The sequence below is a fragment of the Coffea eugenioides genome, chromosome 2, assembly GCF_003713205.1.
Source record: "Coffea eugenioides isolate CCC68of chromosome 2, Ceug_1.0, whole genome shotgun sequence".
Taxonomy (NCBI): domain Eukaryota; kingdom Viridiplantae; phylum Streptophyta; class Magnoliopsida; order Gentianales; family Rubiaceae; genus Coffea; species Coffea eugenioides.
In genome coordinates this window covers 76767080-76836158 of record NC_040036.1, presented here as the reverse complement: position 1 = coordinate 76836158, position 69079 = coordinate 76767080, and the positions used below count along the sequence as shown (strand labels likewise).

Below are 69079 nucleotides of genomic sequence, written 5' to 3'. Positions count from 1 at the left end.
CAGTTCCTTAAGACAGTGTAAGCAGAAGTTAACTGTCTCTCTTTTTTTTCTCATTTTCTTTTTCTTCTATTCCCCTCTGATAATACATTTTTCTTTATCAGGAAAGTTTCAGGCTGTGGTTGTTCTTTTTTTCTTTTTCAATGGTTGATCATTTTTTTTATCATCATGTCTGAAGTTGGTAGTATAAAATGCTGCTCCGGAATTATGCTATAAATGGAAAGTTGTGAAAGATTGGTTGCTATTTAGGTGGATAAGTCGGCTGCTTTTTTCATTTCTTGTGGCATCCTCGAGTGGTTAAACTTTGATCTTTGAAAATATGATGTATTGAGTATTATCTTAATGCAAAGTTTCTAATGAGTTTTGGCTACATTTATTTTCTTGGTTTTCACTTATTGTCCTGTTTTCCGAATCTGTTATGTGATTGTGTTGGTGGACAGTGGTGGTTAGTCCTGTTTGTTTCCCTGTCTTGGTTCTGTTTGCTTTTGTCCTGTCCCAAAGCTCTTGTTGTTTGTCCATCTTTTTTGAAACTTCACTGCTGGAGAACAAACTATTGAGATCTTTTATGGAGAATAACCTTTTTAAGGTTACACTGTGTAATGAAGATCTTTGATGCATGTCTCTAACTAGGTGCTTTCTTGATTCTGGGAGTTAGCAGGAATCTGAGCATATACTATTGTAGGCGCAACAATCTCGGCAAATCATGGAATCTAGGGAAGGAATGAATACGGGGGTGACAGTTATAGCTCCTGAGGCTCCGTCAAGCTATCATGTGGCACCTAGGACTGAAAATTCAACCCCAATTGCAGTAACACCACCGGCACTTCCATCCCCGGCTAGTGCAGTCTTGTTTGGTACCTCTGACAAGAAAAAGAGAGGCAGACCAAGGAAGTACAGTGCTGATGGGCCAAATTCCAGGCCTCTGTCCCCAATGCCAATATCATCTTCTGCTCCAGCTGTAGCTGGCAACTTCTTGGCTGACAAAACATCTGCTGGTGGGAGGCCGTACACTTCAGAGAAAAAGCACAAGCCTAAAGTTGAAAACTTAGGTAATGAATATTTTTCAAACCAGATCCTACACGTTTATCTACTAACTAGCAAAACAGAACCAAAGTTTAAATGAAAAAAATTGTTGGAAAAATTGAATTCAAAAGATGTTGCCAGTGTAAATATCTGATATGGCTTTACTTCGATGTTTTAGATTGGGAGCAAAAGTTGATTTTATGTTGTCTGTTAGCGCTTGTAACTGAACATCATGATGTACCAAATCATGAGATGCAGATTGTGGTAGGATAGAGAAACTCATCCGAGTGCAGTCAACATTGTGAGAGGTTTTTATTTATTTATTCATTTATTGAATGTTTTCAGATGTTGCCAGTCCTGTGAAGGAAATGCAACAACCATGAATACTAAAATCTGGTGCTGAAGACTGACAGCTTCTGTTGACTCAGTGATAGTTGTTGTTGTGTTTATTTGCCATCTAGAGGTCAAAATCTGAGCAAGTTGGGAACAATCTGGCTTCTTCGGCTTTATTACCTTGATAGTTACTCTGCATGCACTGATTCTTTTAAGAAGGAAAAGTTATTGAGGATTCTTTTAAGGCATTAGAATTCTCCTGGATATTCCTCATGCACTGGTATTTACAATTCCCTCAGTGGTGAATTATTACCATGTCTTGGTGAAAAATCCTCCTTAGTGATCCTTAGAAAAGTACGAAACGTATTGTTTGATTAAGAGGGCAACTTGTGGAAATTAGAGTCCTTCCAAATGCTGAATTCAATGCTTTTACATTCTAGATGAATTCAATGCACTGGTCGTTCATTCCAGGAATGCTGAGTGAACAAAAGTAGAAAATGCTGGGACGATTAAGTGTCTGTGTCTAATTCTTAGTGTCTCATTATTAGTATTCTCAATACTGCATTTTTTAAAACTTAGCAATCAGACAAAAGATCCTGCTAACTTGCAAGTTTTCTTATTATTTTCTGTGACTCTGTGCTGTGAGAGTTAATGTTATTTGCACTTTGATGTTTAGATCATGGTTAAGTTTGGAATATATAAATCTCAACATGGCTTCTAGTTCTTGTCTTTGTTTGACTTTGGTTAAATTGATATGTACTCCCAAACATACTAGTTTCTGCTGCCTGAGAACTTCAATCTACATGCCTTGTTGTTTATTCTCGATCTGCTTGATGGTTGGCATGAAATTTGTTTCATACTTTTTCCAAATAAGTTTGAGTAGATTAATTATCAATGTAATTGCAATTTTGTATTTCACATTTTAACTGTTTGAGTTGTCTTGTAGGTGAATGGGTTGCATGTTCAACTGGTGGAAGCTTTTTGCCCCACATGATCACTGTTAATGCTGGGGAGGTACGTTTGATCAGAAATGGAATGAGTTTCTTAGTTGAAACACAAGCTTTTGAATTTTTCCTTATTTTGCTTGTAGGGAACAGTACTTGTCTCTGAAATTCAAAATTGTGCTCATTGAGCCCCTAAATTCAAGTTTTTAAAAGAATTATCCTATCAGCTTTTATCCTTTTGCCCAGAAAATAATTGCAGTAAAACAATATTAGATTTTACCCTCAAAGCTCTTTACGAGATTGTAATGGTGCCCTTGAGTATATATCTTTACTAGTCTTGCTCCCTCATATCTTAACCTCTTGTCTTGGCCAATGGTGCCTTGGGGGTTTTCATGTGGCTTGTCAGTTAGTACCCTGCATACAATTGTGTACCAACACATAGAATGTAGTCAATGCAAGTAATTTCCCTCTGTTGATAGAATGCAGTTTATCCTTAGAAGAAAATCTTTAGGCTTCTATGGGGTACTGTTTTGGGGAAACTTTTTCCAGACATACCTTATTAGCGAGGACCATTTGATGGCAAGCACCTGAAATCCAACAGCTGGGGAGCGATTTATCTGATACACTACCCCCTGCTATTGCATGGTCTGTCAGTCATTGCCCGTCGACAAAAAGGATGCCGTGGGTAAAATTTCCCACCATTTGACACTCTCACCTAGGACCTTACTTCAAATGTGGTAGAACCAAATAATTGTAAGATTGGAATGCACAAGTAACCAAGCTTTTCAGTTTTGTTTACAACATGACATTGGAGCTAAAATTACCTTGGTAATAGAGTACTGCACAGTTGCTGTTTGCTTCGAGACCAATAAGACTTGGATTTGACAACTATCTTAATAAGAGAAACTTCTTACATAGGGAGTCCTCGGTGGGAACTCTCCATATCCTTTGTCCATGTGTCTAACTTCATTGGGCAGGTGCTTATTATTTGTAACATTTTCATGTTACTGATAGCTGCCATTTGCCCATAGTCAGAAATGTGAAGTCCCTAGGTAAGAATTGTCCCCTTTGTTAAAAAAAAAAAGGTTTAAAATTAAAAACTAAAAAGAAAAAAAAAACAAAAAAGGTAATAATTGTCCCCTTGTTGATGCCAAAAATTGGCTCAACCCAATGTAATGTCATTCGACTTATCTCCAACTTGAAAGCCAACCCAATTTAATGTCATTCGACCTATCTCCAACTTGAATATGACCTCTGGATGGGGCATTATCCCCCGGAGAATCTCGGATACTTAAATTAGTAAACATTTTGGAAAGAGAGAAAATTCTAGAGAGAGAAGCTCTCAAACTAAAGTCATTGAATGAATAAAGAGTGATTGGATGAGAATGAATTGCTAACCTCCTTTGTATAGAGAAATGGGCTTGAGCTATGTCTTTGAATCTGGATATTGATTTGGACTATGGCACAAGTATTTTCAAGAATCAAGATTTGATGAAATTATATTGGGCTGGAACTTTGTCATTTGATGAAATTTTCAAGGCACCATGCTTGTGGCACGTAGACTCGATCAAGGCGCAACTCTGTAGGAATTTATTAAAAAAAAAAAAATCTTACTCTAGGACGACTGACCGAGTCATCTTCAAAACTGATTGGGAATTAATGAGGAAGCAGTTCTAGAGTAGGAATATTATTACATTGGACTACAATCAATGGAGAACACAAATATCAATGAGTGATTCCTAGAATCTAATCTACTATATTACCTAAGGAAAGTTCATATTTTGCTGCAAACAAGGAGTTATATACATACAAAACTTTTACTTGTTATCCTTGACCTAGACTGGATCCAAGGCTGGGGGGTGACTGTTAGATCCAAAATTATTCACCTACTAGATTAAGGTCAAATGACAAGGTTTCACCTCATAATAAATTATTTTCATTTGGCTCAGGCCTAGGTCCAAATTAATATCCAGGTCTAAAGACATTAGTCATGCCCACTAAGGCCCAACAGAATTCTCAAAAAAAATTTTTTTGTCTCTCTAGGCTACCATTTGATTTTCATTCAATCAGTTAGGAGCTTTCTTCCTTTAAAATTTTCTCTCTCTAATGCCTTTTATTGGAGCTTGCCCCTACCTAGATCCAAATTAATATGGCCCAAGGCAGTTTTCTCGATTAGTATTTCAAAAAAATTATGATTTTGAGAGTTTCTTTCACTAGAAGTTGCTCACTAAAAACTGATATGAGAGCTTGCCCAAGGGATAAAGCTTCTCCCCATTTTATAGGTCATATCCATGCTGGGGATAAAGCCTGCCTTTAATATTCAAGCTGGAGATAGGGCGTACTTCTGTGCTGACAATTTTCAGTAATTAATGCTGTACGGTTATGATTTTATTTGCAGTTTTAGAGTTGACCGTTTGAGCAGGAACTTAAGTTCCTAGCCAATATCACCCTACTTGTTTACTGAATACAATATTAATTAGTATATTGTTTAAATCCTTGCACAGGACTCTTGTTAGATGAATGCTAAGAGATTAGTGAAGATGATGAAAATGTCATCTGGTACTCTAATCTGTTGTGTCTTGCTGTTAAACATTGCCCTCTTTTATAAATTTGTGTAAGATATCGACAATTGTCTGCAGAGTTTTCTAGAGTGCTTCATTTTAAATAGGTATTGTTTGTTTAGGACCGAGAAGGCCATGGTCTAGTGGCTAAGGTTGAGGCCCCAAGACAAGAATTAGATGTCCTGGGTTCTAATCTCTTGCCGCCTTCCCGCTTCTTAAATCGTTTTCTCCCCTGCTAGAAAAAAAATAAAAAAGGTATTGTCAGTCTAGAGTGTTCTGGTCACAAGTTCAATCTCCATGTTATGCAAACGCAACTCCAAATATGATGATTGTACTTCAGTCTCCCAAAGAATTGTAAGAAAGTGTGAGGCCATTGAAGTTTGGCAATTGCATCATAAATCTGCTTTAAGCTTCACCAATATACTCTGTTTTAAGTTTCACCAATGTATTTTTCTTCAGCGGTTCTCTAGGTGATTTGAAGATTGGGGTTTTCCTTTTAGCATTAATAGATCTAGTAACATGTTGGATATTGTTGAGGGTAATTATTTCTTTTCTAGCATGCTTTCCTTGAAAATAAAAAGGATAAGAATCCATATATCATCAGGAAAGATGAATGTCAATCTAAGGCTTGCTAAAAGATTTACCATAAAGTTTGCCTCATGAAATCCCTCTCCAACCCCAACATAAAGATGAAATAGCTGCAAAACTGTTTATTCTGAAAAGAAATCCATTTAGTTGTTTGCGCTGATGTACAGGATGTTTCAAAGAAGATCGTCTCATTCTGTCAAAATGGGCCCCGTGCTATTTGTGTAATTTCTGCTGTTGGTTTGATTTCAAATGTTACTCTTAGGCAGCCAAATTCTTCTGGGGGTACTCTAACTTATGAGGTATGTTATCTTTTCATAAGTAATAGTATGATGAATTTGATAATTGAAATTCTTACTTTTGCTGCATTTTGCACAGCTGTTCAATTGTGCAGAAATGTTTCTTCTTAATTCTGCTTCATATTTCTATTTCAATATGCTGTAGCATGCCTACAGATGGATATTTTAGTGACTTATCCAACTACGTGCTGCTACCATTTTTTATTGAGAGAACGAACTGAATTAGTTCTTTGTTAGTAGTGAGCTTTCTCAGCACTTCTTCTGGGAAGTCTGTCAATGATTCAGGAACTTGTTGGGATGATAGTTCTGTTATACCAAACTAGTCTGTCTTTCCATTCTGACCGATCGAGGCATGGAACGAAGTCCTTGTTTTTGCAGTTGTTCTCATACCTTTGGTAGTTTTAAGTATAGAATGCTCCAAGAAGTGGAGCTCGGGCTATCAGGAATGAGTTCTCCAGAAGCTTGAAGAAGATGCTTGAAAGTTTTTTTGAGTCTTGTGGACTGAGTATTGTTGCATCGTGAGAGTTGTTAATCTTTAGGATAGTGGAGCTCAGGAACAATTCTAATATGGCTTCACCTCATGATTTTGAACCGTTGACAATTAAAGCCACTTGCACATGCACTATGTTATAATCTTAATTTAGATATATTCAAAAACCTCATCTCCTCGCCTGGTCTGTTTTTGTAGGGCCGATTTGAAATTCTTTCTTTATCTGGATCCTTCACCCCTACAGAATTAGGGGGTTCTCGAGTTGCCCGAACTGGTGGTATGAGCATTTCTTTGGCAAGTCCCGATGGCCGTGTTGTGGGTGGTACACTTGCCGGACTGCTGGTTGCAGCCAGTCCAGTACAGGTATCTATTTTGCTCTTCTTTCAAAAAATCATATGTTCCTTAAATTCAGTATGTTTTCGTCTCTTTCTAGCTTGCTTACCCTTTTTCACTTTTCTCACCTTCCAACTGCTACTTTTATGGCTTGTAATGATGTTTTCGTCATGAATTGAAGAATGATTTATCGCAGCGATGGTCAATAATTCCCTCTCTTTTACCAATAAAACTGTACCAGGTTGTCGTTGGCAGTTTCCTACCAAGCAACCACAATGAACTGAAGCCCAAGAAGCATAAATACGAGCACAAATCACTTGCTGCTGCAGGATCTGCTGTCGCTGCTCCTCGTACTAATAACATGCTTGTTGAGCACAGGATCTCTACCGTACAAGGCCTGAACAATGTCATAGCTGATAATCAAGGCATGGTTGCATCCTCAACCCTCCAAACAGCTAATTGGGCAAATTTTTCTTCCATGGAAGACTCAAGAAAGTCCACTACTGACATCAACATTTCCTTGCAAGGGCAGTAATTTTCATGTCCCCATGGAGTTCCACATCTTGAAGGTTTATGATTTCTGAATCCCAGCCTGGACCGGAATTGATCAGCTTTAGTCAATGCAGGATTAATTAACTCATAGTTATGTTAACGTTAATTAGTAAGAAATCCCTAATAACTGACTGGGAACTTTGTCACTTAGTTGTAGGAAGTCTGGTACTAATGTTCTTATTCTATTTGTTGCGAGGGCCTTAATCACAGTATTTATGCACCAGCAGCGTTCAAGCTCATTAATGCTCAATTTATCTGCTTTCCTCTTATAATCATCTCAAAATTGATTATCAATTTGGGCTTCCTTCAACGTGGTAGTTTCGTACCCATAATCCCTATTTTTATTTTTAGAAGGTTTTTGTGAAATAATTGTGCAAGTACGATTGGTGAAGGCTCTTCTTTTAAGCATTTGAAATATGATTTTCACCCCTTTTAAATTATTGGGGCAAAAAAAACAAAAAGACTTTTCTAACAAGCATCCTTACGGCATTCGTTAACACATCTAATATTCATCTAATTTATCATATATATACATATACTAACAATTATTATCTTCTCTTATATTTATATACTTTTTCTATTTAATCTTGCCCACTCTTCTTTGTATTTTTTATTTATTTTAATTAATTTTATATTTTCAAAAATAATACGTGTGAAATATATCTTAACAGGTGTCTTACAAACCCCAAAAAAAAAAAGGAACTTGGAAATCATTTCAACCTGAAATAGCAGTTTAATTTTTTTTTTCAACAATCGGAATTAATGGAACAAACACAACAAAGTTAGATTAACACTCAGAGATAATCGAAATCCTGGTGCAAAGCACAATCTAAGGTGGAGCCCACAAACCAACACTATCCAGCCAATTGGTGAAATAGCAGTTTAGTTGGGCGTCAAGTTTTAGAAGATGGAGATTTTGGTGGGCCTGAAGGGAGATTTGATTTGGCCACTAATGGGATAGGGAATAGTGATTTGAGAAGCAAATGACAAAATAATCTTAAACATATGATAGTATTTATGAAATTTGACTAACCCAAGCTGATCCAGTTCCTTTGTTTAGCATTTTCCGGTCCCTAAAACAACTCCAAGCTTCGGATAATCGACTGTTTGTTGTACTATGAATATGAACTGCCGTTGCTGGTGGTGAAAAAAAACTGCTGACGAAGTCCAGACCAGTTACACAAGCTTTAGTATGAACAAATTGGTGGGGTGGGGTCTTAAGAAATATCTTCTTAATGGCGTAGAAAGTACTTCTGATTATAATAATATGTTCATTAGTGTATAATGATGTATGAAGACTAGGCATCCCTAAGACTAGCTCCTTAGACTGGCTAATGATTGGTTGGTGCTCCCAAGTCATTTCATACTAGTATTTAGTTGAAAGTAACCTAACCACTCAATAATATAGTTGGGACGGTTAATTTAATTTGAGGGACGCAAAAGTTTACTTCGTGGGACTTTGGCTAATTTCTTAGAATATTTGTATTAAAAAAAAACAACCGCCAAATGCACCTCTGACATGAGGTGTTTCTCATTCTATAGCTGCCGTGCTGTCAGCACGGCAGCATAATTAAAAATCCCCCCGCAATCTCACTGCAGACGTCTGCAAAAATTTCAATGACGCAGCAGGTGTCAGACGCAGACGTGTTGACTGGGCACGTCTACGGCCGACACAAAATCAGTGGTAGTCTGTTTGTGTCAGCCGCAGCCGTGCCCAGTCAGCACGTCTGCGTCTGACATTTGAAAAAAAAAATAGTTTTTACGGAGATTGATTTTTAGAGTTAGGGTTTAGGATTTTTGGGTTAGGGTTTTGGCGTTAATATTTTAGAGTTAGGGTTTTAGGTTTTTAGAATTAGGGTTTTTGCGTTAAGGTTTTAGAGTTAGGGTTTTAGGTTTTAGGGTTTTTGCTGTGCAATATAATTGGATATAAGTTATGAATTGCGTGATTTTGTGTGTTTCTTTCAAGGCATACGAAGTTCGTTTTGCAAGTTTATAGTAAAAAATAACTAATTTTAACATTTCAAATTAAGAACAAAAGCCAACACTAATTAGATTTTAAATTTAATTACTTTAGTTTTTAGTTGGACTAACTCGTATATTTCATTTGGGCTTACATTCATTGTATTAGAGTCATGTAGGTAATTTCTGTTTGGATCAAACGCCTCATCCAAGTGTCCAAATTTGTTATGTTAAAGGTTGGGTTAAACAATATGGACCAAGCTTTTGTTTTTATTTTTCCTTTGTTTTTCTTTTAATATGTAGCTTTATTTTATGTGTTTTAGGCATTGTATAATTTTCTGAAAATTATACAATGTGTTCTTATGTTCACTGATTTTGATCTAAGTCCATAAATTATATTTATAATTTGTCCCCTAACTTTTGTATAATTGTGCTAGGGTCTCAACATTTGCCAAAAAATGGATATAATTTCTCATGTTTGGAGTCCTGGCCTTTCTTTATGATGTTAATGTGTATTTTTGTGAATTAATTCTGACTTTTCAGGTATAATTAGGGGTTTTAGTAAATTTATTAAGTTTAGGATTTTAATTTAACAACTTTAGAAACTAGACTGAATAATCTTTTGTTTGTAGATTTATTAATCACTTTGGTAGTCTAATTAGCCTAAATTTGAGTAGATTATGAATAAAAGGTTAGTAAAAAAAAGTGATTTTTTAAGAATTTGCATTTGGCCCCTTAGATTTTTAAATTTACATCGGCCAATAAGTTTCCAGAGTCTCAATAATTTGCGTACGATTTTCACATGGCCTTGTCGGCCTTTGTCACGCGCCTAACGCCTTTTTGTTTTGGACTGGCTATTTCCAGCCGTGCTGACTGGGCACGGCTGTGAACAGGCATTCGTTACTTTTTGACCGTGCTGACTTTTTCAAAAAAAAAAACCAAATTTATTATACGGCCGTGCTGAGTCAGCACGGCACATATAAAATGAGAAATATCTCATGTCAGAGGTACATTTGGCGGATTGTTTTCTTTTTTACATATAATCTAAGAAATTAGCCCTTTGGTTAAAAAAAGTAAATCGGCTAAAATGTAAAAAAGTTTAGGGGGAAAAAAACATCGACGGCCGTTAAATTATTTCCTGTATCTATGTTTGACCATCAAACTATTTTTCATTTCAATTCAGCCACTCAACTGACTAATCAATATATTTGACTATCTGTGGCCATTTCATCAGATTTTGCTCTTAATCTATAAAATAAACCGAACGTGTGCAGTTCATGTATCAAAAATCCAAAGGCAAATATGTCCTTTGAAATTTTCAATCCAAACCTAAAAACTCCAGCAGCCACTACGCTATTCTGCTCGTACACTTTTGGCCGCTCAAATATTTTTTGTTTCAATATAATCACTGAACTCTTAAATCGGTATACTAGTGGTCATTCCATCAAATATTTATGTTAATGCTATTGAGCTCCATGTGCATTTCATGTACCAAAAAACGAGGACAATTTTGTAAGGTCAATTTTTTAGAATTTTTTTCCCATCAAGAGGTTTATATTTTAATTAAAAATCTATAATAGTTGCTTTAATATATTCTAATTTATAAATTTTGACAAAAAAATCTAAATTGTATGCTGAAGCTCTTGCGGAATTATTTCCAAGAACCTTGAAATTAAATGAAAATAATAGATCTAATGACAAAATTTTAATGAAAGCTTGCTAATTTACTATTTTGGTGAATTGAGTGGCCAATTTGAATGAAAGATCACTAAAAATATATTGTTTGTATAGTTTCATGGCTATTTAGGATTTTTGTTTCATCTATTTGGATGAATTTACCCATGATCTTTGGCGTGTGCAATGCACATGCAACTTATTCCGTTAGGATTAACACTGAATTTGGATAAAATGGCAACTAATATGCATATTTGTAAGTTCAGTGACCATTTTAAGCAAAAAGTAATTGGATGGTTAAAAGTGTACGATTAAAACAATTTAGTGGCACGGTCAATGGACATATTTACCCTTAAGTTTTCATACGTAATTTGCACGTGTTCAGTTTATTTTGTAAATTAAGAGCATAATCCGACGAAATGGTTATGGTGTACCAATTAGTTAGTTGACTGGCTAAATTGAGACGAAAAATAGTTTGATTGAAAAATAATTTGATGACAAAAAATAGACACAGGAAATAGTTTAATGGTCGTCGAGATTTGTTGCCCAAAGTTTAGGGTCTAAATTGGCTAAAACAAAATTTTAGAAACTATATTTGTTTTGTGAAAAAAGTTGTAAGACTTAAATAATCCAATTTCCCAAGTAGAAAAGTCTCTTAGCAATGTGTACACTAATACTAGTTCCCATTGTTCACTTGAGGATTTTAATTTTAATTACGCGGAAAATAGTTACCTAAAGTGGATAAAACCACACGAGATCCTCAGTGTCATTTTTTCAGTGGCAATTCAGTGCCACTTCCATATTTATGTCAAGTGTCCTATTTATTTAATTTGTCATATGCTATTTATTTAAATTTCTTTTACCATTACGTGATAAGTGAAATTGATACTGAATTTATCACCGAATAGTGGCATAAAGAATCCCAACTAGCATAAAACGAGGGTTAATATTCTTTCTACCTATGGCTTCCCTCAAGACGAGTAGTAATTATTCCCAAGCATCTTGTCCGGCTCTCTCCTTTATTTTAACCTACAATAAACTAAATAAAATACCTTTCACCAAGTGAGTATGAACAAAAGATGCACCCTATTCTTATTTTAGTTGGCACCAAACCAAAAAAAAAAAAGCAACCGTGCGCTGTTATTGAGAATACCGAAAGCATCCAAACAGCCAATAATTTTTCTAGGATCTAAAAGTTTGGGGAAAAATGCACTTTTCATCCTCAAAGTTTAGGTTGTTGACCAATTTCACCTCAAAGTTTCACCCAAAACACATTTCATCCTCAAAGTTCTGTAATTTTGACCAATTAAGGACAATTGACGGGAAATGAAGGATAATTATTTAATTTGGACGGAACTTTGCACGTGAGAAGCACGCTCCGTCAAATCCAACTTTATACCCAACAAAAAACGGGTCAAACCGAATGAAGCCACTTTTTGTAACGAACGAAAATTTGGAAAATAGCAAAAGGGAAAAGCTCCATTCTTCTCCTTCTTTCTTCTCCATTCTTTTAGGAACTTTGGGAAGAAAACCTTAGTGCGGCCATCAGTCTTCAAGTTCTGGAAATAGCTGAGAAATTTTCAAGAACTGCTGCATCCCACAGCATCGCAACTGATTATAGGAAACTTGACTGCCTGAATTCTATATTTATGAATGTCTTCTCTCGTAATCAACCCCTGGCATTCTGGAAAGCTCTGTTCCCTGTGTTCAACAGTGTCTTTGACCTCCATGGAGCAACACTAATGGCAAGGGAAAATGATCGATTCTTGAAGCAAGTTGCTTTTCATCTTCTTCGTCTTGCAGTTTTTCGGAATGACAGTATCAGGAAAAGAGCTGTTACTGGCCTACAAATACTTGTCCGGGTATAGTTACTGATTTACTTAGGATAGTTATATGGCTCCAGCAGTAAATATGCTTCTTGACATGTTGAGTAAAGTTTAGCTTTTTCATGTTGTAGAGCTCTTTCTCCTACTTCACGCAAACAGCTAGGCTAAGGGTCATGGTAACTATTACTCTTTCTGAATTGATATCTGAAGTTCAAGTGACTCAGATGAAATCTGATGGAACACTTGAAGAAAGTGGTGAAGCGCTCTTAGAATATCGTTGAGGGAAATGGCAGATGAATCTAAGAGTCCTAACTTGTTAAATGATTGTGGTCTTCCAGATAATTCACTTGTCTCTGTTCCTCAAAATTTATCAGAGAACCATTGGTCCTGGACTGAGGTCAAATATCTTGCTGACAGCCTTCTTTTGGCTTTTGATGCTAGCTTGGAACATGCGCTTCTGGTATATTTGATGTTATGATCAATCCTACCACATATAATATGCATGATGAATTTTTATTAATATATGGTATTAATCAAAAAATCTTCTAGGCATCTATTATGACTGTGGATCGATATGCAGCAGCAGAGGCCTTTTACAAACTTGCATTGGCCTTTGCTCCTGCAGGTTGGGGGCTGAAGTCAATCATTTGGTCGATTAGAGAACAGTAAAAACAATACACACTTGACATATGCTACCGTTAAGGGAACAGCCCATGAAGTCCCCTTCACTTCTCCCTCCCAAGCTCTCACACTTTTCAAAGCATTTCTAAGTGGACATCCTCCCCCAAGAACCAGTAATATTTGAGTTGGAAATTGCTGGGTTGAGTGCTGTGCCATACGTTGCTATTCAAGATGGAAGCTTTTGCTTCGGATTTTAACTTACCAAGTCAGCTAAATGTGCAGTTCGCTGTGATGATACCACATACAGAGCAATGAACATGAATAATACTACACTGCTCCAATCAGAAGATTGAAGAAAATTGTTGCAACAACAATGTATGCTATCGTCTTCAGGGGATGCTAAGTAACAAATGCATTCGAAACCTAGTAACTTGTATATGATAGCTGTTGAATTCAAACCAATGGCCCCAATTTCTGGCCCCTTATATCCTTACCCTGTTACCTATGCATAATGCATGGTGGAGGCGAGTTGAAGTTGCATATTGTTTCGTAACTAAATTCTAGTTCACATAAGGGATCTCTGTAAAAGAAGCCAGGCAAGCTTTCCACAGGGTTAAACTATTTTATGAACTGTTCAGCTCTAAAGGGACTAGTACAATAGTAACTCCAAAAAGAAGAGTACCAGATATAAATATAATACTAGCATATATACACGAAAAGGATTTAACTTCCTGCATGACGCCCCCTAACTTCAGTAAAGATCACCAAGGAAGTAATAATACGCTAGTTGTTTTGACAAAACTACTAAAATTACAGAAGGCGTTCCAGATCTTTATATAATGTGGTTACTGCATTTGTGTGATGCATATCAGGAGATGCAGTCTTGGGCTGAAGCTGCACAAAAAATTTTGGGGTTGCAGAAAGGCAGAGGGGAGAAGGTAGAGGGAAGAAGGAGAAGAATGTTGGTTTTTGTCCGTTGCAAATTATTGTTCCGTTAAAAAATGGCTCCATTCGGTTTTACCCATTTTTTGTTGGGTTTAAAGTTGGTTCTAACGATAAATTTGCAAATTCCCGTCAATTGTCCTTAATTGGCCAAAATTACGGAACTTTGAGGATGAAATGTGTTTTGGGTGAAACTTTGAGGTGAAATTGGTCAACAACCCAAACTTTGAGGATGAAAAGTGCATTTTTCCCAAAAGTTTGTTTCTTTCACTGTCATCTCCCACTTCTATAATCTTCAACACGGCTATATATTTCAATCCCTGAAAATGGTGTTAGTCGGCCTAGCTCCCTCCACATGAACTTTTGCAACTAGCTACTGAAACCAATTTGATCTCGGCCCCAAAAAAAAAAAAGAAGAGATATTGAGAAATTTCTACATTTAATGGAGCAGATGAAAATTGTTAGAGGGGCTACACCAATAGTTCTTCTCTTGTATCTAATAATCCGAGAATACTTCTTCTTCTCTTCTAAATTTTCCTCATCAATTCCCCATCATGAGCAACATGATGAAATTTCTTTTGTTTCCAAAATTTTCGTCTCTGGAAAGCCTAGTTATTTAGTAGTATTTTTCACTTTTAACATGATTGTCGTAGCTCTCCTGGTGAGAGTTTCTGCACAGTTTTCTAGCTTGTCTTCATCATCATCTCCAGAAGTTTCAATCTTGTCGTTTATCGATTTTTTGGATGAAGGTCTTAAGAGCACGAAAGATGAAGAGGATGGTGATTTTCTGCCGCGAATAGTGCACGTTGAATACAAAGAAGAGAAGTTCGAAGTTGATCATGATCAAAGTTATGATGATGATGATGATTACTGCTATAACAAGGACGAGATTATTATAAGCAACACAGCTCAAGATCATCAGAGCCACGGCAGAGATGATGAGGAGGAGGAACAGAAGGATCAGATTTTGACGGGTTATGGTTACTGTGACTATGATGAAGAAATGAGTGAAGATGATAGTTATAGTGAATTAGATGATGATGATTTCAACAAGAGGATTGAAGAGTTCATAGATGAGAATAACAAGAAATGGAGAGAGGAGTTGCGGAATGAAAAGCTGATCTATGTGGATAGCATCGTCTGCTAATGTATTACAGTACTATATATATATATATATGTTGCAGAGACAGGCAGCTCCAGATAAAGCATGCACACATCTGCAGTCTAATTTCTTGTATACAATTGGTTAGATTTTTTTCTATATACTTCCTCTTTTTTTTTTTGGAATTTTTAGTGTTTGTAAGCCCTACGCTCCCAAGAAATCCATCCCGGATTATGCTTTTCCCATTTTTTTTTCCCTCTTTTCTTTTAGGTTAGAGAGTTTATTTTCTATTTGTCTTCCCCCATGTATGCATGTAATATGATCATTTCATGAACTGTTCTGAATCTCTATAGTACTGCTATATGGTTTTTTTTAACGGCAAACTTTACCTTTTTTGGATCTGACTAATTTGATATCAGAAAATATGCTTGCCAAATTTCTTCAGGGCTGAGGAGGGCATCAACTTGAGTTCCCATTGTATTGGGAAAAAGAAATTAAATACATTATAATTAAAGTTCAGGAGCCAAGTTTTCATTCAGTTAGTAATTAAATTCTTTTGTGCGCGCACTGAACTGTGACAATGGAGAAAAACTACTATTTTATTCATTTTAAAAAAATAAAATAATTAATTTTTACTTTTTTGAAGCTCAAACGCGAGCTTGACTCGACTCGAATTTGAGATCGAGCTCGAGTTCGAGCTATACATTAAGAACTCGTTGAGATCGAGCTTGATAAAATTAAGTCGAAATTCGACTTGATTAGATCAAAGTTCGACTCAACTTAACTCGTTTGTAGTCCTAATAATGACCTACTAAGTTGAAGGACTCATAAAACCTAGGCTTTGTTTGGATTGAATTTTTTGTAGAAAAATTATTGTAGCGATTTAATATATATGAGGTAAAAAGTTGATTGAAAAAATGTGTCCACGGAAAACGTAGCATGCAATCCAAACACACCCTAAAGTTTCTATCAACCAGACAGGTTAAAAAAAAAAGAGAGAAAAAAAAAAAGAAATCTAAAGTTTCTTTAACTTGTTAATCTTGGCTCAAAGTTAAGTCGTTTCAAATTTCTTGAGCAACCCGATCGCCACTTATCTGTAGTATTTTGAAGTATCATTTCTTTTAGAAAAAAAAAATTTTCTTGATACGTATTAATAAAATTATCTGAGCTGAAGCAGATATTTGCATGACGAATGCTCCACGCAAGATAAGAGGTAGTATAATTATTCTACAATATGAAGAAGAAATGGCACAAAATTATCTGAGCTGAAGCAGATATTGGCATGACGAATGCTCCACGCAAGATAAGATGTATAATTATTCTACAATATGAAGAAGAAATGCCAATGCCAATTTCAAAGGCTAATGCTTTAACCTTTAAGTTGTAGTAATCTTTTTTTTTTTTTAACCTTGTTTCCCATTTCCCAATCCTAGTCAAGTCGAAAGTAACTAGGAACCACTACTCTTAGAGTAGTTGGCTACCAAGGTAGCCTTAAATCTCTACTTGGGTATAGGTTAAGGGATCGAATCCCTTAATCTACATTCTAATATTTAGGATTTCCTGAATCCTTTGACCTATATTCTAATATTCAGAATTTCCTAGAATGTTCCACCAGTGGATGCAGGTATCCGTTTGAATCGGTGTTAGTTTAGTCCCTGCCAGGGGCGAAGCCAGAAAAAATTCTTAGTGGGGGCAAAAGCAACACTAAAATTTTTTACCTACTTTTTTTCTAGTTTTTTAAACAAAAAAAAAATTCACCAACAAATACAAATGATGCATATAATCCATGAAAAACATAAAAAGACAAATTCAAAATTATTAATGTAATAATAATTTTATTTCAAAAACAAACTAAACTATTTATAATTGCTCACCTCGAGTTTTTATATTTTGAAAACTAATTTGATTGTGGAAGTAAGAATGGCTCTCGGTTGTGGAGTGAAAATGGGGGACTAGTGGAGGGAAGGGAAATTGGGAAGTGGGGACAAAGGAAGTGAATGATATGATTGGATGAATTGATCAAGAGAAAGAGTAGCTAGCTGCTTTGTTGTGGAAGGTAGTGGCTCTCGGTTGTGGGGGAAAATGGTGGACCAGAGGAGGGAAGGGAAATTGGGGAGTGGGGCCCAAAGAAAGTGAATGATATGATTGGTACTTGTTAGTTAAAATGAAAAGGTTTTTTTTAGCTTATTTCAAATGAAATTTGTGTCCCACGTATCTTTTCAGAATTTTAGTTTATGAATTAACTTAAAAAATCATATAATTCTTTCACATCCTTTTTAAAAAAACTCTAGAGACACACTTAAAATTATATTAAAATTATATAAGTATTATAGGGATTTAAGGAGGCAGTGGGGGCCATGCCTCCCGTGCCCCTACCTTAAATCTCCCCACTGTCTCCACCTTAAATCCGCCCCTGGTCCCTGCCATGGTACCCCTTGACCCCTTAGGGTCTCCCTCCCCTAAGATAGAATAGGAATAGGTGTAATATAAAAAAAAGAGGAACTGGGTCTTTCATCACCTATGACGCAGCCATTGTTGCATCATCGCATGACATTCACATCTTCATTTCAAACCATCTTTCAGCTGGAGTTAAATTAAATATGTTATCACTTGTAATCTTTTGTTTCTTTTTTTACGTAAAATAATTACATAAAATCTTGCTATGTCGACAAGAAGATCTGAACAAGCACATGCATATGCTGTGTGCAAAAAGGGAAGACTTTTCCAGGAGAGAAGAGGTAATCGAGGTAGGGCACTCCTGCTCGAACATGGCTGCCATAGAAGACTTCGTTTATTTGGATGATGGGATAGAGTTAGTTTCTAAGAAAATCTTCACTCATTTCAGATAGCTTTTTCTGCAACTTCTACATTTATGTATTGTTGAAAGAATATATAGATATGTCTGTCTATGTATGAGTCTTTTCTGTTCAAAAACTCATGCAATAGTTGAGGTAAATCTTGTAATCTTGATGATTATATGTTAGAAACCTTTTCGGGTTGAAGAGGCCTTGGAAGTTGGATCCATCAATAGCAGTGCCAAGGACAATAGTTTGGACAAATGTGTCAAATATTTTATTTATGTATATGTGTTTTTACCATGAAGGGGCACCAATATGTCACCTTCAAAATCCAGAAAACTGTAAATGGGGTCGGTTTTCGCAGGGAATAATATATACGTATGGACAGAAGTAACCTTTTGGCATCTGTAAGAAACTCAATAAATAAATGTTTGGATTTGGCAGGAAGGCTTTGTCTTGATTCTTTTGAAGTGGCGAAGCCAAAGAATAAAGACCTACTATATGATTTAGGAAACACTAATTTATACATTTATACAAGATTATAATTGTCTAATCTAATAATCGAAACCTAAAGGCTAAAACTGATGGACCATTTAGTGAAAAAAAAAAAACCCTAGGTATCTCGGGACGATATGATTGGACATCTGTTGTACCGGATATCCCTGTACAGCTATAATAGTTCATTATAAAGGATTTTTTTTTTTAATCTAACGTAAACAATCTATTCTACTCTCATGTTATGAAGGGAGGGAGAAGCTCAGTTAACTGAGTTTCTGCAGGGTTTTTTTTTTTTTACTAAAGAAAATGCTATACTTCCCCTTAATGTATCAAACGGGATTTGACCCTCTTATGAATATATGTTTTTCATGTTTATAACAACAAAAACAATAAATTTATGTTTAGTACGATTTTAATCCACACCTTTTCCTTTATTAATCACATAATTCCAATGCCAACCACTCTCTCTTTTCTTTTCTTTTTTTGGTTCTCTTATCATTAGATATCAAGAGTTCTATTCTATGATTCATCATCGAGGTGGTGCTTCTTGTAGATGTTTTCATTTCTCATTGGTCTCATTTTAGTTTTGATTTCTTTAATGAGAGTTCTTCAGGAAGACTCAAGACAGCACTGCTGCTGTTTCTGAAGTTTGAAAGTCATCTTTATCACATACGAGTCTACGACAGACACAAAATTCCAAGAAAGGAAAGACTGATGAACTGCAAAAGTCTGTATATTAAAAGAGTGTGAAATGCATCTTACAAAATGATTTACAAACTTCCAAGTAACTGCATCTTGAGGTATGGACAAAGGTCGCTGTTGAATTTCATTTTCTTGGAATCACTTTCAGTGATGTCCAGAGAGTAATATATATATATATATATCAATACAAGCATTTACAATTTATTAGTTTTTCTTTTAATTAGTTGTCTAGTGAGAATTAGAAAGCAACCAAAATGTTAAGATAACAAATCTCTCTCCATACACTTACGTCTTTTTTTTTCATCTGTTTCTTCTTGCACTTGTAGCTCGACTTAATGCAGTTTTTTAATGGTCACTTTTAACTTCTGGTTAGCAGATTGTACTTGTAGCCTGTAATAGTGTAAAGCCCTGTTTAATTTAACTGGATTTTAGGGTGTGGATTGTTTAGGAATTTGCTCCCTCCCGAATAAGGTTTGGATTCCATCTTTTTTTTTTTTTTCCCGAATGACAAGGAAACCCTCCTGCAGAACCAATGATGGTCCTATTGATGCCGAAGAAAATAGAAACAAATTGTTGCACAGTCAAATACCTTCACGTAATTTCGCATATGTAATCACCAATGTCCAACTTTAACCTTAGCATGATGCAAGAACTCATGCATTTGTCTTCTCACAAAAAAAGTCGTGTAATTGAATCTCACTGTCAATGTGTGGCCTATATTATGTTTAAATCCCATTGCCGATGTAAGGATTGTTTTAGTGAATGATCTGTAAGAAAAAATCTATACAAAAAATTGTCCAGTTCAAAGTGAAGAGGAATCAAGTGCCAGTACCAACCTAACCTACGAGGACTACAAATATTTCAACTTACCTCTTCAATATGAGAAAATTACTATGCCCATCTTCTGAAAAATTCTGATTATGGATTTGAGCTAATTACTTGGTAAAAATGATTAATGTTTGCCTTCTTCAAGATGTCTTGGGTCACGTCCACAAAGCAAGAAGACTCTATAACCAATAACAATACAATGGCCCTCTTATTGTACACAAGTTTCCCTGCTGCTATGCAGTATTTGGTTCCCAAAACAGGGTACAAATACAAGGTGGCTATGCAGAATTAAATTTGAAAAGATAAAATTCGCCTAAATCTGGCCGTGAAATACATCAATCAGGGCCGTCATGAGCAGAGAGCTTTATCTTGCATCTCCAGGTCCCAACCGAAAGATCTGCACATAAAGCCCACGATAAAGAACACTAATCAGCAGTTCGATGGTCTTACAGTCACGCCAAAACATTAGTCTTCAATCATAGAGATAATCCAGACCAAGAACCTGTAAAGAAACCATACATAAAACTAATTAGCAGTGACTGCAGAGAAGAGGATGACAACTTAAAAGATAATGAATTTAACAGGCTAGACCTTTAATAGTTGTCTGAAAAAGCAACAAATTAAGAACTAAGAAACTCCGACATTACGCTTTCAGAGAAAAACTAGTGGACCATAAAAACACAGTATCACATACATAGGATAGACTTGCAAGCTGACTCCTTAATAATCCTCATCTTCCACAATGCTCCAAATCATCCTAAAAGTGACACAGAACAAGGTGAAAATGAGTATTAAATCATACTTTACCATGTGCTACAAGATACATAGTGGCAGTGTGACTCGTAATGCATACCAGAATATTGAACATGCCATAAGGACAATAAGATATCCCAGCTTATACAATCGTATCTTTTTCTCCCAGGGAAGCTGATTGAAGATCTCGGTTACATCTACCAAGTGGCGACGTTCAGTGTACCTAATCATGTGTTAACATCAGCCATCTGCACAAAATGTCACCTGCCAAATTGAAAAACACAATAGGGAAGGTAGAGGGAGGCCTAGCTTGCAACTTGGACACACTGTTCACTCTCAATATTTTAAAAAGGATCATAATCTTCCATCATTTATTCATAGGAAATCAAAACTTAACAATCAAGAGGAGGTGCACATTTCATGCAAATTGAAGCAGATTATTATACGAGTTGAATGCCAAAACAAGAATATGAAACTGTCAACTCAGAACAAAGACAGTTTTCCTTCTATCACAGCAAGGCACAATTTCTATATGATCTCCAAGAGACATCTTCAGCCCCTGCAAATTCTTCCTATTTCTTCAATCTAATAACTGTTAAGCAGCAGAAGGAAAATCATCCCAACCCCATAGTAGTTTCTTCTTCTTCCTACTTGGAAAAATGATATCTTTGGTATGTTCTACCCTATTACATGATGAACCCACAAACTTTGTGGTTAAACGGTAGTGCTGCAGTAAATGGTAATTTTGTACTCATTCTGCTTAGACAAAACATTAGTAGACTAGATATAAAATTAACAAAATCCCCTTCTCCTTGAGTTCCTACCAAGAGCGTCCTAACGTGTGGCTTATTTGCTAATTTTGCTCAAGGATTGCATATCCAAATACGTTGAAAAAGAAACTATTTGCTGAAAGTATTAACCATGGATCAGCCATGACTGATCAAGAAAAGCCATTTTTACTTGGCATGATGTTTCAAGTACTCTTTGCAAGATGCTCTTTGCCTCTCCAGGAATTGACCAGTTAGATTGATCACTAGATTCACAATCCAACGTCCTTTTAGATTGCGATAACAAGGACTTTCAGAATGCTATGTTGTACAGCCCATGCCAAAATGTAAATAATTTACATATATCACATACCAACTTAACAAGCAAAAACTAAATGCACTGAAACTGTTGAGATAAAATGCATTGTTAGAGTCAATTACTTCTCATGACAAACTCAGATGCATAATTACACCATTAGATCAAGCACCAACAATGTCTCCTATGTTAAGCCACAAAAACAAGTATATTCTGACAAAGGCAAGATTACTACATGAGGATTAAAGCATAGGAATACTAAAAAAATACACTACACAATGAAGCAAATATAATAAGCTTTGTTTCTGCCACTAAACTTTTTTGTCCAGAATCAATGGGAATCAAATTAATCCAAATCAAGAAATCTAATTTCAACCTTCAACTACCAAACCATGGTCCGACAAATTCAGTAACCAATTAATTTCAACTTTGAATTGACAATGCTAACAAGATTCACACAAATCCAAGTCTTGAATCCAGTCAATTGTGCTGGTTTTGATAATAAGCTTGCATGTATTAAACTGCAGTAGTTTCATCAATATGACAATTTTATGAAATAATTACCTCATCACATAAATTACTCATTATAAGACACCCTTAATGAAGATATCATGTATTCCCTAACTGAAAAACTTAAAGAGTGTTAATTTTTTCACATTGAACTTATATTCTTCTCTACCTTCTAGAGGTAAAAACTTACAATTTAAAGTCGTAATACAAGTATGGAAGACATAGCAGAAACATCATCCAGTGTCCTGTCACAAGATGGAGGAAACACAGCACTCCCTGAGTGATAAACTCTGGCAAAACAACGTTGTTTATCTTAGATGCTGAATCAAATGGGTTTATGTAATCAAACTCAAGGTCTGCCAAGCACATGAGCTGCAGTAAACAAGTTCATTTGTAAGATTCTTCTAAAACCAAATAACAATGAACTAATCTATATATAGTGAGCACATGGGGAGGAAGAACATAGAAACCCTGTCAAAAGATAGCAAGGCATATACTACCATAGAAGCATATTATCAACCAGATTTTATGTTAAAACCCATATGCCTAGAAGAGTTGTCCATATAGTTGATGTCAGCCGAGCTTGTGTTGCAAATGTAAGTAATCACTGTTACACTACTAGTCTTTCAAATCAGTGGGAGTCCATAAAAAATGCCTTAAAAGTGGAAACAACAGAGCACACTTGTTGATATCTCCCCCTCGCACTCCACTCAACCCAGAAGCACAATAATTATACACCTAGTAAATTCAAGTTCTAACCATGCAGAGATAGCTTCTGAGTTCAATACAAGCATGTGCATATCCATAGACAATAAAGAAGGAACGATGACCAACATTACATAATACAGCTCACATACTTAGCTCCTTACAAAGCTCTAGGGCCTCTCTGCACACACAATGTACAGACAGCACTCTTCCAACTGACTCACCTTGAATAGTCTTAGGAGCAAGTTGGTGCAACAGATGACAAGAACTCTCAAGACACAGACTCAATAATCTCCATCGCCTCAATTCCTCATTCATCGCTTAGGTAGCCAAGAATTAAATATTCCCATCACACAAAATCATTCCAATCATTTAATACCCCTTCTGTTGGCTAACATACTAGTAGCTAACCATTAAACATGTTCCAGTCATCTGCATTAATCATTTGACGATTTTGGAACAGTTCAAAATCCAAGAACACGTCCATTTTATAAATTTCCAGCTCGAATTGATCATATTTATGGTAAAAAAATAAGCTCCATACCGAAGGGGCCAACTTAATTCACAAGGCTGCTATGTTAAAAATTAAATCTTTAACCTCCCAAATCAAAACAACTAGAGATTATCATATGCATGGTCAATAATCCCTTTTATTTTCTTATTCTGCTAATTTCAAAAGAATTATCTAAGTTTAACTGCATAATTCTACAACCTAGGACGTCCCAGGTAAGAGTGCAGCAACCCATTCTAGAAATCTAATTATTGCATCCTATTCATAATGACCTCAAAGGGAATCATCAATTGTAAAACATAAAAAAAAATGAATGAAAAAAAAATATTTCTGGGCTTTAGAGGGATATAATATACCTGATAGAGGATAATACCAAGAAGAGCAATTAGGATGAAAAAGGATAATAACCAAGCAATTAGATCACCCATGCTTTAGTTACTGTCCTCCTGTTTTTTTTTTCTCTCTCCTATTGAATTTTCTGTCTGTCTCTCTCTTTTCCTCTTCAAACAAGCTGTAGAACTTTGGGTACTTCACAACTCCACTTCTTTTGAGTTCCAACTTGACAGGGCTTAGATTCAGGGGTTTCAAAGTTTAATATTTTGCGGGATTTACCGCTTTTAGTCCCCAGGTTTTTGTTTCAGTTCCGGATTAGTCCTCATGTTTTGGTTTTGAAAACTAGCTGTGGCAGCGATGCAATTGTGTAGAATAGATGAACAACCTAAGTTGGAATGAAATTGAGCTAAACTTTTGGGGTTAATATCACTTTGTCCCCCCTAAACTTTGGATGATTATCCACTTTAATCCCTAAACTTCAAAATAAGACACTTAAATCCCTAAACTTATAAATACCTCCCACTTAAGGAAAATTGTTAACAAATTCTGAATGCCGTTGGTGGTCGAAATGTCCCATTTATAAGGATTTAGGGATTTAAGTGTCCCATTTTATAAGTTTAGGGACTTAAGTGGGAGGTATTTATAAGTTTAGGGATTTAAGTATCCCATTTTGAAGTTTAGAGATTAAAGTGGGTAATCATTCAAAGTTTGGGGGGACAAAGTGAAATTAATCCAAACTTTTGGGATGTTTCATAAAATTTTACTCTTCTTATACTACGAGACAAAGTGACTGATGAAGATTCTATATTCATTATCTTTATATAAATTTTTATTATTACTTTTTTTTTTTTTTTTCGAAACGGTAGATGATTGTATTACTAGATAAAAGTTGTACAAGTGCGAGCAAATGCTCGATTGAACTTTACAAGTAGCAAAGCTACCACTAAGGAAACCAATGTTCCTCATCAAAAATAATGCCCAAGGCATGAATGCTAAGCTTGAAACTTAGTTGAGTCTTATCCTTTTTAATAATGCCCAAGGCATTATTACTTGCTGTATTAGATTTTATATTTTCAAATCCTTACTCCAATTTCTAAATTAATCAAGAAAAATTGAGAAATATGATAATGGTGTGTTATATTTAACACAATAGCAACAATACATTGCTATTGATACAAGAAAAGTTAAAATTATAATTAGAGTTTTGATAGAAGACTACAACTTATGGGAATCAAAATCAATGATTTGAACCCATTTCCCACAAAGTTAAGTGCCAATATTTATTTGCTCTTGTTATTTTCTTATTAGTCTCCTCTTTATAATTTCTATCCTTTATAACAAATACATGAAATTCACTATGACAAATTTGCAAAGGTTAAGTTGCAATTATACCGACTCTTCATAGTTCGTTTCATATGGAAGAACTAATTTCTTCTTCTAGTGAGATATAATCATATATTACCTTTCATTTTGTACTATTGATAAAGATAATTTTCAAATTTAGAGGGCGTTTGGATTGGAGTTTTTGTAGAAAAATTAATAAAAAACTTTTTTGAGATGTCATATATGTGAAATAAATAGTAGTGGAAAATGTTAAAAAGAATAATCTCACAAAAACCCAAAAACTTTTTCCAAACAAGACAAATATATAAGTATTATTGACAAAAACACTAGGGATGGCAACGGGACGGGGTGGGGGTAGGGGGCGGGGGCGTCCTCACCCCTCCTTGCTTCTCCCCGAGGATAATAAAAATTTATTATATAAATTTATTATAGTTAGATTTTAGCAAATAATCAAGTACTAAAATATCAATACATCACAAAGTTATTATCCATTGTAATTTTACAATTGAAACTCATAAAAATAATCAAACAAAAGTTATTTGAATACAATATAACATAACGAAACAAATACAACTAAAGTAATTAAGTTTTCACTTTTGATACAAATACAATTACTAAATCCTTATTGTATTTTTTGAGAAAAAAGTGTTATTGTGTCAAATATAATTAGAAATTTAGTATAAATATATTAGTAAATTTATTATAATTAATTAATAATTTCTATTAGCAAACATATATAATTATTAGTATAATTGATAATATCAATTATATTGCTTATACTAATATACAATATATAGTATATATAACTAATAATATCATTACTATAAATTTATAACTAATTAAGTTAAATATTATATATATATTTGTATACTTATTAATTTTTTTTAAAGGGTGGTGGGTCTCAATTGCTCTGCAGGTCTCAATTGCTATCCCTAAAAGACACTTGCAGAACATGAAATTTGAGTGGAGGTCCACGTAATTTAAAGAACTAGAGGGGAGACGATCGAAAATTACATCATTCCTCTAAAAATCCTAATCTACCCCAGGGGTTGTGTCAAAAGACCGAAACGGCCTCGTTTCATTTTTTTTCAATTCGAATTTTCTTTACATCTTTGTCTTGAGGAAAAAGAAAAGAAAAGAAAAGAAAGTCCATAGTAGATTCTATATAAACAGTAGCAGCAAAACAGCAGAAAGGGGGAGGATCAACTTGGATTAAGCGATTCAATCGTTCATAGATTTCTCTGAAAATCCCAGCTTTTTCTTTTCATATCTTGGATTCGACGATGCCGATTCAGCAAGCAAACTGGTCTCCGTACGACAACAATGGAGGGTACTACTTCTCCAGTCCACCCAATCTGACAATCTTCCCAAATTTGTCGAATTTACAAGAGTAATTGTGATTATCTGACGATGAATTTGGGATATGTGCAGGACTTGTGTGGCGATTGCAGGTGTAGATTACTGTGTGATTGCGGCCGATACTCGAATGTCTACTGGCTACAATATTCTTACTCGCGATTATTCCAAAATCATTCAGCTGTAATCCTTTTTAGTTGATTTATTCTTTTGATATATGCTTTTCACTTGATTTAATTGCTCGGTTCTTATATTTCCAGAACGATGTATATGATGAAAGTTGGCATTTTCAATCTTACCATTCTTAATCTGCAATCAAGTTGATTTTTTTTTGTTATTTTTTTTTGGTGGGGTTGGGGGGGGGGGAGAGGGAAGAAGCAGGGAAGGGGTGCAATGAGGGAAAGAATCCAAACCCTGTTCAACGGGACTTTTAACAACTAAGCTATTGTCCAATTTCAATCAAGTTGTCATCTTTGCTGATTGAGGGGGAAGAAAAAAGAATTTGCTTCAAGTTTTGAATTGTGTAAATCTTGCTTCTACATTTTAGAGAAGGAAAGCCTGGTAGCTTCACTGGGAGGGGAAAAAAATTCTTGTAGTTCACATACAACACTAGATGTCACAAACCACAATTTAAAACATGGGTTATGACCCACGTAAGCAAGTTCATTTGAGAAAGGGTCAGTTGGTTTTAGAGTGATTTATTGTACGACTTGAAATTTGAAAATGGGTAGTGTTTGCTACATGACAAATGTGCCTAGTGCAAATAATTGGGGTTGATTGATGTTGAACAAGAATGCTGTGAATAGCAGAAGTAGAAAAGGTGTACTATCTTTAGCTTTATTTTAGTCTAATTAATCCTCTCTGTAATTTGATCTGTGCAGATGTCAGGCCAACATTTGTTTACATACTTGGCTACAATCTTAAGTCATTCCTCCCAATAGCATGGGAAAAGTCCCCTTTTCATATATTACAACTTCTGCTGTTTCTTAGTGTCTACGCAAGTCTCTGTTTGTTTGTGATATGTTATCAAGCTTCAATCTTTATAGGCTGTTTAAGTTTTCTTTGGCCACAAGGCTCAGTTATTTTCTTCTTTTTTATTTTCTTTGATGATCTTGTAGAGCGGACAAATCTGTGATGGCTTCCTCAGGTTTTCAGGCTGATGTGAGGGCTTTACAAAAGGTTCTGGAAGCTAGGCACTTGGTGAGTTCTTAAAAGTCTATTCAAACAGCTTGCTTTGGACCCAGAGATATGCATGGAAGTTTTACCTCAGAATAAAAAGAAACAAAAAAGAAAAACAAAAGAGTTCTCTTTTTGGGACTCTGGGAATATTTCCCCCTTGTGATCTATTGTGGTTGGTACCATGTGTATCAAAATTTTCCCTCTTCTCAAACAGTAAGATGCTTCTTGTTTCAACTGAATGAGACAAACATGGGGAAATGCAGATGACAGTATTTACTCTGTGAGCTCTTTTGAGCTTCCTGTCCAATTTTTCTTGTGCTGCTTGGTCTTTTAAAGGGAAATGAATTGCAAGTGAATGCAAGGTTATGTAATTCAGGACTAATATTTTATTATGTTGGTCTGAAAATGTAGGTATATCAACATCAGCATAACAAACAGATGAGCTGCCCTGCTATGGCCCAGCTGCTCTCAAATACCCTCTATTACAAGCGTTTCTTCCCTTATTATTCTTTCAACGTTCTTGGTGGTCTTGACAGTGAAGGTAAGACTTCAAAAGTTTGCATGAGATGTGACTTTGTTCCAAGTTTCTTTTTTTTTTCCTTCTTTTTTAATTTTTACATCATTATGTTGGTCTTTTTGAAAAGGTAAGGGTTGCGTCTTTACATATGATGCTGTTGGATCTTATGAAAGGGTTGGATATAGTTCCCAAGGTTCTGGTTCCACACTCATTATGCCCTTTTTGGACAATCAACTGAAATCTCCAAGTCCACTGCTATTACCTGCTAAGGTCTGCACCTCCATACTTGTTACATCAGACTCATGCCTAGTAATAAATTTCCAAAACTAACGCTGCTTGATATATGCAGGATGCTGTTACGCCACTTTCAGAATCAGAAGCTGTAGACTTGGTGAAAACATGTTTTGCTTCAGCAACAGAAAGGGATATCTACACTGTGAGTTTGATTTCTAATTTTTTCTTCTCTTCTTTCTGTGAAAAAGAGAATGTAAAAGTCAATGGTAGAAGTTCAATAATTTAGAAATCCCAAGATTCTTCTAGGAGGACCCTGAGCTGAAAAATTTTGCTCCAGTGGCATTGAATCCTTACTTGAACCAGCATCTGATAGAATAGGAGAGATAGTAAACCCACCTGGTGAGAGCTTCCGTGGTTTATTCATCCATATATGTGTGTTTGCTTTCATAACAGGCCAATGTAAAAGTGAATTGGTTACATAATCCACTGAGTTCTGGAATTGTGTAGAAATAGTTCAATGATGACCCAGATTCTGGGTATTATTGTTCTATTTGACCCGCATCACTGTGCATATAAAAGAACAATCTCAAGATTCTTTATGATTTTTGTCCTCTCAAAATTTGCCTCCATAAACTTACATTTGAATATGGTTTATCTGGGGGGAGGCTGATGGTAGTAATCTTATGATTTAATTCTTTAGCCTTCGTTCACTTGTGGTCATAGCTCTGGATATGATTACCAAGAATTCCAGAATTTCATTCTTACTAGAGGCATCTATATAGTGATCTAACTCCACTGCAACTCTTGTTGAAGCTAAGTGCAGTTTTATTAGTGTAACTATAATTTGTGAATTTCTCTGAATATCTGTGAATGGTTTGCAGTTTTTTCTGCTCATCTGAAACTTTATTTGTTAAACAGGGCGACAAGCTGGAAATCCTTGTGTTAAATGCTGAAGGCATTCGTCGTGAATACATGGAGCTGAGAAAAGATTGACTTTCTACACCATGTTGCAGTTTCTGTTTTCAATATCCTCCAATTTGGACGCTCAGGGTATATTAAGCTGGTAATTGATTCGACAGAATCTGGTTTTTGCATGGATTGTAATCGCATATGGGCTTTCTGACCATAAAATTTGAATATTTTCTTTATGAGGGAATGCTGCGATCATGACTTCCAATCAACACCTTCTCATAACCTTTCTGTTGAAATGGTCCCCTGTTTTCCTTCTAATCTTCTTTTGTTGTACTTGAAATTATTTACTGCAAAGCTACTGCATTTGGGTGCTAATGATATATTTTCAACCAAGAAAACCATTATGTAGCAAGTTAAATTGTAGTTCTCATACTCGATAGCAACTAGTATTATTATTGAGGATGTATGTAGCCCATCAAGAAACTATTCTGTTTTCATTGCAGTTGCGTGTGATAAAATTACCTCACCTCAATAAAGTATGCTTACATGTTACCATTATTTTTCTCCAAGAAGTTACAGGACCGGGATTTTTCTTCTAAAAGGCTAAAAGGTAAACTAAACTTAATCAAGCTTTCGGCAAGTGAAAGGCACAGTACAGAAAGAATTTCAGGTCTGATAGATGAAGTTGATGGTCATCTTGTAGCATTAGAGGCTGAATATTTCTCTTTCTGCTGTGTAGTTCCTCAAGCGCTGACTTCTGATGCCCATCCTTTCTTCTCTAATTTCAACCTCAAGGCCTGTTTCAATAGTCAATAATAGATCTTTAGTTTCTTTGGGGGCCCGGCAGGGGGTGGGGGTGGAGGAGAGCAATGCGTCATAAAGATGCATGAATACAGATAAGCTTACGGTAATGAGAGGCTCATACCTTAATTCTTTTTCGATTCACATCAAAGTCAAAATTTCCCAAACGAGATGCTGATCTATACTGAACAAGAGATTTCTTGCCCGGTGGGAACCAAAATTCGACATCATCCACAAACTGGCAACATAGAATATGCATAAATTCTTGATCTTTAGGATTTTGTGATTTTGGTTGGCAGGAGGGTAGAGTGTAAGAAATCAGTAGCGTAAATTATTGCAGAGAACACGTACCCCCATGATAGGGCTTTCATATTCCACGCGCACATAATCATCTTTCTGCTCCACTATTCTTGGAGTGAAGTTGTCAGGTTTTGTTGATTTTATCTGCAAGATGAGTTAGCGCTGAATCAGATGATAGAAAGACTGGAATGGTAGCATCGTTGGTTGTCTTACAATCTCAAGCTTCACTTGAAGCAGTTCCCTACCACTTCAAGAAGCTCTTGCATGGCCACTTCCCTACTCACAGGGTTCATACTTCCGCGCCCCTCTTCAGGATTGTAGTTCCTACAAAGAATGACGACCCACGTTGGAAATGAGAAATGTATGGAGGAAATACTCTTTCTTTCATGTCGCAATCAAATTTCACTTTTTTGTGTTGTCTGCTCGCTCCTCCTCTTTGACAAACAAGTTCATACAGTACAGACTCTCCAAAAGAACACGTGCGTATTTGTTTTTCCAAACACCACCGACCAGAACTTTTTGACTACGAACGTCCTAAATTCGGGAGAAAGAAGAAGAAGATGTATGAACAAATGGAGATGAGAAGAAATACCAAGGCGGCGCATAGTGTGTGAGATCGCTGGTATTTTCAGAAGTAGACACACAATTGTTGGTGGCTGGACAAAGCGCCAGGCTAGGAGGATTCTTCTGTATCCCCAAATAGTTTGGCTTTGTTCCGCTGCATCAGAAACATATAGAAAAGAAAACAATTTTCAGCATTCAACAATTTTATGCACGAATGGCATGGGCTTAATAAACATCATCTGTGTTGGTAAACATCAAAATAGGAGAACCTGAAGTGAAAGATGGCTCCAAGAACTGCTAATTCACTGCTTCTGAGAACTATTTCCCTGTAAAAATTGCGAGTACGTTTCCATTTCTGGTCAATTTTACGAAAGATGAAGACGGGAAACAAGAATTAAGGACAATAGGGGGGTGGAGGAGGCTGTTCGAGGTGTATATGGTAATGGTACCTACCTGCGACCCGCTTGCTGGTTCTGTGGCTGCGGCTGAGGCTGAGGCTGCAGTTGCTCAGCTCTAATGATGCGGGAAGAGGAAAAAGCATATAAACGTCTACTCTGGTATTTTGGGTTGTGGGCACAGTGGATGCCCGGAGTCGCCATAGACGCCGCCATTAGTGCAAGCTAACGATGCTGGCTAGTTCTCGTCGTCTTTCTCTGTCTCGCTCAGGTTCTTCCTCTGGAGGATGGGGAGGTTGTTGACTTGTTTCTGATCTGGGGTGGTGGGGGACTCCTCCTGGATTCCTTCCCACCTCGCATTACCAATTTTTATACGCTACGTCCTGTCCTTTCTGAGTCCTATCCCGTGGGTGTGCAGCATAAACTAAAGATACGTTGGACTTTCCCGTGTTTGTTGGTGGTCGGTACCCGACACCGTCCAAAAAATGCGCAACACAACTTTCATGAGTTAGAAAATTGGGGATTAGAATGCCAGAAGCAAACCACTGAGCTTTGGGAGAGGGACTAAGGTTTGTGTTTGATAAGATTGAAGTTTGAAATTGAAGTCTGAAATTTGAAATTATTAAATTGTTAAGTATTAAATTTAATACATTTGAATGCATATCACATTCAATGATAAGTGAATAGCTTATTACTTAATTTTGGGATGATCAAATTTTGTTTAGAAAATTTAGTGTCACTTAATTAATTCAGATGTTCATTTTTTTTGTTGTCAAATGGTCTGAATATGTTAAAATCTGAATCCATTAAATTTAAGTACTGAATTGGGTTATTAAATGAGACTAAATCTCTCTTTGAGCTGTATGTCGGAGGTTCGAACCCCACCTGCAGCAAAAAAAAATTCAAAGGAGGTGTTAGAGCAAAAAAAAAAATTGAAGATTTTGAATTAAAAGCCGCAAAATTTCCCAAAGCTCAAAAGCTGCTTCGGCTAAAAAGGTCATGTCAAAATAAACGGTAAACTTGTTATTTTCATATACGCAATTCCGTTGTTTTTCGTAAAATTTTTTAAGAAACTCATGTTGTTTGTTTAAAAAAAAAAGTTAGGTTTTGATTAACGGGTGCTTGAATTCACATTAAGAGAAGTTTGAGGTATTAATCTTCACAAAAGTACAAAGTACAGTTAATTGAAAAAGTATCTAAATGTAAGGTGCAATAATTGTGAATATGTATATTCATGTATTAAGTTAAATATATGTCAACTGCAGTAGTTACTTAAAAAAAAATCCAATATGTCAATCAGATGAGATGAATGAGTTGAGAGGTTAAAACACAAACAATAAGATCAAATTATGCAGTTTATGCAATTTTCTTTTCTTTACAATTATTCAACTTTTGATAATATGTCAGTTCAAGTTGGAAGGAATAATTAAATTACGGGTCTTTCTAGACTTTTTTTTTTTTTAGGAAATTTGAGAGTCCAAATATTCGTAGACTAAATAGTCTAGCAATGGTTAGTAAAAGTGCAACTGAACAATAAAAAATTATACTCTACAAAATTTTCTAATAGTATCGAGTTAATTAATTATAGTGAGTTGAGAAGTTTTTTTCTTTTCCTTGAAGTTAATTTTTAATTGAAGTAAACGAAGTTTATGATTAAAATTCAAGAATGGAGAAATTAAAGGTCACTAGATTAAAACCCTTCCTTCCCTTTTTCCTCTTTTTTTTTTAAATAAAATAAAATAAAATGTCAATTTAGTTGTGCCCTGGGAGGATTCTAGTGGAAGCTTTGAAGCGGTGCGGACTGTTGGACTGTGGAGCAGAAAAGGATAAAACCGTAATTTTACCAAAGGAATACAGTGGTCCATATATTACCAGGCGCGGGAAGAGAAGAAAGAGAGGAAGAAAGAAGCACCGAAGATGAACTACTACTGTGGTGCCCCAACAGTGGAGTTCTACTTCTGAAAGTTCGAAAATAAAATCCATTAACTTAGAAGGAAATTACTACTGGAACGTGTTGTTTACTTTGGAAATGGCTCGAAACAAGGTAACTATCGCTCTATTATTTCCCTTGATCAGTCTTTTCTTTGCTTTTTCTTATTTGAAAGTTTTAATTTGTATTTAGTTCTTAGTGGATTCCTCTTCCTTGCATCAGAAACCAGTGACGAATTAAGCTAGTTTTTTGTTATCTTTGTAATATTAGAAAAAGTGGGTTTTCTTTTTTTGGGTTTTCTAATTTCGTTTCGGGCAAGTTGTTTCTGCTGTAGGCTTTAGTCCTTTGAGTATGCTGATTGTCTAACGCAGCTTAAGTATGCTTCAATATGAATTGCATTAAGTATACTATAAAATCGACGTAGAAATCCATGGAATGGGGGTTTTGTTGGGATCTTGGTTTCCTTTCTTAAACTGATTGGGTTGCAAAACCATATGGATATATAGGTCAGTGCTAAGTTTGATTTCGCATTCTCCCATTCAATTCTATTAGGGTTTGATCTGGTTTTTTTATCCCCTCTGAAAGAGAAGATGTAGGAGGAGAATGTAAACATGAAAAAAGTGAACAACTTTTGATTGAAAATGTGGGTGGTCAAAAATGTGATTTTTTTTAAAAAAATTCTTTTTTAGCTTAAATTGATAAAAATTTCAGGATGCCTGTACAAGAAGCAATATTGAAACTTTATTGCTAAGTCTAAACTTAGATACAATATAGAGGAGTGCAATAATTCTTAGCTTAAAATTGATTTTTGATTCGGAAAATTAAGAGAAAAATATGTGGAATTTTACTGATTGGTTGACACACAAAATACCAGGAGAAAGATTAAACATCAAAATTTGTAATTGCGGTTAGTTTTATAAACCAATATGTTTCATGACTTCATCATGTTGTTTATATCCTTAATCTTGATGAAAGTGAAAGGAACGGCAAATTTTCATTTGGTTTTTCATTTGGTTATGGGTGAAAATGGTTGAGCTAAATGCTCTAGAACCATGGAATTTTTAAACTTGCGTCCCTCTCCTTGTTAGTGCATGGATATAATACCTTTTTTTTTTTTTTGGTTTAATGATTGTTAACTTTCCAAATTTTGACAGGAAGCATTGGTCTTGGTGCTTGATGTTGGTCCAACCATGCATGCTATTCTTCCACAAATTGAAAAAGTTTGTTCTATGCTAATTGAGAAGAAGGTATTTTTTTTCTTTTTTATGGTTTTCAATCTTTTCAATGTAGAAACTCTGTAGCTTGTTGTGTATAGTGTCCCTTTTCAAGAATTGCTTTTGCAGTGATACTGTTTACAACTTTGCAGCTGATTTACAGCAAAAGTGATGAAGTGGGAGTTGTATTATTTGGAACTGAAGGTACTTCAGAGCGTTCTTGTTCATCTATTATTGTCTTAGTGTTTTTAATGTGTCACCCACAATTTTTTTTGGTTGCTTGTTTTACATGACTTTGTGCCACGTCTGATAATGAAGTTTTTGAAAGTTCATCTGTTTTTGTTCACCCGTTTGTTAAATTTGTCAAAGGCCTTGTTGGTTGATTGTGTTTAATGTTCTTCAGCTACTGAAAACGAGTTGACAAAGGAAGTTGGTGGATATGAACATATAACGGTTTTACGCCATATAAAAGTTGTTGATGGAGATCTACTTCAAGCTTTACAAAACCTTCCTCGAGAAAGTGTTGATGGTGATTGTATCCTCTCATTTACTTATTAATGTTCTTTGAAATGTGCTTCACTTCTTCCATATAGCATTTCAGTATTTGAAACAGAGCATCTAGGACAATAATAAAAAATTTCAACTTGGTAATGTTTTGACTAATTTTAGGGGAGAACGTGACTTGTTGAGAGAGTGACTCTTACCGGGAGCACCCATCAAAATTACTACTGTAGCTATCGAGCAGTTACTATATTAACTTCGAAGATTATTGTGTTTCTTTTCACTTACAGCCATATGGCCATGACAGTATTTTAGTAAGAGTTGTCATCTCTTGATTCCTTGCTGCCTTAACCTTTTTGATAGTTCTTGATGCTATTGTTGTTGGAATGGATATGCTGATTAAAAAGTTTGGACCAACTAACAAGGGGAAAAAACGTCTTTGTCTCATCACAAATGCACTTCACCCCATTAAAGATCCATATGAAGGAACAAAAGAAGATCAAGTGAGCACCATTGCTTCACAGATGATGGCACAGGGCATGAAAATGGATTGTGTAATTGCTAGGCTAACACAAAATATGGAAGCAAATAAGAGAATAATGGAGGAGAATGATTTACTGCTAAGGGTGTTTTCAAATAAATCATCTTCAAAAACAGTATATGTGGAAAGCCCGACAAAATTGTTGGGTGCACTTAGAACTCGTAATATATCTCCTGTTACCATATACAGAGGTGACTTGGAACTGAGCCCAAAGCTGAACATCAAGGTGAGAACAGATTGTTGCCTGACTTAACATTGCGGATAAGTTTATCCGTGATCTGTTTTCTCCTTGATGAATAATTATTTTTGTACACTTGAATTCTTTACATCTTTTATTACAGATAGTGCGATTTGGGACAGCGTTTGACAAGAATATCATTATACTTGTACCAAGAAATTAGTTAATTTTATTTCTTTCCTCCTATCGTGTTGCTTTCTGTTTTCCCGCTTAATGCTTGATCACCATTAATGGCATTGTTGTGATTGAGACAAGAATGGCCACAATTCAGTGTAATTTTTTAATAAGGAATAATTTTCTGTGTTATTCCTCTGCTAGGGGCAATGCTGTTTAACAGAAATGGCAATGTGAAATTGTGGCCAGTGTGCAACTTAATGTGATGTGTCAGTCAAAAACTTTGGTATTCGATGTGTTTATACATGTAATCTTGATGTGGACGAAAATTTTCTTAGGCAAATTAATAGCATAAGTTGATTTTCCTTGCAAAAGTATCTAATGCTTGTTATGGCTACAAGACTTTGTGGATTGGGATATTATTCACCACTAACCATTTCTGTTTTGCCTTTCTGTGCAATATTAGAAGATTTTCTTATATAGGCAAATGGAATGGAAATGGAATTGTGTTCATCTTTCTTTCTTCTTTCTGTTAATCTTGCAGTTATGCTATTTTTCTTATATGTATAGTACGTGTCTCCATTTTGATGCAATATAGAGCAAATCTATAACCATTTGAGTGCTTGATATTTGGTTTGAATTCTTTTCTGGGTATTTTTGACATGTTATCCACTATTTCTTATCGGCCTTCAGGGAATGTTTTATTGCTGCTTATAATTTTGCATGTAGGTTTGGGTCTACAAAAAGACATCTGAAGAAAAGTTTCCCACTTTGAAAAGATACTCTAACAAAGCACCACCAACGGATAAATTTGCCACACATGAAGTCAAGGTTGACTATGAATATAAAAGTATTGAAGATCCTACTAGAGTTGTACCTCCAGAACAGAGGATTAAAGGTTATCGGTATGGTCCTCAAGTTGTTCCTATATCATCAGCAGAGTTGGAGGCTGTGAAGTTCAAACCGGATAAGAGTGTAAAGCTTCTAGGATTTGCTAATGCTTCAAATATAATGCGGTAAGAAATTTATACATCATGCAAAAATAGCCAAATTATTTCTAGATTCTTTGAGTTAGACTTATATGGTATATTCCTAATTGAATGGATTGAATAATTGCATGTGTACATGTGCTCTCCAACCTCACGCTCTTGAAGACACTATTATATGAAAGATGTCAACATATTTATTGCTGAACCAGGCAACGCAAAACCCATCCTTGCTGTTTCTGCTCTAGCAAGGGCAATGAAGGAAATGATGAAAGTAGCAATTGTTCGGTGTGTGTGGAGACAAGGACAGGGTAATGTCGTTGTGGGGGTCTTAACTCCTAATGTTTCAGACAATGAAAATATTGTAAGTCCTCCCCTTTAATTAGATAATTTATGTTTGGTTTGTAATTCCACATTCTCCTGCTGATTTGATACTTTTCAAACTGCAGCCTGATTCATTTTACTTCAACGTTCTTCCTTTTGCTGAGGATGTTAGGGAATTCCAGTTTCCATCTTTTAGCAATTTACCTTCGTCAATGCAGCCAAACCAACAACAGCAGGAAGCAGCGGATAGATTGGTTAGAATGCTTGATCTTGCACCACTTGGCAAAGAGGAAATTCTGCAGCCCGACTTCACACCAAATCCTATCCTGGAGGTAATGAATTACGGAAGTATCCCATTAAAGACTTTTTATCCTTTACTTGTGTATGTTCTGAAGCATCTATATGTCTGGTTATTATGTCATGCTGCCTGTGGAGTGCTATCTGTATGCGTAATTTAGTTTTTCTATCACTATACAAAATTTCTCCCTCACATCAGCAGAGGAAACAAAATACAATTACCTTCTGACCATGCCCTCTCTTTGCTGGAAAAAGAACTGGACATTGTGTAGCAAATTGATTTTAATTTATCAACGAAAACATGTACATTTATGGATTGTAAACTTGCATCTGTAGGATCTTGGGACTGGCAAATTAAATGCCTCATCAAATACTAGATTCGTATAGATGCTATAGATGAGTGACTAAGTATAAGGAATGATGTGTGACTGGAAACATCTGAAGAGATTTTTGCCAAGATGTGCTATATGGTACAGAATATTGATGTTGGACAAGTTTGGCTTGGAATGAGATCCCAAGATATGAATTACATCACCATCAACAAAGGAATATACTTGGGAGTTAATTTCTGATACCAAGTGTTGTGCATTACTCTATTCAAATTGTTCCTGTTTGGTGGTTTTCTTTGTTTCGGTGATGTTTCCCTAATTTTCAGAGTTCGCTTGGAATTTGCAGCGGTTTTATCGTTATCTGGAATTGAAATCAAAGGACAAAGATGCAGCTGTTCCTCCACTTGATGAGACGCTCAAGAAAATAACGGAGCCTGATCCTGAAATCCTTTTCCAGAACAAGTCTGTTATTGAAGACTTCCGAAGGTGCTTTGAGCTCAAGGAGAACCCAAAGGTCTTTCATGAGTCATTATATATTCATGAATTCAATTATGCTAGCTGTTCATCTTTACAGAGTCCTCTTGATTGGTTCTGCAGCTGAAGAAATCAACTAGAAGGTTATTGAAAGAAAAACCATCTGGATTGGACGACGAAAGAGAGGTCTTAGGTAATGGTTCTGATGCCCAGCCAATGGATGCAATAGAGTACCCATGCAAAATTAAAACTGAGAAAATTGGGGATGCAAATCCTGTTCAAGACTTTGAAGCAATGATGTCTAGAAGAGATAGTCCAGAGTGGGTTAGCAAAGCTATTCAATGTATGAAAGATAAAGTCTTTGAATTAGTGGAGAACTCCTGTGAAGGTGATTCATATCAGAAAGCATTGGAATGTCTAACGGCTTTGCGGAAGGGCTGTATCCTTGAACAGGTAAACTTATATTCACTCTTTGGTTGCTCTGTATCTCGAAATATACCATACTTATCCTGCAGCTTTTACTATTTAGATTTTCAATAAGAGATGTCCGATTGCTTAATACTCTGATTCTCCAAGTAACCTTACAGCTTGTACTATTCTGGTTTCCAACAAAGGATGCTCAAGTGCTAAATACTTTTCTTCTATTCCTCTTGCCATCAGGCAGCTTGCATTCGTTTGATTGTTTCAAAATTTGCCTAGAACTGTATGACCAGGTCATCATTTAGCTAGGTGTTGAATTTCACATTCACTGCAATTGTTTAAGATCAAATCCTAGTATTAATTTTTCTCATGGCAATTTGAACTCAAAATGTTAAGGTGGAGCATTTCCCCTACAAATTTGTGCAATTTATGTACTTTTGTGGTGCTTAAATAAACTAGATTGAGGCATGAGATCCTCCCTTTTAGAGTACTCTAGGAAATCCGGAAATTTGGAGGACTTCTTTATTTGCTAAATTTCATGATGCCAGAATTAAATCCTCATATCAGTTAATTGGCTTTAAGTGATTTTTGGTGGATCTCTATTTTAAATTACTTAAAACTTTATGTACAATAGAGTAGAGTTTATCATCCATGTGAAGTAGATTATGGGTGGCCTTATATGATATAAGGAGAAAGTTGGGTGTGATAAATTTGTGATAGTTGTTTGACCATTGTAACATATACAGGGTCAAGGTTTAATTTGGGCTTGATGTGATGTTTTAGTACCTATTTGAAGAATTTTATATGTCTGGGAATAAAATTAACTTATTCTATAAGCTTAAGGACATCCAGAACAATACAACCCCCAGTAAGATAAATATCCCTGTATACAGGTTCCATGCATCTGTTGTTGTCTCTTCCCTTCCAAACTCTGCCAATTTGACATAAGAATCTATTTATTTATCATTTTTTTGGTGAATAAGGATTTGTTAATTGTTTTTTCATGTATATTTATATGCATGTCGACGGGTCCTAATATGTGCAATTTTTCTTTTGCAGGAGCCGAAACAGTTCAATGATTTCATACTGCATCTTTACAAATTCTGTCAGCAAAAAGACCTTAAAAGTTTTTGCGAATATCTTGCTTCTCACTGTATCACACTAATTAGCAAGACAGAAGCTGCTGACAGGTCTGATTATCTCTGTGTACTCCTGTTTCTAATTTTCTTTCTTTAAATGCCCGAAATTGCTTATTCCCTGTTTTTATGCGCATATTCTTGCAGTGAAGTTACAGAAGATGAGGCCAAAACCTTCATTGTCAAATCTGAGCAAGGATTTTGAATGGTTTTGCATGTTGTTGTAAAGTGGAAATAGGGAATCAAGATGGTCGTGTTCTCAATTTCTTGATACATGTAAAAAAGTTGGTAGTTTGTATTCAAGACAGAAATTTTACTTCCTTTTAAGATTCTTATACACAGGCGCAGATGGACCTTTCTACTAGTATCAACCATACATAGATATCGAAGTATTATTGATAGCTGAACAAGGAATTGAAGTGCATCGTGGTGGGAGAATTGTTTCTCCCACCCCACTACTGTTACTTTCCAGGAGATTGTGCGTGTGTTTTGCTGTGGGACCAATAATTCTGGACTCACGTCTCGATCTAGTAATGCAAGTCCATTTTATGAACCCTGATTGCTATACCTGTCAGATATAAAATGCATCTACTGCTCCCACCATCTTGTCCAGAATTAAAAATGTTGCCTGAAGACGGATGAATTGTGCACCTGTACCTCAGACGACAGCTGTGGAGGTTTGTGCAAATTGGAGTATTTCCTGTTGACACAAATGAATCTCAATTTGTGGACGGATTTTACATCAGTTTGATCAATCCTTCTAAGCTAGTCAAAATGTGTTTTTGCGTTTCTCTTGGTTCAGGTGATACGAAACATAGAAATTAAGGTGCACCAACAAATCCATGCATTACCAGCCCTTTCAATCAATGATCGTTTTTCATCCACTTGTAGCTTATTAGCTCCTACATGACTTATCAGGGACGCGATCACCATTTTGATGCATCTATGTAATACTCAGACGGTGTCTTAGAACAGCGGATTTAGGGGCACAATCACATTTTCTCAGAATATTGCTTATTTTAAGATCAGAATATTATATAAAAAGAAACAGGATATAGTCATATTAGCTTCAGAGCCTAAGACATAAGTTGATTATGGATATACTGACAATTGCTCCACAAGTTGTCTCCTTTGGCAAAGATAAGAAATTTGTAGATTCAATAACGTTGCAGGATTGAGGTAGGGTGATGATACAATATTCTTCAGGGTGATGCCCCAATGTCTTCCTTCTAGCTTTTAGCATCACTACAGACATATGTGTTCCACAATAAAATCCTCCTGCATGATCCATTGTTACACAAAAATACATCTTTTCAGAACCCATTGATCATCTAGTACTCTAACAAGCTTACTTCAGATCCCAAATTAAAACACCATTTTACTTTAGGCTGCCTCTCCTTGCATGAGGTTCTTTTTTTTCCCCCTCTTTGTGGAAATAAAACCATTATATCAACGGACACCAGCCAATTCAACATCATACACCAGCCACGAATTTGGCGGCACATTTTCTCCAGCTCCCTTGCTCCCATAACTGCCATAGAAACAACATTTTAGTACAGTCTATTGTCTATTGAATTTCTTTAAGTAGTGTCTAATGTCTTTCAACATGCGAGCTTAATATTGGTATTAAGCTCCACACAGATATTTGAGATTCAAAATAACCAAAACATAGAAAGTGGCAGTCTAAAAACATCTGAACAGAAGGAAGCATATACCCCAATGCTGGTGGGATGATTAGTCTTCTCTTATCACCGACATGCATGCCTGAGAATTGTGTACATGGCAATGGAGTTATAATGCTGCCAATGAAAGATGTATAGGGAAGATCGAAATATTTCCAGTTCAAGAAGAGCCTACCTTCGAGACCAATATTCCATCCCCCAATAATTGCTTCATCTCCTGTTTGTTATTATTCAACCAAACAAAATGAGTGGCCCAATTTAGAGATTTGAAAATGAAAAAAAAAAAGCAGTTTTCTAGAACGTTTTATTGTTTCATTTTGGGGTTTTATATTCTTAAAAGGTGGGGTGAACAGATGTGCTTTGTTTTATACCTAGACGAAACTTGTAGGGGGAGTTGCCAACATTAGAGTCAAATACATGTCCACTCTCCTTTAGCATGCCAGTATAATAAACTTTGACCTGCATCAACATTAACCCATTTCAACAATCAGTATCACTTTTTCATAGTGTGTTAAGAAGTTGGGATTCATGCTACTGTAATGCACTGATTAGACAAAGAATTACCTTTTTCCCAATAGCAGCTATTTTTCCTTCTTGTTCGCCCAATGCCAGCTCCTCTATAACTAATCCATTTGACAAGGTCCTTACTTGACATGATTTGGATGGTTCTCTAGACTCATTTTCAGACAAAAGTGATCCACTCACATTCATGTTTTCTTTATTGTCAACAGTTTTGGCCTTCTTTTTCTTCTTTTTGGGTTTCTCAAGTTGATTTCCTTCAGCTGCAAAGTCGAAGTTTGTGCCTCTGCAATTTTACATAACTGAACCAGTTAATTGTAGATCGGGATAAAATTAGAATACTTTCTACGAAAGAATTTTATATCTTCTTTCTCTAGGTAGAGAGGGACTCATAGTTTAGTGATACAACAACTAAAAATAAGTCATTAAAATAAATAGAAGTGTGCACAAAGATAAAGAAAAAGGAAAGAGAAAGCCCAAATTCTCACTCATCAGCAGTCTGTTTCTTATCTTCTGAAGTTGTTGCAGGCATATCACTGACAATTTTCTCATCCTTTAGGAGATTTTCCTTCAACTGATCATCCACAAGAATTCTTTTAGAGGTAGCATCATTACTTCCATCAGACCTCTCTTTGATGCTACCCTTTTTCCTTCTTTTCTTTGAAGGTTGGTCTTTCTCAGGATGAGGCAATGAACTAGGACCATCAAGATCAATTTTCCTGCATGCGTAAAGTCACATAAGACAATTACCATCACCAACTCCTCCCAGATCTGCCAAACAAAATACTACTCCTAATGTCAATGAAGTAAGCGTATATATAGTAGACATATGACTGTTAAAAGAAAAATAGTGCAAACATACAATCAACAGTGATATAACAAAAATATCTTACCCATTAATAGTTGGTTCTTGGTTAGATTCATTGGGCATAGGAAGATCTTGTTCCTTGTTATCAGTCTCAGCTACAGCTTGCATGACTTTATCCTCTTTTAGGGACTTCTTGTGATTACTATTGCTGCCTTCAATAATTTTGTCACCATCAGCTTGTTCTTTCCTTTTTCTCTTCGACTTTTTGTTGTTTACAGGAGCAAGTTCGCTAGTAGTGTTCACGTAAACAGAATGAAAATCAGACACAGCTACTATGTATCTAAAAATATCATATAAGGAGCACTAATAACTTCCAGAAGTCGCATAAAGATATATACAAGTAAGATGCCCGCCCCACTTGCACTGCAAAAAGGAGTCATTGTTGAGCAAGATTGAAGACATGATGGAACATGTTCAGTCAGAAACCTTATGAGAAAGTTTAAAAATGTTCCCCTGTTTTACTTTCTTAAAGAGAATCATAAAAGGCTCGATACATCCACAATGATGACAGTGAATCCCCTCAGCTAACATTGAGGGATGAAAGTAACCTTTAGGATAGCACATCATCATGCAGAAAGTATCACAGTATTTTCTGCTCACACATTGAAATTTTCTACTCATCCACCTCCAATCTGGAGAGTTCAATTCCTAAAACTGAAAGTGCTCCTGGTTTTAGGGGACTTTCATCTCATACACAGCAATGGTCTAATACACATGGTTTTGTTGCTTGAATACAAAAAAAAATGAATATCCATATGATAGATTGTTCCATGCCTGACTATGCATAATTATCTATCTCTAATTTTTCTTTCCTCCAATCAGAATATTACGCCTGTTGGCCATTCTTGTTAACTTTTCATACTACCTCTACAGCATGTCAAGAAAACAAATGATCACAAAATTATACTGAACCAAATATTTGATCTCTTTTGCAAAGTGATCAGATAAATTAAGCCAACTTGATTAAATATGGCCCTGCTAATGCTTATTGTTCTATTTTTTCTTACTCTATGTGCATTCATGTCTCCTAAAGATGGCATATGCATGCATAAATTAGGTAGACAAGATGCAGAAGGAAAGAGTGCTAGAAAATGAAATCGCTTGCCTCTTATCTTCTTTTTTACTTGCATGCAGACTCCCAGATGCATCATCAACCTTTGCCAAATTTGCGTGAACTTGATGTACAGGGGAATCAATAGGGTTAACAGAATTATCTTCAAAAGTTTCTGCCTCCTGGGAGAGGCACCTGATTTCCTTTGGCTCCATCTCTTTATCTAATTTGACTTCATCAGCAGGAAATGATGCATTACATGGTAGGGTTTTCCTGTACCCAGGAATTTTGAAAAACAATCAACAGGGACCCAATGAATAATAGTACCTAAATTTGTACTATGGGGAACAACTTGAAAGAATTTATCCACTACACAGGTCACCGTACTGTATAGTGAGATTGAATTCTGGAGTTAACAAAGAAAGCAACATAGAAAATGAAAAAATGAGCAAAATTAGGAAGAGTAAACTTCATACATGCATTCTAGTTTGATGGAGGTACATGAACATAACTAAGTTCACTAAAAGAGATAATGTGAGAAGTAACGCAACTAAAAGCCACCTCTTCGGTTCTTTTGGCATGGTAACAGGATCAGCTTTTTCCTTTGATTCATGGCCAGAAGCACCACAATCTGCTGGCTCAGCAATTGTTTCAACTGTTACCTTGTCTTTTGCAACCATATTATTCTTAGATGCAGATATAAGGTGATTATCATCATCTTCACTCTCCTGAGAAGTAGTTTCGTCATCAGAATCAATTATAACAAATTTCTTCCCTTGCAGTCGTTTACTGCCTTTCCTTTCTCTCATCTCCTTCACATCGTCCATCTCCTTAACAACTGGATCATCAACAAATCTAAACTTCAGTAAGATTCTGACTAATAAAATATGAAAAACATCACAGCAAGCATGCAAAAAAGAAAAGACAGATAATTGATGACAAAAAGCTGATAGAGGGAGGAAACACACAAGTCCAGATAAAGAAAATGATCAGCCATTGCTTCAATCCAACAAGGTCAAACAACTTATTTAGAAACACATACTGTTGTAATGTAATCAAATCCATCACTGCTGAATGATTAACACTGATACCTTATTTGTTATACTGAAGAAGATCTGATCAGCTAAAAACACTAAACAGTGCAAACATATGCAGCGAAGATTTGTGATTTTTGTTAAACATATCAACAATCAGCTTAAGAGAAGATTTTGAGTCAATGATGCTGAACTTCTGCAGAGAAAGAATGAAATTAAAAAGGGTTATGCTGCATATACCTCCATCAGGTGAAGGTGGTGACAACACCGGATCACTATCATCAATAAAGCTATCTTCATATTCATCCTCATCACTACGTAAACCAGATTCTTCTGTCTCAGTATTTGCAATATCCTCGCCATACGACTCTCTTTTGCAACAAATGAAGGAAATTTAGAAGTTTCAAGCATCTACCTCAAAGCAACAAAATGACAAAAAGCATGTTTCCTTGAAGGAGGGAGTGTGGTAAAGGAACATCATAATATCACCAAGATTGTAATGACTATGCGACTTAAGAGCAAAGTTGAGGACAGATAATTCAAATGGCATGCTGTGCCTCTAATGCTTTTGTAGAAAGCAATGAGAACCAAAAAAGACAAAAAACAAACAAGAAAGGATACGTATCACTGTTCAGAGCTGGATGCTGATCATTGCTAACATAGTAACCAGTAAGGTAAACGCTTCGAGGACCAATAACAGAAAAAACCACATCATCCGCCTCCTCAAATTCCAAATCCAAGTGGCATGATTCTGTCTTATCAGGCAATAATGCACATAGAAAAACAGGACTCTTGTTCCCCACATTACATTGGACTAAACTCTTTGTTATTGCTGATCCGATTCCCAGTGTGGCCTAAACAATATAACAAGAAATCCAATTAAATGACAAAAATGTAATCCTCGTACACCATACCATCATGAAAGAAAAGAAAGCGTGCAACAAAGATAATCAAATTTTCAGATCCAGTATCAGATATGACACAAAAATCTACATAACTTTCAGTGATTCTCCTCTTTCTTTCTTTTTCTTCTAATAGTTTTCCCTTCTCTCTCCTTTTCTTAAATTCAATGTCAAACATGGATACTCAATAGAAAATCCATCACAGAAAAACCCAATTAATTCTTAATTATGAAATTCCGAAAAATGGGCCGAAATTTTTTTAGAGGAAGGAAAAAAAAAAGCACTGGAATAGCAAATACAAACTGGAAAAATGCGAAAAACCAATCATTCAAATATGCATTCTTGAGAATTATTACCTGGGAAATTCGTAGCCTTCGACGTACTTTATCAAAAGAATGAGTAACGGGCTTTCCCGGTTTCACTTCAATTCCTGAAAAATGTAATCAGAAAAAGAAAAGAACAAAAAATCCAATATTGTTAGTGGGTTAAACTGGGGACGTAATAATAAGTATATCACCAATATAACAACGCAGCAACTGACCCCAGAAAGCCATTCTTGTAGAAGAAAAGTTTTGAACTATTCAGGGTTTGATTAATTTGTTTTTCTGTCTGAAATCTTCAAACCCAGGAGAAAGGAAAGTGTAACAAAGATTTGAAGGTTCTGGACCTTTGGCTTAATACTGCTCTTAACCCCTGGAGTATTTATAGGTCTGATACGGGCGGGAGATCTTCGACTTCTTGGGTTGCTAAGCTATTACTTAGAAGGGCTGAATATTTTTGCGAAATAACAGAAATGCACCTAGACTTTAGAAAATTATACAGATTTCTGTTTGTAATCAGGAACACAAGAATTATTATTTCACAAAATTAATTAATTGTTAAAGGAAAAAAGTCAGGGGAAAGAGAAAGATAGCGATTGATGAACCCTTGTGAATTAACCATGGGGGATTCATTTAGACTCAGAACTTACTTAAAAGTTAAAACAAATAGTGGAGTAATTATTAAATTGATTAACAAGTATTGCCTTTTTCGAATGTGTTTCTTAGCATCTTTTGGCCCCAAAGTGAATGATCATACGCCAAGGTAATTTAGAGTGCAAATGAAACATATACATAGGAAGGGCACAATTAATATTTAATTAATAGTAAATCATAATATTGTTCAGAGAACCAAAATTGGTCCTGCAAATAATAAATCTTAAAGGAAAACTCTAAATTTCAGTTGAAAGTAGATAATTTATCATTGTTACCATTTGGTATAAAACTTTCTAGAAATCGTCTGCACAAAAAATTGATGTGTTATTCTTTTCCTTTCAAGTTCTACGAAGGTGAGTTATTACTAGTTTTTTTGTTTTTGTCACAATTATTTGAAAAGTTCTACGCACTATAGTGCCAAATGTAACAATGCACTTAGGGAACCATTCATTTATTATTAGGAAATACTAACATTACACCTAACAAGTACTAATTTTATATATATTTTTTTGGTTCCTACTCTGTTTGGATTGCTATTTTTAGAAATTTTTATAAAAAAAATACGTATACTGTAACGATTTGATGAATATGATATAAAAAATTGATTGAAAAATATATTCACAGAAATATAAAAATTTTTCTACGGAGACAAACAATCCAAACAAGATTAGTTGCTACACAAAGTGGATTAGGGGCAGTGGCAGCATAGCTCAGTAAATTCCCCATACATGAGAATAACCGAATATATCCACCGAGAAACCAAGCACCATACCTCCTAGGCCAATCCTTTGTACATTTGAGCTGACTAATGAGTTTAGCCTTTCCTATGATCTGTCTTGCCCCTGTAATTATTTCCTAACAGTTCTTGAACTTTTCACAACCAAACTCATTGAATAACGTTTTTCTCTTTCAATTTGGTTAGTCACTACGAGGAGCAACCTCTTCTTGCCCAGTGATTACAGTATTAGCTTGTTTGCTGATTGTAAATCATTTAGTCAATCCAAATGCAGCAGAAGAGTGCGAGCCCTGTTGATAATTCAACATCAACAGCCCCTCCAAAGCTTATACTCTACTCTTTCTGGCAGAGTTCATGCTCTTGGAGAGTCCGCTTTGCTTTGAATCTTAAAGGTTCTCCATCAATCCTGTTTTCATTTCTTGCTCAAGAACTTATTTTTGGTATGCGACTAGGAACTCTTTTAATTTTGCTGTTGTTGACTCATTTATTACAGGGCTTCCGTATGAGTATAGAGCAGTAAATCTTAGCAAAGGAGAGCAATTCAGCCCAGGTTCTCTCTGTCTCCTTCTTCTGGCCTTTCGATTGAGTCATTTGAGTTGTTTAGTGCTCTTAACAACATTGCATCTGTCATACTCATCACTCCTTTTGCTTTTTCTTGTTTTTTTCGACAATTTCATTATGTTTTGATACGTTTAGAATCGTGAAACATTTGGAGGAAAACTATTCTTCACTTGTTTTTCAATGAGAAGTTAATAAAGTTTTGATAAAAATCTAGAACCAAACAAAAAAACAGATATTTTATAAAATGTGTCATTTTAGTATTAGAAGTCAACTGCAACAAACAGTGCGATAAGATTTCCATAAACCTGATGCCTATTTCATAGTACTTATCAAATGATTGGTGTATCAAGTTTTTTGCCTGCTCTTTACTTTCATGTAATCCAAGATACACTGTTAGAGTCGTGCTATTGTACATGTGGTTGAGAAATACTGCTATTCATTCATTTTCATGGAAATGTTGTGCAGAGTTTGAGAAAATAAATCCACTACATTATGTTCCTGCGTTGGCTGATGCAGATTTGGTGGTGTCTGATTCATTGGCAATATTGCTGGTTTGCTCTAAATGACTGTTTACTCTGTTCTTCCTACTTATTTTCCCCGATAAGGTTTTCCTTTTAATGCTTTTCTAACTTCTGTGCAAATTCTCTGCTGGCAACTATTGGCTAGTATCTGGAGGAGAAGTATCCCCACAAAGCATTAATGCCCCTTGATCCTGGACTACGAGCCCTCAATCTTCAGGTTAGCTCCAAGGACTTCTGAATTATTCCATGAAAGGCCTTAGGATGACCAAGATATGGTTGTACCTGTAAGCATTGCATTACCAACGGGGCCAATACATAAGTTCACCTTTAAGAGAAGCAAGAATAGGGAGTTACTCATACTAATTTGTGAAGTATAGTTTGTGATGCGGTAAAACAACATTTGCTGGCTTGTTATTTCAAACATAAGTTTCCATCAAGACAGGAACATTAAGTGTTTCACATGGACAGCTCATGCTGTTTACCTATTGATGTTTTTCTGCACTAAGTAAATAACGCTGATGCTTGAGATTACTTGTTCAAGCAAACTTCTTCTTCGCTCATTGGAGGAGGTATGTTTCTCTTACAGGCTGCAAACATTGTCTCCTCCAGCATACAGCCTCTGCATATGGTGTCAGTGCTGGTATAAAGTTCCTCACCACCATTTTGATATTTTAGGCAGGATAGAACCTTTAGGTTTAGTTTCTCATCTCTTTTCCATTTTATAGAGGAATATTGAGGAAAAATTTGGTTCCGAAGAAAGATCATCATGGGCTCAATCTAAGATAGAGACAGGCTTCTTTGGTGAGTATTTATGTTGGAATCTGTCATTCTGGTTACTGCTTTTCTTATGTTTCCAGGTTTGAAGTGATCCCTTCTTAGTTCTTACCATGCTTTAGTAACTGAGTTTTGATGATTAAATCGCAAGTACTTTTAGGAAAAATTCAAAACATAAACTTCATTTTGCCATCTGTTTTGTCCTTTCTAGTTATCCCAAGTGCTCAAACTTCTTCTATTTCAAAAGGGAGATCGCATTTTCTTGTATCCCCTCAAGTCCAAAATCATGATGTAGATCTGCCTATGATTTCACTGGGCTTCTATGGGTCTGAAATCTGTCTTAGCTGTGTTGGTGCAGCTATACACATCACAGTCAACGCTCTTTAAGTTCACCAGCCATTTTCATCTGTTTAGATGAAACTATTGCTCTTATCTCATACGTGGATGAAGATCACTTAATAGATGACACAAATGACATCCCAAATGTGTTCTTTCTTTATCCTAGCAAATGTGTAGTATTTGGAAAAACAATTAAATGGCAATGTATTCTTTGAACTTGTCCTGCAGAGAGTTTTGTCTTTCATCATGACATATTGAACAATTTAACTGCCCTTGCTTTCTCCGAGATCTTCAGATATTGTGTTTCGGGGAAGAAAGAATTGGTACTATTGCATTGTCTTCTAGAGTTCTTGTTACTCAAGCCAATCATGTAGATACACTGGCTTACTTTCTTATAATGATTGGAACTTGTGCAGATGAGTTAGTCAAAAAAACTCTGATTTATCACTGAGGAATCATGGTAATCACAAATTGGTTCTGATTCAGGGACTACTCACAAGATGTTGTTGTTAACTGGACAAAAACTGTTTAGATTCTTGTTAGATTAAACATAGAGTTTTATGAGTTTATCATATGAAATGGACTAAAACAGATGTTTAAATAATTGATAAATCAATCAAAAAAATCTAATTACTGGAAAATGTGGAAAAAAAACTCTTTCAAACTGTTGCTTACGGAACTAGAGAATGACTGATCTAGTCAATTCTTGTCTGTGACTTTTTGAGGTCTGGTATTCTTGATCGATGAGGAACATTGGGGTCATGCTTTAAACGGACACTGCTTGTATCTTGCATTTTGCACCTCAGTGTTCATCTATTGCCGTAATTTTTTGGGGTAGTTGTAATACGAATTGGATCTTGTTTCTGTGCAGCTCTTGAGAAGTTGCTAAACAGCCTTGCTGGGAAATATGCTACAGGAGATGAAATATACTTGGTATGGTAGTAATTCATGTCTGATTATCTTTTTATTTTGGATTTGAGTATGGAGATAGTCGAGTATCAAATAGAGTCATCTTCCAACGACCTGAACTGTTAAGAACGTTGTGCATGTATGAATATGTGAGAATATTCTTTTGTTACTGAAAGTCGTATAAATGTGGAGATCACCAAATGAATTTGGATGGAACAGAAATGAAAACTGCTTTGTTGTTTTTGGAATTGAAACTACCTGCAGCTAAAAATCTGTCCCAGGAAACAACAAACAGAAAGTTGAAATCTGATGGTTTCAACGGTCATTATTGAACTTGGACTTGTGGATGTTGCAGGCTGATGTATTTTTGGCACCGCAAATTGCTGTTGCAATAAAAAGGTTTAATATTGACATGGTAAGTCCCAACGCAACAATACATACATGTACCTGTCATGCACTGAGACATTGCTTGTTTTGTGTTTGCCTCCAAACCAATGCCTTTTGAGTTTTACTCCATTTGTTTGTTAACTCATAGCTGCATCCCATTGTAAACCTCAAAAAGAACATACTTGGTATGTTGTGAAATTTGTTTCTGGATGCCCACAAGTAGGAATATTCATCTCCCAGAAACACGACCATTATTTCCTTTAGAGTTTATACATGTTTCCTGCACTGTGCTTCTGAAGATAGTTTCCTTCTTTGGTGCAATATGGTGATTTTTAAGTATCATACTGTCCCTTTTCTTGTTCTTTTGCAGTCTAAGTTCCCTACATTGAGCAGGATATTCAATTCATACAAGGCTTTACCAGAATTTCTTGATTCTCTGCCCGAAAGACAACCCGATGCGGTTAATTGAAAGCTTTGAGATGATGACTTGCGAATCTGCAGTTGCAAAGTGCAGCTGTTTATCTAGATAGGCTCCAATAGTTTCAAACTTGTCATGGCTGAGATATTAGTCTGTGTCTCCCTATGATTTCTGGGAATGCAAGGATAATATGTAGCATGTCTTTCCCAGAATAGCTAATGTGGAGAGGCATGGCATCAATCAGTCTCAATTTGTTGGACGCCTCACTCCAGCAAATAAATGCACCACGATGTATACAATTTGTTTAGAGCATCTAATGCTAGTTATTTTTGTTTGTTATTCAAATTTAAATTCCCTTCCATGATTATCCCTTAATTTAAATTCAAATTTAATTAGTTATTTTTTTGAATTTTCGAATTTCATGTTAGTTCGTTAGAGCATCTAATGTCGAAACATAATAATGTTGAAAAATAATTTTAATGCTCTTTTTGAAAATTGAATGAAAGGCAGAGTTGGGAGGTTAGTCTTTTTTTTTTCATTTCCCTTTTAATACTAGTTTTATCCTTTTTAATCCCAATTTATATCTTCTTCTATTTATATCCAAATCCTCCAAACAAAGCTAAATTAATTTTTAATATGTTATTATTGTAGTTAATTAAAACGCATAGCCTTTGTGGTTTTAATTAACCACCAAACTAATTACAATGCTTTTGGTACGTTGGGCACTATCAGGCTGGCTCAGCTCCAAACAGGTGTCTATTGGACCAGCAACATCACCTTTTCAATCATTCTAACCAATGAACAGGTGTCTATTTTGACTTTTAATTCCTAGGAATATAACTCCACTAGCAATCTTAGTACTATTTGACACCGATCCGACAACAATACATGAACGAGTGAACGTGGTTGATTCCTGACTGAGGGCTAAGAAATATCTCCATTAATTCTTCAAGTTGAAACTTGCAATCCACTGCAAATTAAAGAGCCCAAACAATACTATACTGGTATTAAAGGCTAGAGGGACACAAATTAATGGAAGGGGAGAAGATGGAGAAGGGGAGAGTATGTGTAACTGGTGGAACTGGATTTTTGGCATCATGGTTGATCAAAAGGCTGCTTGAAGATGGTTATTCTGTCAACGCTACAATTAGATACTCTTCAGGTTTTCATCTTTGTTGATTTACTAGTAATCAGTTCTCTACTTCTCCTACTTTACCATTTCCGCCTGTATCGTTTCCTCCCTCGCCAACTATATACAACTTGCCATTTTAGTAAACGAACCAAGTACTATAAGAATTGAACCCTGCTGATTATGCCAGAAATCCACTTCTTTTCTGGCACGCCAAGTAAAAACCAACCAAGATTACGTTAGCATGCATGTACTTGTAATGGATAATAATAATCTTTTCTATTCTTTAGCCCTTGTTTTCATCTGACTAAGACAATTGGTTGTTGATGGTCGAATGTGAATATGAAAGTCTCTGTGCTCCAAAACCCTCAAATTAATCTCATGAAACAGAAACGCTATTGAAGCATTTTTTTTTTATGTGTAATGTTATTGTTTCATGATAACAAAGCTATGATAAAGCCACAAATGTACTCCCAGGATCAAAACACCATCTGATTAGACATACAATATGTACTGTTAATTGTAGTTACCATAAGAAAGACACCAAAAAAAAAAAAAAGTGAATGCACCCAATCTTCGTGGAGGTTCCCCTTGATGGTTTTATTGATGTTTTCCCCCCGTTAAGTCATAGCTGGGACAGGGCGATAGTTCTAGCAAGATGTAGCTATATTTCCAGGATGCAAATAGATGTCCCATACTTTATGACTTCAGAATAATTTTGGTGTCTTTTAAAACCATTGAGACCGAGGTCAGGGAGTTTCGATTCCAAGGTTTAAATCCTGAACATAGCAGATGGAAGTTGAGAAGGTGGGGTGGGAGGGATTTAAAAACAAGAATCTTATAACCAATATTGGTAGATAATACTAATGTGTTTGAGATATTCAGTCTACACTTTCCCACAAAAACGGTAGTGTATATGTAGCCTACAATTCTACCAATGCTGCATGATAATCTATCCTTGCTTAAACTCTGTAAGAATTTATGCATGCAACAGCACATCTATGAGATTGGATCTCTGAGATCAGATTAAACAAAAATGGTTTTTCAATTTTGTTTCTATACATGCTAAAGGAAGGCTTATATTAGCAAAGCTGCGACATGAGTGAAGTTTGAGCTTATCCAAGAATACTCAATTGAACATCACGGGACAAAAAGTTGAATTTTGAAAGTTTTTTAATCTCCATTTGTAGACTGAGTGCTAGTTCTGAGTGTTATCGGACTGTTACTATCAAAAATTGACATTTGAAACTCACTGCCAGATCCAAAGAAAAACATTAACCACCTCACAGAACTACCTGGTGCATTAGAAAGACTACGAGTTATCAACGCTGATCTTGATAAACCAGACAGCTTTAATGCAGCAATTGAAGGCTGCATTGGAGTCTTTCATGTTGCTCACCCTATGGATTTTGAGGGCAAAGAAACCGAGGAAACAAAGATCAATAGATCTATCAGGGGAACAATTGGGATTCTTCAGGCATGCCTTAATTCCAAGACAGTGAAGCGAGTTGTTTATACTTCCAGTGCATCCACTGTCTGGTCAAATGATAAGGGCCTAAACATGGTGGATGAAAGCATCTGGAGTGATGTAGATCATATTAGGAGGATCTTTGGTGGTAGTGGGCCGGTCTCTTATGCAATCACCAAGACGTTAACAGAAAAAGCTGCATTGGAATTTGCAGAGAAAAATGGGCTTGATCTTGTGAGCATAATTCCTACCTGGATACATGGCCCCTTTGTATGCCCTTTTATGCCTGGCTCTGTACGCTCCTCAATGGCAATGATCATTGGTAAGCTTTTGTTTATCAGAATAGCATGACTCACTTCTTTCTGTTACCCTTTCTTAATTAGTTTGCAAGCATCAGAAAGACAAAATTAAGTATTTCTTCACTTGAATTTGTCTGCATTATTTGAAAAGTTTCAGATAGCACATGAATTTTAGGTTGAACTTTGCAAGAAATATAACTAGGCAAACATATTTCACTGAGGAATGCTTGTCTGACTAATTTGCCTGCACTACCTCAGAAATAGCTATCATCAACTCTGCATTAGCTTGAAACAGGCAAAGAATGGTTTAAAGTCTAAGAATGCTAGTCATCAAAAGTTTCACTTGAGGATCCTCTCAGCCTGGAACTTTTCTTATTGTGCAGGTCATCAAGATGAATTCAGCATTAAGTATCATTATAAAACACCATTTGTGCATACTGATGATGTGGCCAGGGCACACATCTTTCTGTTTGAGTATCCTGAAGCTAAAGGGAGGTATATTTGTTCTGCTGTTGAAGTCACTATTGATAAGTTAGCCGAATGCCTGTCCGCTAGGTACCCTGAGTATCCAATACCAACTGCTGAGTAAGTTCTGTTATCTTACTGTTATTTGAATACATATTGATGAAATGAAAATCTAAGTGAAGTCAGTTCCTTACAGTTCCTTGAAGGAGATGACAGGATCCGAAGAATCTGGTAGCCTTTCTTCCAAGAAACTTTTGGACACTGGATTCGAATACAAATACAGCATTGAAGACATGTTTGATGCAGCAATTCAGTGTTGCAAACAAAATGGTTTTCTATAACTGCTGTTTGGATTGCAAAATGAGTGACTTTGATTTATCTTCCACTGTCATAGTGCATGATTTTCCAAAGGCTACCACTCGTTGTTACGTTTTGTTCAGTGTAGAAAACAGGATTACTTATTTCATCCTCGCATCCGTTTAATTAAAGGAAAATTGTGTCACCAGATATTTTTTTTGATTCTCCAATATAGTTGTTGACCACTGAGGACTGGAAAATGAAACTCTTATTTCTTAATAACCATAGTATATCATGCAGTGATGAAATTAAAGTATTAGCCTGCTTGCTAATAAGATCGTTGCCTCTACTTTGGTAAAAAGAAGATCATAAGCTGCTTTACTCTAAAACCGAATTCAGCAGAAAACTGATGACAGAAACTTTCCTTCTCCATTCAGATAGGACGTCTGAAACAACCCCAAAAAATAACATTCATTCTGGGTATTGCTACTCAAGAGTTCAACACAAACCAGATTGTATAGTTGATTCGTAGGAAATAATGCAGCAGAGGCCAAAACAAAACCTGATCAATCCAAGGAGATTCGATTAATTTACAATGGGGTCCTTGGTCGCTTAAACAATTAAAGGAGTGCACCAGAGAAAACTTAATTAGTTGATTTGGCATGGCAATCATGTGCTTGAGGTAGTAATGCTCTTTCCTTAATTAGCCTTTAGCAGATTGTGATTAAGCTATATTTTTTTTTTTCACTTATTGCACTTAAAAATCCAGCAAATGATTTGAGAAGGCCAATTCATGATATTACTATATTTCTTTCTGCATGACCATGAACTTAAAACTAACAGCTTAAAAAGAAAATATGTAGTTATATGGCAAGGATCAACACAAGAAAAAAAAGTCCCAAACGGTCAAGAAAAGAATAGCGAACACCACTTTTGAATCTAAAACGTCTAATTCTTGAAATCTCAACTTTACCTACTATAGAGATAATCTTATTACATATTTACATGTAAATATTGGTAATTTTTTCTTGAAGGAGAAACTGATATGCAGTGGTAGTTACCAAATCTTTTTTGCCTAAGTGGAATTTGTATTGGTTCTGGGCTTGTTATGGATTCCTTTCTATTCGTTTCTGTAAGTTTTTTTTGTTTAGACCGTTTGGTTTTTATCCATGGTCAAAATATTGCTGCTCTGGGCATTTGGAATATTTCATTTTGCTCAGCTATTGAGAAGTGAAATCTGATTTCCCGATGAGACTTACGTTGGAATATTTGATTTCTTTAAAGAATTAATCTTCTATACACTGTCAGCATTAGATGAATGATAAATTATACAAAATTTGAATTGAAATTCAACTTTTACACGTATATTATAAATTCAACAGTGATAATGTATATACTGTCAATATATATATATATATATATATATAATTTACTCGTTTTTTTAATCTATGCATATGTTTTAGCCATCTGCATGCACATTTGATTAGGAAGTTCCCCCCTACCTCAAAAAAAAAAAAAGAAAAAGAAGAAGAAGCAAGTAATCAAAACAATGAAAATGTATGGAGCGGATGTCGAGGGCATCAAAAGAGAAATAAATAGTACCAATTAGAGGTGGCAAAATGGGCGGATGGACGGGATTTGCTTGGACAGAAAATGAAACCGAATCATATGGGATTGGGTCTAACCTTACCCATATGTGTTTTGGGATTAACTTAGGCGGGATCACTTTGGAATGAGTTTAGATTGATCCCGCCCAATACCTAAATCTATTTTCTATATTTTTTTTCTTTAATTCTTTTTTATTTTTTATATAACTTTAATATTTTTATTTATTAAATTTCTTTTGATCTTATTGTGAATTTATATTTTCCTGAATTCATTTACACTTTAGAACGATCAACAGTTACTTTTAAAAGACATAACATTTTGGTAAGAATGAACATATCTTCTCCCTGAATTAAACCAAAAATTGGATTAACAAATAAAGGAAAAGATAGATATACAGTAATATTCCAACCTTACCCATAATATTGTCTGACACAAGGACTAGAAACAAGATTTTTTTAACACCAAATTCATTCTTACTGACATTCTTAAAATTTCCAAAATTTGATACAAACGAAATTCACATTAAATGTTGAATAAAGCTAGCACAGAAACGAAGAACCTGATTAAAAATTGATAACAGGATTGCATATAGAAATCTATATAGATAGTTCAACAATTAGTATAAAATCAACATAGAGGATGCTAACAGTTGTTAGTAAAGCATTGATTCTTGTCGACACCAAAGTTTTACCAATTCATTTTATTTTTATTGTTATCTTTGTTTTTTTAAAGTTGTTTAAATGAAATCATTTTTACTTAATTGGTTTTCTTTTGTAGGAAAGTGAAGAAAGGAAAAGAAAGAAAATGGAAGTGAAAAAAAATCAGATTTTTGCAACAAAAAAAAAAAAAAAAATCAAAGAAGAATTTTTTGATAAATGAAATTTTTTGAAAAGATATTTGGGCCCAATGGGTACCCAAGTATTTCCCAACATTTCCCATCAAATAATGGGTATAATTGGGATGCATCCCATTTTAAACCCAATATCAAATTGCAATATCCATCCCACCCAAAGTCTTTTTGGACATGGGTAACCCATTGGGACTTGGGACAAATTGCCACCTCTAGTACCAATGAGTCAAATTCCAAAGATTATTAACTTACTCACTTTGCTAATCTGGCAACCTGGAGGTTTTGCAATCCTGTATCCAAGCATCTTCCCAAATTTTAGTGTTCTTACCGTTCCCAATTTTCTTTCTCGCTCCTCTATTTACTTCATTTCTACCTCCCATCAAAATTTGCCATATCCAAGATGAATTGCTCTTGACTTTATAGTTCAGGGGTGACTCCATGGGATAGTACCTAACTTTCATCACTTTGCTCCTCAGAAGATTTGGGCATGTGAGAAACCTCCAAATCTGTTTGCCCAGCAGAGCTTTGTTGAATCTTTGGAGATCTTTGAAACCTAGTCTAGCAGTATCCTTATCATTTGTCATCTTCTTCTATGAGCACCAGTGGATTTTCCTTTTTCCATTTTCTTCTCTCCACCAAAAGTTTGCCACAATTGCATTTATCTCTCAGATAGTTTCATTGGAAGCTTGAAACATGACATTGCATAAGTTGGCATTGTCATGATTATTGCTTTCAGTAAAACCTCTTTCCCTGTCTAGCTTCGCATTTTGTTCCTCCAGCTTGAAATAGTTTTCTTACAGTTTTCTCTGATGAAACCAAAAACTTGGCCTCTGTTTGGGTTCTTCATTTTTTGAAAAACAAGTTTTTTATATATAATGTCACAGTAATACATAAACAAAAATAATTTCAAAAACATCACATCCATTTAATATATAAAAAGAACTCCAAATATATAAAAAAAATTAAAAAAAATTTACATCATCTTCTTCTTTAAAAGATCATCGCTACCCACCATCGCCGCCATCCTCTCCTTCCTCCTCTTTCCTCTCCCTCCCTCTTCCTCCTCTCTTCCCCTTCTCCTTTCTTCCTCCTCCCTTCCCCTTGCACTCCTTTTTCCCGTCACACCCATCAAAGCCAAATTGAAGGAGCGGGGTATCGCGGGAAAGGGGAAGAGAAGAGGGGAGAGAGAAAAGGAAGAGGGAGGAGAACGAAGAAAGAAATGGAAGATGAGAAGGGAGAGGGGTGGTGGTGATGAGTAGTAGTGTTAATTTTTAGAATATACCCTAAAAATTTGTAAACTTTAAAAATACTCTAAAATATATTCCAAAAATATCTCCAAAAATATCACAAAAAACATCTGCAGTAAAAGTTTTCCATATACATTGTTACAGTAAAATATTTCAAAAACACTTTCAAAAACAGCTAATTCAAACAGAGTCATAATCTTTGGTTCTTGTGATGACCATTGGTAACCCCAAGTATTTTCCTTGATTTACCACTTTTATTAACGTATCTAGTCTATTGGGGAATGAGAGACTTCCCAATTGAGTTCAATTGCTGAGATGGTGTTGCCTCATTGGTCAATTAGTAGTAGTCCTCCAATTGCTGAGATGGTGTTGCCTCATTGGTCAATTAGTGGTAGTCCTCCAATTGATTCTAAATTGATAAGGTGTCGCCTTGTGATTGATCAATTGGTGGTAGTCCTCCTAATTACATATGAAAATGGTGATGTGGCGAGTTTTGATTAGATGAATGGTGCTAAAATTTGGTCTTTTATCTTCAACAATAAATCTTGTTGACAACAAATTGGGCTCCCTTTTTTTTATTGTTTAACAAATCATGTTTAGCTACCAATTTTTAACAATATATCATTATTAATAGTTAATTAATAATTTCATTTTTTGTCTCCTAACAAACCATGTTTAATTATCGATTTTTTGTATTAATTGTTTTTTTCCCAACAAATCACATTAACAAAAATTTGGGCTCCTTTTTTTTGTTGTCCAACAAATCACATTTAATTATCAATTTTTGACAATTAATTGTTAATAACTAATTAATAATGTCATTTTTTTGTCACCCAACAAATCACATTTAATTAACAATTTTTTCCCAGGAAAATAACTCCACTAGCAATCTTAGTACTATTTGACATCAATCTGACAACAGTAAATGAATGAGTGAACGTGGTTGATTCCTGACTGAGGGCTAACAATTATACCCAGGGGGTGATCGGTTGTCATTTTGAACGGTGTAATATTTTTTAAATCGTGTAATTTTATGTAAATTACTTGTAAAATTTGACAATAAAAACACAATTATTCTGCATGAAACTCATTTAGAATTATAAAACGTTTCAAAAATATAAAATTGTTCAGGACCGTTGATCTAACAACCATCCCTATCTTGTGCCCGACGCAATAGGACTCTATTACTGTTTCAGGTAGAAACTGCCAAATGACATAACTATCAATTCATTAAAAAAAATTATCTTAAAAATTAATTTATTCTTAAGTTCCACATACATGGGTTTGCCTTTAGTACTAGTGACAAATAATTTAAGACAATCTAAAATAGAAATCAAGACTAATAAAATCCAACAGAGGGAGTACTAATTACAAAGCATTTTGAATTCATGATTATCCCTTAATTTAAATTCAAATTTCGTTAGTTATTTTTTTGAATTTTTGAATTTCATGTTAGTTCATTAGAGCATCTAATGTTGAAAAATAATTTTAATGCTTTTTTTGAAAATTGAAAGAAAGGTAGAGATGCGAGGTTAGTCTTTTTTTCATTTCCCTTTTAATACTATCTTTACAAAAATAAAGTGTCTGTATAGTCAACTTGGTGTTAACTTTATCCATTAACCCTTAATTACAAAGCATTTTGAATTCATGATTATCCCTTAATTTAAATTCAAATTTCGTTAGTTATTTTTTTGAATTTTTGAATTTCATGTTAGTTCATTAGAGCATCTAATGTTGAAAAATAATTTTAATGCTCTTTTTGAAAATTGAATGAAAGGTAGAGTTGGGAGCTTAGTCTTTTTTTCATTTCCCTTTTAATACTATCTTTACAAAAATAAAGGGTCTGTTTGTTTGGAAGGAAAATATTTTCCAGAAAATGTTTTCCTGATTTTCTATTGTTTGGTTGGGTTATTGCTTTGGGAAAATTTTTTCCTACTGAAAATATTTTACATCAGATGCTGTAAAATGACTTCCCATGTAAATGAACTGAAGTTATTTTCCATATCCGTCTCGTAAATCGTAAGACTATCCATTCATGTTCCCCCACCAGCCTTAAGATTCAGAACAAAACGTACCACTTGTGCAATACCCCACTAAAGATTTGTAGTCTTATCTCCTCCCAAACATTGGAAAAAACATGGAGAAAGTAATTATTTTCCTAGATAAAATTTTCTATGGAAGACATTTTCCGTTGAAAATATTTTACATTGAGGGTCCGTTTGTTTCGGGTGAAAATGTTTTCCAGGAAAATATTTTCCTAATTTCCCGTGTTTGGTTGCACAAAAGTTACTGAAAACATTTTCCTATGTAAAATATTTTCACTCATCTTATGGAAAACAACTTCCCTTTGAAACTTACTGAAATTGTTTTCCGAAATGCATACATCCCGCCTGTAGTATGTTCCAAACTTACTGAAAATATCTTGTAGTATGTTCTTTTTTTTTTTAGTGTAAATAGGAGGACTTGAACCTAAGGCCTCTTTCTTACACTCCCTCTCCCGTACCACCCAACCCAACCCTCCCCCTAGTATATTCAAAATAAAAAAAAAACCTCATCCTGCTCATCCTATGCTAGTAATTAATTATGTATAATAGGAACATTCTTTTCTAGAGAAACTTTCAGCAGTGAGAGTGCAAGATATATGTCACAATAAACATTGCATGTGATTAATATTTGACACTAAATGGCCAGCAATTTGTTTATTGCTTAAGGAGATATTTTTTATTCATATATACATTTCTCTAAGATTTTTTAAAGTTAAACAATGAGATAAATTTTCTTATTTTGCATGGGAAGAAGTATGTAATTATAATGTATACAAAGTAAAGATAGAGATAAAAGTGAAAATATTTCAAAAGTTAAACAAACACCAGAAAAATGAAGTAAGAAAATATTTTCAATAAACTAACTAAACACCTGAAAATGATGAAAGGGAAATGATTTTCATGGAAAATTACTTCCACGTAAAATATTTTTCCAAGAAAAATATTTTACTTCCAACCAAACAGATCCAAAGTGTCTGTATAGTTAACTTGGTGTTAACTTTATCCATTAACCCTTAATTACCACAAGACAAGATAACTACCAATTGACATAACTACTAAAATAACTATCAATTCATTAAAAAAAATTATCTTAAAAATTAATTTATTCTTAAGTTGCACATATATGGATATTCCTTTAGCATTTGTGACAAATACTTTAGGACAAGTTAAAATAGAAATCAAGACTAATAAAATGATGAAGTACTAATGACAAAGTATTTGGCATGTTGGCCCTACCAGGCTGGTTCAGCTCCCAATAGGTATGTCTATTGGACCAGCAGCATTACCTTTCAACCATTATAACCTGTGTTTTAAAACTCGGACCGGACCGGCCGGTTCGACCGATCGAATCGAGAACCGGCCAAGTGTCCGGTCCGAGTCATGTTTAAAAACTGGGTAAGTAAAAACCCTGTCAAAGCCTATCAAAAATCGGGTTTGACCGGAAAAAATCAGATTTTCCGGTTCAAACAGTTTTTTTTAAAAAAAAAACTCAAACTTTTTCAATATTATGTTTTGACCCCTAGATTATTAAAAATTACTAATATATCTCAAATATTTCATACTTTATTAATATTTTCTTAAAATTTGGTATTATTTTTCAATTAAGTCCATAATTTTAATTCTAAACTTGTTAATGCTCATTAAATAATATAAATTGTTACTTGATTGTTCTAATTTCTTTGTATTCTCTTGTTAAATATATTTAAAATATCAAATATATATAAATATACCTTTATTAATATTAACATATTATTAGGTATTTTACATATAATATTTTAATTTTTAAATAATTTTTATTTATGACGTTATCCGGTTCAACTCCTATCGAAGCCGGTTGAATCCATTGACCCCTGACCCCTGAGTTTGACCGAATCGATACCCGGTCCGGTTCTGAAAACATAGATTATAACCAATGAACAGTTGTCTATTTTGACTTTTAATTCCAATAGCATTCTTAGTACTATTTGACATCGATCTGACAACAATAAACGAACGAGTGAACGTGGTTGATTCCTGACTGAGGGCTAACAATTATATCCATTAATTCTTCAAGTTTAAACTGACAATCCACTGCAAAGAGCCGAAACAGTACTATACTGGTATTAAAGGCTAGAGGGACACAAATTAATGGAAGGGGAGAAGATGGAGAAGGGGAGAGTATGTGTAACAGGTGGAACTGGATTTTTGGCATCATGGTTGATCAAAAGGCTTCTTGAAGATGGTTATTCTGTCAACGCTACAATTAGGTCCTCTTCAGGTTTTCATGTTTGTTAATTTACTAGTAATCAGTTCTCTACTTCTCCTACTTTTCCATTTCTGTCTGTATCGTTTCCTCCCTCGCCAACTATATACAACTTGCCATTTTAGTAAACGAACCAAGTACTATAAGAATTGAACCCTGCTGATTATGCCAGAAATCCACTTCTTTTCTGGCACCCCAAGTAAAAACCAACCAAGATTACGTTAGCATGCATGTACTTGTAATGGTAATGGATAATAATCTTTTCTATTCTTTAGCCGTTGTTTTCATCTGTATAAGACAATTGGTTGTTGATGATCGAATGTGAATATGAAAATTTCTGTGCTCCAAAATGTACTTATCCTGTCTGGCAAATAACCCTCAAACTAATCTCGTGAAACAGAAACACTATTGAAGCATTTTTGTTTTATGTGTAATGTTATTGTTTCATGATAACAAAGCTATGATAAAACCACAAATGTACTCCCAGGATCAAAACACCATCTGATTAGACATACAATATGTGCTGTTTATTTTAGTTACCATAAGAAAGACACCAAAAGAAAGAAAAAAAAAATGCACCCGATCTCCGTTGAGGTTCCCCTTGATGGTTTTATTGATGTTTTCCCCCGTTAAGCAATAGCTGGGACAGGGCGATAGTTCTAGCAAGATGTAGCTATATTTCAAGGATGCAAATAGATGTCCCATACTTTATGACTTCAGAATGATTTTGGTGTCTTTTAAAACCATTGAGACCGAGGTCAGGGAGTTTCGAGTCCAAGGTTTAAATCCTGAACCAAGCAGATGGAAGTCGAGAAGGTGGGGTGGGAGGGATTTAAAAACAAGAATCTTGTAACCAATATTGGTAGATAATAATAATGGGTTTGAGATATTTAGGCTACACTTTCCCACAAAAACAGTAGTGTATATGTAGCCTACAATTCTACCAATGCTGCATGATAACCTATCCTTGCTTAAACTCTGTAAGAATTTATGCATGCAACAGCACATCTATGAGATTGGATCTCTGAGATCAGATTAAACAAAAATGGTTTTTCAATTTTGTTTCTATACATGCTAAAGGAAGGCTTATATTAGCAAAGCTGCGACATGAGTGAAGTTTGAGCTTATCCAAGAATACTCAATTGAACATCACGGGACAAAAAGTTGAATTTTGAAAGTTTTTTAATCTCCATTTGTAGACTGAGTGCTAGTTCTGAGTGTTATCGGACTGTTACTATCAAAAATTGACATTTGAAACTCACTGCCAGATCAAAAGAAAAACATTAACCACCTCACAGAACTACCTGGTGCATTAGAAAGACTACGAGTTATCAATGCTGATCTTGATAAACCAGATAGCTTTAATGGAGCAATTGAAGGCTGCATTGGAGTCTTTCATGTTGCTCACCCTATGGATTTTGAGGGCAAAGAAACCGAGGAAACAAAGATCAATAGATCTATCAGGGGAACAATTGGGATTCTTCAAGCATGCGTTAATTCAAAGACAGTGAAGTGAGTTGTTTATACTTCCGGTATATCCACTGTCATTTCTATTAATGAGAATGAAAGCATAGTGGATGAAAGCATCTGGAGTGATGTAGATCATGTTAGAAGGAGCTTCAGCAGTGGGATTGCTTCTCATGCAATCAGCAAGACGTTAACAGAAAAGGCTGCCTTAGAATTTGCAGAAAAAAATGGGCTTGATCTTGTGTGCATAATTCCAGCTTGGATACATGGCCCCTTTGTATGCCCTTTTCTGCCTGGCTCTGTACGCTCCTCAATGGCAATGATCATTGGTAAGCTTTTGTTTATCAGAATAGCATGACTCACTTCTTTCTGTTACTCTCTCTTAATTAGTTTGCAAGCATCAGAAAGACAAAATTAAGTATTTCTTAACTTGAATTTGTCTGCATTATTCGAAATGTTTCAGATAGCACATGAATTTTAGGTTGAAGTTTGCAAGAAATGTAACTAGGTAAACATATTTCACGAGTAGTGAAGAATGCTTTCTTAATTAATTTGCAGAGCTGCCTCAGAAATAGCTATCATCAACAACCTCTGCATCAACTTGAAGAAGGCAAAGAATGGTCTCAAGTCTAACAATGCTAGTCATCAGAAGTTTCAATTCAGATCCTATTTCCCTGAAACTTTTCTGATTGTGCAGGTCATCAAGACAAAAACAGCTACAAGAATCTTTATAGAACATCTTTTGTGCATACTGATGATGTGGCCAGGGCACACATCTTCCTGTTTGAGTATCCTGAAGCCAAAGGGAGGTACATATGTTCTGCTGTTGAAATTACTGTTGATAAGTTGGCTGAGCGTCTGTCGGCTAGATATCCTGAATATCCAATACCAACTGCTGAGTAAGTTCTTTTGTTTTATTGTTATTTGAATACATACTGATAAAATGAAAATCTAAGGGAAGTCAGTTCCTTACAGTTCCTTGAAGGAGATTACAGGATCAGGAGAATCTGGTAGCCTGTCATCCAACAAACTCTTGGACACTGGATTCAAATTCAAGTATGGCATTGAAGACATATTTGATGCAGCAATTCAGTGTTGCAAGCAAAAGGGTTTTCTGTAAATGCCGCCTGGATTGCAAATTAAGTGACTGGCTTTTTCTTCTATCGTTGTAATGTATAATTTTCCAAAGGCAAGCTCAATTGAGCTGCTGTTTAATTATGCCGAATTGTTTTGCCAGATTGTTTGATTCTCTTACATTGTTGTGTAAAACTCGGGACAGGAAAATGAAAATTTCCAAATGCTAGACTGAACACCAAGATTTGAGAGGCATGATGCGCTGTGCGCATTCATTCGATTGAGATACAATCAGTTTTTTCTAATGTCATATACCATTCCCTCGTCGGAAGATGGTCAATATGAATTCACTCATGCAAGGCAAATCTAAGAAGAATTAAGCGGAGTCTATTTTTTTTTTTTATGGTGGTTTGAAGAGAATTAGCTTTTTTAATGGTTGCCTCGAAGATGCGCAGTTCAGTTGTATTCATATAAAATTTCTTGCATGCGGTTCGTAAGTTGTAGAATGTTTTGGACTGATGATATATTAGATATTTTTCAAAATTCGATCATTTGCATGACGAGTCCGTTTTAAGATTCGATATAAGACCCATCCTTCCCTGGTTCATACAATGGTCAAAAATTGATCAAGTTTATTTGGCACCTCTTTACGTTTTTGACAGTTAATTATCATCCAAATGATGTTTAAATATTCAAAAACTATTTGAACACTTGTAATGATGTTAAGGAATCTTTTACCAATACTAATACACAAATTAGTGGTGAAAAATTGCAATTCTTGATAATTTCCAATCTCAACTCTATGAAGGTCTGGTAGGGATGGTTTGCTGTAGAAAATCATTTTCCTACTATTAGAATTCTTTGCAAGAACACACCATAGTTTAAGTAAGTTTATCTAACTTTGTGCAAGAATTAATACAAACACTCTTCAAATTATTCTAAAGGATATTTGTCCAAAATCTTTGCATATAAAATTTTGGACAAATAAAGTCTAAAGGAAAGTGATCTTGAGTCACGATTGAAATTTTTTTGCATAATTTATTTTGTAACTTTTAGCCATTCTCTATTATATTATCCCCATTAATCTTTAGATTTTATTCTTCCTATATAACAATGGCAAGTTAATGAAACGAATTAGCTACCAACATTGTGATGTTTGATCAATTTGATGGAGGAAACTTCATAAGATGATAAAAATGAGTTCATTTCCTTTTCACATCCTGCAAGTGGTTTATGTATTAATCACTCCAAAACCGCTCATTATCAATTCTAAGGAAGGGACTCTTGATGGCATTCGAAAGCATCAAAAGTGGGAGAACGATAATAAAATTTGTCATGGACATATTTTCAATGCTATAAGTGACGGACTGTTTGATGTCTACCATACCATTACAACCGCAAAGGAACTTTGGGATCAATTAGAGGCAAAATACATGCGTGAGGACGCAACAAGTAAGATGTTTCTTAATAATTACAAGATTGTAGATAATAAACCTGTTACGGAATAATTTGTTGAACTTGAAAGGCTCCTTAACCATTATAATCAACATAACTTACACATGGATGAAACCATGTGTTCCATGATAGATAAATTACCACTTTCTTGAAAAGATTTTAAAAGAGATCTCAAATATAAAAAAGAGAAAATCTCTTTTAAAACTCTTGATAAGTTTATTCATCTAGAAGAGGAAATTCGCATATAGTAAAAGAAAGATAATCAAATTCTAGAAAAGAATAAACACTCTACTACAAAAGTATATGTAATTGAAAAGGAATAATCAAGCAAATTTCAAGGTAGTAAAAGAGGCCAACAATCAAAAAGTCAACCAAAAAAATAAAAAATAAAGGAAGAAAGACAAATGCTTCTATTACAAAAAAGAATGACACTACAAGTTTGAATGCAAAATCCTTAGAAACAAAAATGAGAAGGAGAAGTAAGACTCTTCCAACAATACAACTATGCAAGCAAAAATCAGATTGGTATGATCTCTGAAACCAACTTGGTAAAAAATAATTTTAGTTAGTGAGTTGATTCTAAAGTTACACGACATTTTTGCAATAACAAAGAATTCTTCAAATCTATGAAATCGGCGGATGAAAGCAATAAATGAGTAAAGATTGACGAGAGGATCGCGTGGATAAAGCTTCATTTCAATTGAGTTTCAAATCCCCGTCCAATCAGACTTTAAAGTTATTCTCTCTCTAGCTTCTTTTCTCCTAATTCACATTTTCTCCCTCTTTCGTTTCTTCTCGAGGTTAGCCGCTGGAACGATGCTTTCTTCTTGTTTCTAGAAAGTAAAAGAAACCCACGATTGATTCATTAACTCATGATGACTTGGTTTCCTACTTGATTTGATCAAGGTTGACCAAACTAATTTAGTGTGTGGGCCTGAGTTGTAACTTAACCAACCAAATGGGCTGGATAAGTCCAACAGTAAAGAAGATAAGCGAACGTGCTTGATTCTTGACCGAAAGCAAAATAAAATCTGCCAGCCTTAAGCTTAAATTATAGAGCTCACAGTCAAAGCAAGAACATAACATGCTACTAGAAGTGGAGCCCCGAGGGAGACGATTAAATTAATGGAAGAGGACAAGATGGAGAAGGGAAGAGTGTGTGTAACAGGTGGAACTGGATTCTTTGCATCATGGTTGGTCAAAAGACTTCTTGAAGATGGTTATTCTGTCAACGCCACAGTTAGGTCCTCTTCAGGTTCATTTTATCAAGGCCACTTCTCCTACTTAGTTTACCATTTTTTTTTGTACTGTTTTCTCATTGAATCCCTGCTGGTTTTGTCATGGAACACTTCGTTTCTCATTGAACTGTTGTAATGATAATATTCTGTACAATGAGTTGGGCCCTTGGTTTCATCTGATGAGACACCTTCTTACACCACCTTCTAGCTTTGTTGATGATAGAAGTTTAGTGCTCAGTTCCCATTATGCATAAGAGGGACCAGTAAAAAGGGACGGAAAAAGAAAGAGAACAAAGAATAAATAGACGTACCTGATCCCCCCTTAGGTACCCTTGATGGTTTATTGAAGTTTTCCCTGTTGAATACGAGGTGGGATCTGTCAATAGTTTTATCAAGATTTAACTACGTTTCCAGTATGCAAATAACCATCCCACATTTTATGACTTCACAAT

General features: G+C 35.3%; 9 protein-coding genes and 1 pseudogene across 13 annotated transcripts in view; 7 read left to right on the top strand and 3 right to left on the bottom strand.

Annotated features, from left to right (window-relative positions):
* Positions 1-7356, top strand: part of LOC113762566 (AT-hook motif nuclear-localized protein 1-like) — a 7456-nt gene extending 100 nt beyond the window's left edge. The window contains exons 1-6 of one of the 2 annotated variants that reach the window (XM_027306069.1): positions 1-17; positions 656-1046; positions 2300-2367; positions 5614-5745; positions 6431-6595; positions 6807-7356. The exon at positions 1-17 is cut by the window's left edge and continues 100 nt beyond it. In XM_027306069.1, coding sequence (XP_027161870.1) covers positions 701-1046; positions 2300-2367; positions 5614-5745; positions 6431-6595; positions 6807-7100 — 1005 coding nt within the window. In that variant the 5' untranslated portion in view covers positions 1-17; positions 656-700 and the 3' untranslated portion in view covers positions 7101-7356. Of the gene's footprint in view, positions 18-206; positions 247-655; positions 1047-2299; positions 2368-5613; positions 5746-6430; positions 6596-6806 lie in introns of those variants that run through there. The other variant, XM_027306070.1, reaches the window with a different exon arrangement.
* A 12788-nt stretch (positions 7357-20144) lies between these two features.
* LOC113762146 (protein cornichon homolog 4-like) lies at positions 20145-24175 on the bottom strand. 2 transcript variants are annotated; one of them, XM_027305448.1, is made up of 5 exons: positions 23986-24175; positions 22604-22785; positions 20921-21043; positions 20762-20824; positions 20145-20464 (listed from the first exon to the last, which is right to left on the bottom strand). In XM_027305448.1, exons 1-4 carry the CDS (start codon positions 24055-24057, stop codon positions 20788-20790), a joined length of 414 nt encoding a protein of 137 aa, XP_027161249.1. In that variant the 5' UTR covers positions 24058-24175; the 3' UTR covers positions 20145-20464; positions 20762-20787. The 2 variants fall into 2 exon arrangements, with proteins under 2 accessions (XP_027161249.1, XP_027161248.1); XM_027305447.1 differs by having other exon boundaries at positions 20179-20569.
* Positions 24176-26471: 2296 nt separating this feature from the next.
* Positions 26472-29915, top strand: LOC113761010 (proteasome subunit beta type-1). The gene is made up of 7 exons (XM_027303803.1): positions 26472-26636; positions 26738-26845; positions 27781-27862; positions 28253-28382; positions 28486-28628; positions 28708-28794; positions 29511-29915. The coding sequence occupies exons 1-7, from the start codon at positions 26590-26592 to the stop codon at positions 29583-29585; spliced, it is 672 nt and encodes a 223-aa protein (XP_027159604.1). The 5' UTR covers positions 26472-26589; the 3' UTR covers positions 29586-29915.
* A 64-nt stretch (positions 29916-29979) lies between these two features.
* LOC113761009 lies at positions 29980-31984 on the bottom strand. Its single transcript, XM_027303802.1, has 7 exons — positions 31623-31984; positions 31439-31495; positions 31198-31323; positions 30851-30929; positions 30657-30749; positions 30430-30543; positions 29980-30301 (listed from the first exon to the last, which is right to left on the bottom strand). The coding sequence occupies exons 1-7, from the start codon at positions 31778-31780 to the stop codon at positions 30248-30250; spliced, it is 681 nt and encodes a 226-aa protein (XP_027159603.1). The 5' UTR covers positions 31781-31984; the 3' UTR covers positions 29980-30247.
* Positions 31985-33460: 1476 nt separating this feature from the next.
* On the top strand, positions 33461-40621 carry LOC113760761 (ATP-dependent DNA helicase 2 subunit KU80). Of its 2 annotated transcripts, none has more exons than XM_027303477.1 (12): positions 33461-33608; positions 34649-34741; positions 34861-34912; positions 35112-35243; positions 35573-35976; positions 36832-37118; positions 37257-37452; positions 37631-37744; positions 38385-38552; positions 38636-38965; positions 39992-40122; positions 40216-40621. In XM_027303477.1, the coding sequence occupies exons 1-12, from the start codon at positions 33594-33596 to the stop codon at positions 40271-40273; spliced, it is 1980 nt and encodes a 659-aa protein (XP_027159278.1). In that variant the 5' UTR covers positions 33461-33593; the 3' UTR covers positions 40274-40621. The 2 variants fall into 2 exon arrangements, with proteins under 2 accessions (XP_027159278.1, XP_027159277.1); XM_027303476.1 differs by having other exon boundaries at positions 37538-37744.
* Positions 40622-41197: 576 nt separating this feature from the next.
* LOC113760762 (peptidyl-prolyl cis-trans isomerase FKBP43-like) lies at positions 41198-46783 on the bottom strand. The gene is made up of 13 exons (XM_027303478.1): positions 46666-46783; positions 46481-46554; positions 45844-46076; positions 45463-45593; positions 44750-45026; positions 44243-44461; positions 43163-43366; positions 42758-42988; positions 42315-42555; positions 42122-42209; positions 41926-41967; positions 41784-41832; positions 41198-41599 (listed from the first exon to the last, which is right to left on the bottom strand). Exons 1-13 carry the CDS (start codon positions 46676-46678, stop codon positions 41518-41520), a joined length of 1884 nt encoding a protein of 627 aa, XP_027159279.1. The 5' UTR covers positions 46679-46783; the 3' UTR covers positions 41198-41517.
* Positions 46784-47863: 1080 nt separating this feature from the next.
* LOC113760763 (glutathione S-transferase zeta class-like) lies at positions 47864-52094 on the top strand. 2 transcript variants are annotated; one of them, XM_027303479.1, is made up of 9 exons: positions 47864-48226; positions 48328-48384; positions 48861-48946; positions 49062-49133; positions 49503-49556; positions 49642-49717; positions 50901-50962; positions 51294-51353; positions 51696-52094. In XM_027303479.1, the coding sequence occupies exons 1-9, from the start codon at positions 48103-48105 to the stop codon at positions 51792-51794; spliced, it is 690 nt and encodes a 229-aa protein (XP_027159280.1). In that variant the 5' UTR covers positions 47864-48102; the 3' UTR covers positions 51795-52094. The 2 variants fall into 2 exon arrangements, with proteins under 2 accessions (XP_027159280.1, XP_027159281.1); XM_027303480.1 differs by lacking the exon at positions 51696-52094 and having other exon boundaries at positions 51220-51308.
* Positions 52095-52605: 511 nt separating this feature from the next.
* On the top strand, positions 52606-55650 carry LOC113760941 (vestitone reductase-like). Its single transcript, XM_027303696.1, has 4 exons — positions 52606-52905; positions 54132-54662; positions 55023-55224; positions 55301-55650. Exons 1-4 carry the CDS (start codon positions 52776-52778, stop codon positions 55443-55445), a joined length of 1008 nt encoding a protein of 335 aa, XP_027159497.1. The 5' UTR covers positions 52606-52775; the 3' UTR covers positions 55446-55650.
* A 7533-nt stretch (positions 55651-63183) lies between these two features.
* Positions 63184-66186, top strand: LOC113760942 (annotated as a pseudogene).
* Positions 66187-68431: 2245 nt separating this feature from the next.
* Positions 68432-69079, top strand: part of LOC113762894 (vestitone reductase-like) — a 2494-nt gene continuing 1846 nt past the window's right edge. Inside the window, exon 1 of the mRNA XM_027306525.1 lies at positions 68432-68644. Coding sequence (XP_027162326.1) covers positions 68515-68644 — 130 coding nt within the window. The 5' untranslated portion in view covers positions 68432-68514. The remainder of the gene's footprint in view (positions 68645-69079) is intronic.

Coding starts and splice junctions, on each gene's coding strand:
- LOC113762146 (XM_027305448.1), bottom strand. CDS start 24,057: ATGGGTGATCTAATTGCTTGGTTATTATCCTTTTTCATCCTAATTGCT. Junction 22,786..23,985: donor TTGGTATTATCCTCTATCAG/GTATATTATATC, acceptor TGTTTACTGCAG/CTCATGTGCTTGGCAGACCT. Junction 20,825..20,920: donor ATGGCATGTTCAATATTCTG/GTATGCATTACG, acceptor TGTCACTTTTAG/GATGATTTGGAGCATTGTGG.
- LOC113761010 (XM_027303803.1), top strand. CDS start 26,590: ATGCCGATTCAGCAAGCAAACTGGTCTCCGTACGACAACAATGGAGG. Junction 28,629..28,707: donor CACTGCTATTACCTGCTAAG/GTCTGCACCTCC, acceptor TGATATATGCAG/GATGCTGTTACGCCACTTTC. Junction 28,795..29,510: donor CAGAAAGGGATATCTACACT/GTGAGTTTGATT, acceptor TTTGTTAAACAG/GGCGACAAGCTGGAAATCCT.
- LOC113761009 (XM_027303802.1), bottom strand. CDS start 31,780: ATGGCGGCGTCTATGGCGACTCCGGGCATCCACTGTGCCCACAACCCA. Junction 30,750..30,850: donor TGCAAGAGCTTCTTGAAGTG/GTAGGGAACTGC, acceptor CTCATCTTGCAG/ATAAAATCAACAAAACCTGA. Junction 30,302..30,429: donor TGAATCGAAAAAGAATTAAG/GTATGAGCCTCT, acceptor CTATTGAAACAG/GCCTTGAGGTTGAAATTAGA.
- LOC113760761 (XM_027303476.1), top strand. Junction 35,244..35,572: donor AGAAAGTGTTGATGGTGATT/GTATCCTCTCAT, acceptor CCTTTTTGATAG/TTCTTGATGCTATTGTTGTT. Junction 37,119..37,256: donor AATGCTTCAAATATAATGCG/GTAAGAAATTTA, acceptor ACGCTCTTGAAG/ACACTATTATATGAAAGATG.
- LOC113760762 (XM_027303478.1), bottom strand. Junction 45,027..45,462: donor ACCACCTTCACCTGATGGAG/GTATATGCAGCA, acceptor TTGATGATCCAG/TTGTTAAGGAGATGGACGAT. Junction 41,600..41,783: donor ATCATCCCACCAGCATTGGG/GTATATGCTTCC, acceptor TTTCTATGGCAG/TTATGGGAGCAAGGGAGCTG.
- LOC113760763 (XM_027303479.1), top strand. CDS start 48,103: ATGCAGCAGAAGAGTGCGAGCCCTGTTGATAATTCAACATCAACAGCC. Junction 48,385..48,860: donor AGGAGAGCAATTCAGCCCAG/GTTCTCTCTGTC, acceptor AATGTTGTGCAG/AGTTTGAGAAAATAAATCCA. Junction 49,557..49,641: donor TGCATATGGTGTCAGTGCTG/GTATAAAGTTCC, acceptor TCCATTTTATAG/AGGAATATTGAGGAAAAATT.
- LOC113760941 (XM_027303696.1), top strand. CDS start 52,776: ATGGAAGGGGAGAAGATGGAGAAGGGGAGAGTATGTGTAACTGGTGGA. Junction 52,906..54,131: donor TACAATTAGATACTCTTCAG/GTTTTCATCTTT, acceptor ACTCACTGCCAG/ATCCAAAGAAAAACATTAAC. Junction 55,225..55,300: donor TATCCAATACCAACTGCTGA/GTAAGTTCTGTT, acceptor AGTTCCTTACAG/TTCCTTGAAGGAGATGACAG.